The sequence below is a fragment of the Heloderma suspectum genome, chromosome 10 (assembly GCF_057233095.1).
Source record: "Heloderma suspectum isolate Gila_16-S chromosome 10, 16-S_ref, whole genome shotgun sequence".
Classification (NCBI taxonomy): domain Eukaryota; kingdom Metazoa; phylum Chordata; class Lepidosauria; order Squamata; family Helodermatidae; genus Heloderma; species Heloderma suspectum.
The window spans coordinates 11,036,191-11,108,279 of NC_139467.1; the positions used below are offsets into that span (position 1 = coordinate 11,036,191).

The 72,089-nt window shown below is 47.1% G+C and overlaps 1 protein-coding gene across 1 annotated transcript; it reads right to left on the reverse strand.

The window, feature by feature from the left end:
* Positions 1 to 253: 253 nt before the first annotated feature.
* Positions 254 to 46,277, reverse strand: GRIK5 (glutamate ionotropic receptor kainate type subunit 5). The gene is made up of 19 exons (XM_084815080.1): positions 46,142 to 46,277; positions 42,973 to 43,137; positions 41,686 to 41,783; positions 40,195 to 40,360; positions 38,021 to 38,199; positions 36,866 to 36,919; positions 28,849 to 29,010; positions 26,936 to 27,088; positions 25,643 to 25,747; positions 22,119 to 22,226; positions 18,846 to 19,049; positions 16,789 to 16,902; positions 13,490 to 13,599; positions 11,927 to 12,100; positions 10,087 to 10,252; positions 6,224 to 6,449; positions 4,661 to 4,789; positions 3,120 to 3,241; positions 254 to 1,784 (listed from the first exon to the last, which is right to left on the reverse strand). Exons 1-19 carry the CDS (start codon positions 46,224 to 46,226, stop codon positions 1,428 to 1,430), a joined length of 2,877 nt encoding a protein of 958 aa, XP_084671206.1. The 5' UTR covers positions 46,227 to 46,277; the 3' UTR covers positions 254 to 1,427.
* Positions 46,278 to 72,089: the final 25,812 nt, after the last annotated feature.

The window sequence follows — 72,089 nt, forward strand, 5'->3', positions numbered from 1 at the left end:
CCCCTGAGGAAGAACACAGAAGTTTGAAACGCATTAGGAAATCTGAAAAAACAGTTTGTCAATAAATCTTGGTGCACCCACCACCCCTGTTTTTTCATCCTTCTTTTGCTGTGTGATCAAGCACTTACACAAGTAAAGGAGTGATGGACTGAGGAATTGTGTGTGCATGCATGTGTGTGTGTACACACAACAGTGAGTACCAGAGAGTCCCCACCATCACCACAAAAAATAATCCTCTCCCATCGCTCACATAAAATAATCAAGTATTTTCACGTTTATTTGGGGTTGCCACTAAAGTCTCCAGTTTTTGGCTTCTATAGAAATTTGTCCAAAAAAAGAAACAAAAATTAAAAGAATGAAACAAAAATTAAAAAAAGACAGACAAGACTTTGTGGAGAGGGGGCCCCACAGACCCATCCTTGCTCCCCACTCTTCTGCTTTTGGGGTCCTGTGCAGTTTGCTTCCCCCCACGCCTAAAAGTTGGGTTGGTTGGTTACCTCTGTTGTTTTCCTCCATGCGCCCCCTTCAGATCTTGGTCCTGTGTACTCCAGGTCTGTTTGTTAAAAGTGATGAATCCAACTGGCCCCACGATTCCTCAGAAGGCGGCTTAGTTGACCCTGAGTTCAGCCTCAAGCCCCAAAGCAGAGTTTGCCCACACCCCGCTTGGGTTGGGGATTCTTCACTGCTATGCATGTTTCCAATGGAGGTTCCAACCTTCACCCCCCACATACAAAGGGAAAACTGTCCCCCACCCCCACAAAAGGCTGGAGTGTTTTTTTCTCAGCTTTCCCGAGGCACATGACAGGGGCAGTGTGAGATTTTCTACCCCTTTGGTGCATCTGTTTGAGCAAGTCCCTCCCATAGGGTGAAGGCATGGGGGAACAGCACAAAGGGGACTATGAGGGGGTGGGGACCAGCTGTACTGTGGAAGGGCAAGGAGGAGCTGGAGAGGGCAAGGCTGATATTGGGAGGGGTCTGTGGGTGGAGACATCTGCAGGGATGTTCTTCCTGCAAAGGTGGACATTGGTTCTGTTATTTCTTTACCCTGCAGTAAGAGACTGGAGTCTGTCTTCCCACAATGTCAGAGATAGGTGCCCACAGATCCATCACCCCAATGGTGAGGCTCAGTGGAGGGGGGGGGGTGTCATATGTGTCTCTTTCCCACAAGGAGGGGAGGATCAGAAAGGGACTCCCTCCCTTGGATTTTGGGAAGAGTTGTGGACTTCTTTCTCCACAGCAGTCAGGGGGCTGCAAGGATTTCCACACACACCCAAGGGCAAGGGGCACTGTGCCGGGGTGGGGGTCCCCACAGGCCTGGGTCCCCAAGTCAGGGCATACGCATAGCGTACATGTCTAATAGCAGGCACCTCCGCAAGAGAGCGAAGGCAGGGCTGAGGTGGGGAAGGGGCGATAAGCAAGTGGGGGCGTCACTCCTGCTCGGTGAGTTCGCGGGGGACGCCCCGTCTTGGAGTGCCCTCCTCAGGGGGCGGGGGCCCCCGAGGTGGTGGTGGGGCTCCCCGAAGAGTCTGGATACGCCGGCACTCATGGCAGATGCGGACGTGGGTGCAAGGCCGGGGGGGCTCCTCCAGGAGGCGCTGTGGGCCAGGCTCTGACACTAAAGTCCCCGAGTAGAGCTTGCCATTGCTGAGGCGCATCTCGCGGACAGAGCGCAGCGACAGGGCTCCTCGGGTGGCGTGGTGGCGTCGCCGACGGCGGGAGCGGGTTGGCTTGCGGCAAGAAACGGCATGGCGCAGCTCTCGCAGCATCTCCTGGCACACCGAGATCTGCAGGCAGAGTTGGGGGAGGGAAAGAGCAGTGAGACGGTGCATGGCAAGTGGGAGACCTCGCTCCATTGCCAGCTACCCAGCAGATGAACAATCTAAAAAGATAGGAGATGCATTTTTTTTTTAAAGGGAAGGGGACACATCCCTCTCCCAGATAAAGTATAGAACTCTCACTTCTTGGACAAGACAATGCTTCCAGATGGAGGGACTTCTAGCACTACCAGCAATGCAGCTATTACTGTATTACTGGTAGCATTGCAGCTATTCAGTCTTTTTTTATTATTTAATGGATTTTCCTCAGTAAAAAAAATGGTGGAAGAAGCTGTGGGAAAACGCGGAAGGGTTATGAGTGGGTGGCAACGTTGTCTGGACCAACCGTAAAATTCTGTGAATATGGCAGGGTAAAGCCTTGCCTGCAAGCACCCAGAGGATTTTAAGTCTCCAGATTGCCTTCAAATCACAAGAGCTGAAGCCATAAAAAGTGCCAGGCTGGGTGAGACCAAAGATCCACCTCTGCACTTGGAATGCCCCAGACAAACCTATAGGGCAAGGTAGTGACACCACCCAATCCCTGTTGGACTCCCCAGTATCTGGTATTCATGGGCAGACTCGTGCTGAACATAGAGGTTTGACTCCTAGCTATCATGACTAAAAGCTTTCAGTAGACTTAGCCTCAAATCATTTAATCCTTCTGCGAATGGCCATCACAACATCCTGTAGCAATGAAAGTTGATCAGGCATTCCATGAAGAAATACTTCCTTCTGTCCATTCTGAACTGGCTGCCTTCCAGTTTTAATAAAATACAAGCACTGGTGCCATTCCAGAAATGTCAGCCATGTTGTGATGTCACAACATGGCAGCCATTTCGGCTTGAGCAAAGTGGGTGGGGAAACAGCAACAGTCTCAGTTTCACAACAGAAAAGTCTAAAAATATAAGATACATGGGTACAGAATCCAGGCTTTGGAGGGGTGCCACCCCACGCCACCCTGAGGCAAAAGAGGGAGTGGCTTCTGTGAGAAAAGGCCTTGCTAGCAGGACCTTTGCGACAGGACTTGGCCTACCACCAATCACGTCCTTTTCAAACTGGGCCTTCAAGAAAACAAGTGACTGACCAGGGACAGGGACGTTTTCTCATGCTCATTTTGTTCCACTTACGACTCTGCTACATATCCTCGTTCACTTTCTATTCTCCTTGTGGCCCACTGATGGCTTTAGTGCCTTCATTCTTACTAAATCCAGTTTATACTCCCACAGAGGCTGACAGCAACAGCCTTTCTCCCATCCCCGTCTCCTGCCCCTCCTTCCCACTCCCCTTGAGACCCTCCCCCCTCACCTCCTCATGTTCAGCCGAGCGGCGCGTGGCCCATACAAACTCCATGACAGCCACGAAGACTGCAATGATGAGCCCACAGATCAGCACCACAAAAATGCCTCCAATATTCTCCATGCCAAGCCCTGTTGGGGGGGGAAAAAAATGATGGGAGCTGACAGTTGCTTTGCCTTGTTCACTTGCAGGAAGTATGCCAGCTTTTCCAACTACACAAAAAGGCCCTTACTCCACCACTAACATTGCTTAATTGCCCAGCGTTCCCTTCTGCCCCACCATCAGAAGTAAGCTGGGATGTATCAGACTGGAGCTGCATTGAATATTTGTTTGTAGACATCAAATGTCTCCCAGGAAAACGCTCAAAATATCCCTTTTTAAAATGTGTTTGAAGATGTTTGCAGGGCATGTGTTTCTCCCTCTTTGCACTCCCCTTGCTGGCGTTCTTCAGCTTAGCCAGGGATCACGAGGTAAATGTGATGATGTCACAACACAACAAAGGCAATCAGATTGGGGCAATGGTGTTGAGGGCAATAAAGCCCTCACTTAGAAAGTGATAGTATGTGTGTATGTGGAGAGGAAACCATAAATATCAGCTTTCTATCAGTTCAATAGTTATGTTTTCCTCCCCAAACCTGGGAGTTGTAGTTTGGTGAGGAGACTAAGAACTTGCTGTTAGAAAATCTAAGCCCTCCCCACCACAGAACTACATTTCTCAGGGTTCCATGGGGAGAAAGAATCTCTATTAAATCTCAGTTTAAGTTTGTGGTAGATGCAGCCCAAGTGAGACAAGCAAAAGCTGCAGTGTACGCACCCAATTACTGTCAGCAATCTTAGTGGTTATGTTGTCTGCCTCTAGAAAAAGTGTGTCACACCGAAACCCAGAAAGAAAGCAGCAGGCAAAAAACAATAAAGTGCAATAGTTATTTAATAAATAATTCCTGGTGCGTTTCTCTGATCTTCATCAGGGGAATCTTAAAAATCAATAAAACACAGGCTGAGAATAAAAGCCTCTGTATCCAGATCAAAAGAAGAGATTCACTTGCTCAGCAATTAGTTAGACACATACTACATCTCCTTTTGACAGGATAAGGCATGTGTTATTATGGGGGGGGCACCCTGTATCTCTAGCTGCACCGTATTGGTTTTTCTTGCAGCATCCTGTCTTTTCTCCCTGTAATCTTCTCTGTTGCCACAAGAGGCCAGTCCCCCAAAGCTTACATCTGGCACTGGAAACAAACATGAAACTCCAGTTCCAAACAAAGACCAAAACATCCCCATAGAACTCCCAAATACATCCTCACATGCATACTCTCTTGGACCCTTGACAGCTCCAGGTCTTAATTTAGACTCAGAACCATTTTCTCACCCTGCTGGCTTCTTTTTTCAACTCTATTTTTAAAACTGCCAGGCATAATTATGTGTATGTACTGAAGAGGGGTGCGAGGGACACTGACATCAAAAAAGATGAGTCACATATGTACTGATAATCTTATGTCTATTGGCAATCTTGGGCTACCAACACCCATCACTTCCCCTCAACCTCTGACCTTTGGCACGGTGGTCTTCCTCTTTAGGGCACTTGCTTCCTTCCCACCATTTGCGTTTCAGGATTTCCAGGCGGTTGTTCTCCTGAAGCTGCAGAATGGCAAGAGTGATCTCATCCCGGAATGGGGAGCCTACAGAATGTCAAGGAAGCAAATATGATACCAGGCTGTAAGATGATAATGCATCTACCCCTCATCCTCAACTCCAGCATTTGTGCAATAGATTACAGAAGAAGTCTGATACAGTTCCCTGCTGCCTTTGGATCTTATTTTTCTCCTTCTAGTTAGCTCTTGGTTGCTCAAGACTTGTCAGCATTTAAGGTAAGCAAAATAAGGTGTTCATGCAATAGCTCAGCTCCTCTGCAATATATAAATTTGCATCAAGTCTATCACTTTTTTAAAGTTCCCCTTAACACTAATCTCCTGGTGAATTGCTTCCTTTAATTTGTCAAAGTTCATCCAAATGAAAAGTGACGTGTCTAAGAAATCTATATGGCGGACTGGATCCACATTCTTGAGAGATTATTCCTGCCTGTTTATGTGCACTGTCGTGCATATACATACATGCACGACTGCGTGAAAAAGCAAGGGAGCATTCTCTCCTTTGTGCTGAAGCCAACCAGCCAATTTAAAACAGATGACTGTGGCTCTCAACAAGAATTCCTTATGAACAGTTCAGAGCGTCTTGAACTCCACATGTTCCTGGCAACTTGCCACCCAGCTGAGCCCGCAGTTACTTGCATCTCCTTGCTTCCAATAACCATCCAGTCCCAGTTCCAATAACCACCCATGACCCAATAAACAGGGTACCTGAACCAACCCCACAAAGGTCTCCTGTGGCAGTCCTTTTCCATGAATCCCCATTAGTTTCTCATGCTGAGTACTTTTAGATTATAAGCCGGCAAGACAGGACCTTGAGCATCTCTACACCAGCCTAAAGTCCTGCATTTAAAACAGGGCTTTCTGCTTCTGTTTCAAATGCAGGACCACGACAACTCCCTTTTGACGTGCTTCCTTTTCCCCCTCCCCTTTCCCCCTCCTTCTCCCCATATCTGAGTCTTCCATATCTTTCATTGATCTCACTCTTCTTGCCGCTTTTCCTCTTTTCACAGAGGGAACTCAAGCAGAACAGAACAGGGTAATTTGATAGCTCATTATCTGCGATCTATTTAAAAATGGAACAAAGGGCATTTAGTGAAGGAGATGCCTTGGAGGTTCACGGCATCATCTAAAGTGCCTGCAAACTTTCATGAAGGAGCAATCTCAATAGCAGGATAAAAGCTCCATGTGAAGGAGCCCCTTGTCTTTATTTATTATTTTTTGTATGGCACCTAGCTCTTTAGGAATATTAGTAGTAGTAGTTATAGTAATCATACAATAATTGATTATATGGTCTTCAGTACCATTTTTGTTGGAAATGTGGGGTATAAATTAAATAAATAAACTTTATTTAAGTTAAATAAATAAACTTTATTTAATATTTGGTCCATGCTTATCTGTTCCCATGCCTTTGATATTTTCCACTTTCTTGCTTCTGGCACCTATGCCCCAGCTACTGCCACTCACCCAGTGGCATGCCAATGCCATAGCCCTTGGTATCAAGCAGCCCCCCAATTTGTGTGAGGTTGCAGTTCAGCCTCCGGTGATACTCGTTCATAGTGCTCTCAAGCAGGAAGGCATATTTCGAATTCAGCACCCGGGCAATTCCCTCTTCTGTGCTCTTTACAAAGACACTAGGTTGCTTTGAATGCATGTAATTCCACATCCGCTGATACGTCTGGTACCGAGAATTCTGGGTGGAAAGAGAAACAGGCAAAGAATGAGGGCAAGAGGAAGCGAAGATTTTACAATCCATTCATAGCTTTCTTTGTGTTCTCCACTAGCAAAATGTCATTATAACAAGCAATGTGTGTATGTAAGTGGAGACAAGACCTCCGCATTTTTTATGTATCTATTACACTGGTTCCCACACTTCCTCTAAATCGCTCAGGGCTATGCACATGGTTCTCCTTGCCACCCCTGTTTTATCCTCACAAAAACCCTGTTGGGTAAGCTAGACTGAGAGATAGTGATTGATGCCAGGTGACTCAGAAAGCTTTATGGCTGACTGGGGATTTGAACTTGGAACTTGCTAGTATAAGTTCAAGACTCTAAGGACTACACCATAATGGTGCACTGGTATGTCGCAGAGATATATACACACCACACCAGGGTTGGCCCCTGCACATACACTCTGCCACCCAAAATCAATGGCAAATTGCTACAGAATGACACAGTGGCAAAATTCAGCTTATTTTCAAGCTAAATTTAGCCACTGTAGCATTCTCTAGCATTTTGCCCCATAAATCAGCAATTTTTTTGCTGCCACCAAATTCCACAGGGTGAAGGTGGTGGAAGTGTAGTCTGTGTGGGAGTGAGAATGGCCACCAAACGTCCCAAAGTCGCCCACCTCTGCACTAGAACCACCCATGGTATCTTTGTTGATGGAGACTGGGGTGAGGGGGACATTGTTGCAGCCTAATTTTATACACACACACACGTGAGGTCCTGCACTGCAGTGTATCTCTAGGTCCTAACAGGAGTGATCCTGTTCAGCCCCCTAGCCAACCTGGTACAGCAGCCTTGTAATACAGTTTAAGGCTGGCTGCCAGCTTCAAACCTTAATATTTTATTGCTTTATAATATGTGTATGGGGGGGGGGGGTAAGCAAGGGAGAATGGTAGTTTCTGCAGAATGAAAAAGGAAAAAGATGTCCTTTTCCTCCCCCTCCTTCCAAAACCTACCTATAACACATGGAGAGTTTTTAACATTTCCCCACCCTAGGGGTTCAACCAGTGCCATTTTCTGGCAGAAAGACACAGTATACATTAAATAAACAAGGCCCATTCCTAGTTTACACACACACGCGCAAGAGAGAGAGAGAGAGAGAGAATGAGAGAGAGACCTCAACATTCTGTAAGTCCTGGAAGGTCACAGATCTTTACTGGGATGTTTTTGTTTTCAAACCTTTTCCTTTTAAATTTTTTAACAAATATATTTCTGTATACCTGAGGAGTGCCCTGAATATGAAGAAAACACTGCTTTGTTTTTGGGTGGCCCCATTTTGCTTCCAAACTGACAGGCACCAGACCAACTGAGTTCAAGATCAGAGAGGGAATGATATGGATAACCCATCATTTGGGGGGAGGAAGAGCTTGTTTTGTTTTGTTCTTTTGTTCTTTTTCTTTTTACTAAAGTCAAGTTTCACAATACATCTGAAGGCAGAAACAGACTCCATGTTAAAAATTAGTTTGCGGTGCAACTGCGGCCTTGCAGCCTGCAGTAAGCCAGTGCCTGCATGTGAGGAGGGTAGAGCTTTGATTGGAGGAGGCTTTGGGTCAGGATGGAAAAGGATTTCTAGGGCCCTGAGAAAAGCCAGACTGTAGAGGTTTTCCTTTCTACCAGACGGCCTGCCACCTTGTTTGTTGATTGATTTCCCTTCATTAACGTCTCCTGGAGTAGAGACTGCTGTTACTGTGGAGACAGGTTGCCAGAGCAACCAAGAGCAGGATGGAATTAGACAAAGAGAGAGAGAGAGAGAGATGCCTGAACAGACTGGTCACTGCCACCTTAGCTACTGTTGCCATGGAAACCTCCAGCCCTGACCACCACCATCCCTGGCCTAGTGCACTATGAGTAGTAGCAAGGAGCACATTCAGGCAGAGATGTCAGGCCTTGTGCCCCTGGTCCTGAGGGATGCACACTTTGAATATATTTTCTGAGGAACAGGCAGGCCTTCAGCCCAGTGCAATATCAGAGAAGGGGCAAGGCCTGTGGACAGCTCTCAGGAGACAGAAGCCTGGCTTCAATGCTGGGAGCTTATATATATGGAGAGGTGGAAAGACTGCTGAAGGTCAACTCAGCCAGGCATCCACCAAGTCACTGAAGTGGCTTTGTGGACATCCTCCTCGCCTCCTGAGTATTTCAAGGATGTAAATAAAAAATACTCCCTGCAGGGAGGAGGAGAATGAAAAAAAGGCAAGGGCTTCTTGTAGCATAACATTTCCAGACATGAGAGAGGACAGGGCCCCTAGACCTTTCACAGTGGTTTGGAAGAGGGAATTTTGCCAGGGAGCTGCTTGTCTTGTAGGGATGAGAAAAGTGGCACTAGCCCAAATTCCCTCTTTTTACCTTAACCACTAAAGGTACCAGAGAGCCAGCTGCATATTTTATTACTTTTGTATGACCTGCTTTGGCCAAACTCACTGTATACTGTATCCACAAGGATGAAGGCCGGTTTAAAAATATTTTTAATAAATAGAAGAAGGAGAAGGAGAAGGAAGAGAAGAAGGAGAAGAAAAATTGTCCATCAAACCTGGTTACATTTACAAAACAAAAGGTGTAGGGGCTCAAGTATTCTGCCCTTGAAGCCTCTCCCACTTCTAGGTGTGGGTAGAGGTTAATGATGGTTACTCAGTGGTGAGGGAAATACACTCTCAACATGCTTAGAGACCCTCTCTGCTTCATTGTTTCTTCCTACGCTCTAAGGCCTTGGTGACAGAAGCAGAACTGCACTCTGGTGAATGCTGGTTTAGATTTACAGTATAATTCTATGCATGTCTACACAGAAGTAAACCCTATTGAGTTCAGTGGGACTTACAGGTAAACATGCATAGGACTGCAGCCTCAGACCTGGAATAATTCCTGTGAAGCAATGTATGTGGAAAATGTTACATTACACCTGAAAGTCTATGTGAGTCAAGGCCCAGCAGGAATCTAATATCCTGCTTCTAATGATGTACATATTGCCTTCTGGATTACACCAAAGGTGGCCAGCCAGATGCCCCCAAGAAGCTCACAGACAGGAGATTGCCATCTGCTGCTGTTTGCCCCCAGCACTGGGCATTTAAGAGTTATAATGCCTCTTAATATAGAGGTTTAACTATCAAGACTAACAACAACAACAATACTTCGAACTTATATTGTGCCTTTAAAAGCTTCACATACATTATCTCTGCATTCTAAAAGGTGTCACATATATTACCTCTTGTAATCCTTACAAGAGGTAGGTCATTATTATTTCCCACACACTACAGATTGGGCGGGAGGCGGGAGCTTAAAGCTGAGGGAGAGCGGCTTGCCAGAGGTCCATCTAGTACGTTCAGCTGAGGGAAAATTTGAACTGGGGATTTCCTGGAAGCTTAGCCACCACAGCCATTGATGGACCTACCTATCATCTCTACATTTTTCTAATGCTCAGGGACATTTCATGGAAAAACGTCTTCGACTTTCAATTCAAACACAACATTTTCCACATCCTCAGGCCCTGTTACAAATGCTCTGCTATACACTGGCACTGGAAGGAGCCCTAAGGTCAGACAAAAACACAATGGCTTAGAAAAGGTCGACAGAGGAAGACCAGACATCTGGGAGAGGGGCGTGTTTCTCACTTGGAAGAAGGTCATGGTGGAACCGGCATGGATAGTGCCATATTCAATGTTGGTTTGGTCAGCCAGGTCGTCTGCTGATTCGATGGGCACCTCCATCCGCTGCACGGTGAGGAAGGCAGCAAGGTTGGCCGTGTAGGAGGAAATGATGATCAGAGTGAACGCCCACCTACAACAGAAGCAACAACAAGCCCCCGCTTCACATATGAAAGCATGTGGAAAGGATGCAAAGGCACAATTTTTTCCCAAGAAAGACAAAGAAGAAAACACACTCATTCTCAAGTGAGAGGGTTATAACCATTGCTTAATTTATAAAAAGTGAGGTGCTGGGGTTCAAAACTGCTTGGAAGTTCTTGTCCCTTCTATCTAGAAATATGGCTGTCATTTATAAAAAGGGACAGTAGAGAGGGAAGGCCATTCTGGACATGCTCAGAGGCACTCCTCTACACCTATCCTGCAGGTGCAGAGAAAAACCATTCTAGCGAATGAGATCTCAGTTTCAGGACTCAATGCCAGCTTCAAAAACAAATTACAGGGCTGAAGACCAAGAGATCCCAGCTCAAAAAAATCCCGAACAAACATGAATCTGATCCATAAACTCTTCTGACAGTTCACATTCCTTCACTTCCCCAAGCAGAAAGTTTACCCACATGGATAACGCTACTCTTTAAAGTAAAGAGCATGTATTCACAAGCTTCTCCCCGCAAAAGTGGAAAAAACAAAAAAAAAGCTGCTTCTTGCCTGCCAGAGAACTGCAAACAACTCAAACTTCTTTCTCCTCTCTGGCTACATTCCAGCTGTCAAAATGGTTGTCTCCAACTCCCAGCCAAGCAGGTGGTGTCTGTCAGGTATCTAGTAGTCACCAGCCATCAAAATCTAACAATGCTCATTTAAGTATTGATGCTCATTTAAGTCCACAACAAAAGCCATTAAAGAAACATATTTTGCTTGAGAGAAAGTCTTCTCCTCACCTGGCACAAGCCAAGAGCATTCCAGTTACATGACTAAGGAAAACATATCCTAGTCACATATATTTTGATGAAGGATCTGTTCTGCTTCTCTGATGAGGACTGACTGTTATGACACGTAAATTCTGTTTTATATTTTTGCAGAAAAGGCTTAACAACCTCTTGAAAAGATTGTAATGAGAGCTTGGGAGCACACAAAAATGGATCCATATTCAGGCTGGCAATAGATTCAACTTTTAAGTTGATTAATAATCTCCCTTTTAACTGGCTATTCAATAAATTAATCAAATAAACTTGTATATCATCGAACCTTTAAGTGCATTTCTGATTTACTGAAGGAAGTATAAGTCAACCTACAATTCAGCAAACCCAAACGGCAACTCCGTGGTAGAAGGGCCATCTTTATTATTATTTTCTTTTTTCATTCTCTATTACAGTAGTGTGCCAGAACTAAAGCAGCCTCCAAAGAAAAACAAATGTGCCCTTAATTCACAGTCCCACATATTAAATGTTGTCCTCACCAATTAAAAATGCCCCCCACCGATTAATCAGCCAAAGCTTTAGTACCAATTATGCTATCAATTAAGGGTTGCAGACCTAATTAATATCTCATTAAAAAAATCCGATTCATAGGAGCCAGCATCACATTTTTAAAGAGGAAGCTCTAAATAGGGCTGGGGGCGGGGGGGATTTCAATTGTTTTAAGCACCAGCAAAATGTTTCTATGCACTTGGGGGATGAGGTGCCTGGAATTTTTTTCCAGACCTGCCCTAAGTCTAAGTCAAATCAAATGGAGGTCCCTCCCGCCAGTGATCCTTACTCCCCACCCGCCTCCCTCCCCCAAGCTGTATGGTGTTTGCCCCATTGCTGCTCACCAGACACCACTGACACAGCGGGTAGAGAGGGCCCGAGGCATGATCTCAGATCCCTGTTGCATGAAGCCCCCAACTGGGAACCAGAGGCTGTTCCCAAGTGTGTACTGGTTTTCCAATATGTTGTGCCGCTCCCGGAGACAGGGGTGAGGGTTGTACCATTCATAGGGGCTCAGCCTGCCAAAAAGAAGGAGAAGGAGAAGAAAGAAAGAATCCTTTATTTATGGTCAACTAACCACCAGCAAAATATACAAATCAATAAAATATATTGATCTACATCATAAAATTAAGTCACAGTGCCATAGAGGATCTAGTTAAAATAGCAACGTTCAAAAATTTAGCAACTTGCTCAGTGATTAGTCTATTCAATCCTTCGAGTAAGATACACTTAAGAGATTCTAAAGACCAACCTGGAAAAGATTGAGTAACTGGAAGTATCAGGGCATCTCTGACCTCCTGATGTAACAGCAATTAAACAAAACATGTATTACAAATTCCACTTCAACATTGTTACAAGGGCAACATCTCTCATTTACTGGTGTTTTGGAATATCCTCCAGCTAAGGGTCTAGAGGGTAAAACATTAAGCTGGGCCAAAAAGAATGCTTTCCTATATTTAGGAATTGATAGCCATTCTGACTTTGGAGAAGGAGCCTGGCAAACCCAAAAATCTGGGGGAACACAGGCACGGAAGAAGAAAGAAGGATGACTGACTGACTTCCAAGGGAACATGTTTAGACTCGGGGTATGAGAGGGAATTCTTGACACCCGCACTAAACAACCAATTCCCAGAGTTAATTGTAAGAAGCCATTAAAGATAAGCCAGGTTTAACATGACATTTCAGATCTAGCCTTAAATGGCAATACCTATGACCAACCTCCACAGGGTTTGAACTATAACATTAATTTACTACAATCTGGTAGAACACAGAAGCTGCCTCATACCAGGTCAGACTATTTGTCAGTCTAGCCCAGGACTGTGTACTCTGGCTGGCAGGGGTTGTCCAATCTTTTACATTACCTCCTACCTGATCCTTTTTTACCTGGAGATACCTGGGACCATCTGCATACAAAGCATGTGCTCCACCACTGAGCTATGGTCCCATCCCCAAGCGTAACATACTAACACTGTAGAGGAGGTATCACAGCTAACCTATCCTATAAAGCAGGGATGGCCAACTAATAGCCCTTAGGATCAGATGCAATCCTCAAAGCAATTTTATCTTGTCTTCGACAGATATGGTAAAAACTTTGCCCAAGTTTCACCCATAAGGAAAAGGGGAAGGGAAATGTTTTCAAGTTGTAAGAAATTCAAATATTCCACACTTGACTCTAACTCTTCTCTTTCCTATATATCATGTATGTAATATGTGAATGTACATATTTGCATGTCGCGCTATTCCTGAGCACATGTGGTCCGTAACAATGAAATACTAACTGGTAGGTGGTGCTGATTTTATTAGGGGTTTGTATACTTCTGCCCAAGAAAAAACATGGAAGCAGACCACCCCTGCAAAATATACCACGTAAGCCATCCTAGGATGAATCCATAATAGGGTGTACTTACCGGGCAGCTAGGAAGAGGACACAGCTGACAGCAAGATAGGCCAGGAGCATGAAAAGCCATACAGCTGGGGAGAAGGGGTCCAGGAAGGAGAAATATCCTGGTTTGCGTCCCTGTAAGGAAAGTCACCAGGATAGAAGAGGAGATACACTCAATTATTGTTCTCGGGTCTTAGCCCAGCTTAAAGACAGCCGAGCCATCCCAGACTGGGGACAGGCAGTGTTCCATTCAGGCAGGCTTCCCCAATGTGGTGCCCTCCAGATGTGTTGAATGGCAACTCCACAATTCCCAGCCAGCACAGCCACTTGGTGGGGGAAGACAGCACTAGGCCTAGGGAGCTAACTGCCTTAGCCAACTACAGCACACCCTGATGAAATGTTGACTCTATGCACTCTGCAGTGCACTCTGATGACATGTTGTCGTGCGTGTATGGAGGAGATCCATGTATGGTCCCCTGAGCTCCTTGGAAGAAGAACAGATTACACTATCATAAATACCCAGTGACTTGTGAAAGGCCCATCAATGGAGCAAGGGAACACATGGCTGAAACACCCAGGCATATCATGAATCAGCAGAAATCAAGGTAACAACCCTGAGCCATCAACCTCTGAAACATCTTCCGGCACCCCTGATATGTCAGGGTTGGATCTGAGCCCATAGAGTCCCAAAGCAGCTCTGATTCTGAGGAGGAGAACTCAGAACACAATCCGTGGGAGAGGAACTCTCTCAGGTTTCAGAGGTGCAGCTGGAGGGCCCCACTCACATTCCTGGGAGCGACAGTGACCCTGGCATGGAAAGGGAAGGACAAGTTGAGCTTTTAGACGCAAGGCACAGGCACAAACGAGAGGTTGCGGGAGCTGAGCTGAGGCGCTCAGCCCGATTGGCTCGACGTCAACAGCTGCACCCCGAGGCCACACAGGAAAGGGGGAGAATTTCCCCTCCTACTCCTTAAGTTCAGAGAGTTGCTGCGCTTTTCTCCAAACAGAGACCAACTGACATCCTAACTCTTAGAAACCCCTGATAGGCTGTTCCTTTGTATTTCCTCTGAGCCTCAGGCAATCAGCATCTGTAAGCTTCATTAGGTTGAATGGAAATAAAGCCTTGGAAAGCAGCCCTTTTGTCTGAGTGTTGATTCTGGCTATTGGAGGATTCAGAAGACAACAAGGGCATTCCTGACATGATATAATAACAACCAACCGGCTTCCTTCAAGGTGCATTAGAGCAAAGGGAATCATGTTAAAGTTCAACATGTGGCTATATTACCATCACTGTTAGCAGATGAGGCTGTGTACTCTTGTGTTTTGGGACTCAGGGTTGTTACCTTGATTTCTGCTGATTCATGATATGCCTGGGTGTTTCAGCCAGGTCTTCCCTTGCTCCATTGATGGGCCTTTCACAAGTCACTGGGTATTTATGATAGCATAATCTGTCCTTCCTCCAAGGAGCTCAGGGAATCATGCATGGATCTCCTCCACACACCCATTATATCCTCATGACAACCCTGTGAGGTAACTCATGCTGTGAAGTTAGTGACCTGGTTCACACAACACGACAGCCTACCATGGCTTAATTTTTTACAGGGGCTATAAAGCTGTGGCTTGCCATAGCTTGTTGTGTCATGTGAACCCTGGCAGCAGGGGTTGTTTGAGGGTTAGACAACCCTCAAATAAACCCCAAACAAGCCATGAGTTATTTGAGGGTTGTCTAACCCTCAAATGACTCTCAAACAACCCCTGCTGTTTGGGTTTGAGCGACATGACAAGCCATGAAAAGCCAGGCACCTGGCACAACAGCCTCCAGCGGTAAATTAACCAATGGTGGGCTGTCGTGACATGCGGACATGGTTTGCCCAAAGTCACCCAGTGAGCTTCATGTCTGAACGAGGGATATGGGCCCGTCTCCGCAGTCCAAATTTGTGTTGTGCCAAAACCCTACCTGCCCTTTCACAACCTCTTAGTTTCCCTGCAAAAGAGGCAGTTGTTTTTCTGCCTCTTTCATTGGGATGTTGAGAATTTCAGAGACATTTCTCAGGATGCAGGGCTTCAGTGCTTCCCTTACTGTAAAGAGGTGGCTGAGGGGTTCCAGGGTGCTCTTTCTTTTAGCATTTTTCCTCCATTCTGTCCTTGCAGCTTCTCAGGCTGCTTCAGCTTTTCAGCTTGCTAGAGGACTTAGCCAGGACTTCCTCCCTTGGGTCTTAGCTGTGCTGCTGCCTGTTGAGTTCCTGAAAGCTGAGAGGGGCATTTTTTGGTTTTGTTTTGTTGTTATTAAAAGTCCTTTTAACGAAGAGGAGGAGGAAGAGGAGGAGAACTTGCTCAGCTTTCAGGCACTCAGCAGTCAGCAGCACAGGGAAGCCCCAAGGGAAGAAGTCTTGGCTAAGTCCTCCAGGGGCCTTTCCAAGAAGCTCAAGCAGCCTGAGAGGCTGCAAGGACAGGAGGAAAAATGCTAAAAGAAAGAGCACACTGGAACCCCTCAGCCACCTCCTTACAGTAAGGGAAGCACTGAGGCCCTGCACTCTGAGAAATGTCTCTGAAATTATTACCCCTTCACACAGTTTTTGGGTGCAATTACTTTTCACCCCTCCTTGCAAATAAATGGACGAAAATAAATTGATCAAAATATTCAGCACAGTACTAGTCCAAATCCAACAATCTAACCCAGCCTTCCTTGATCCAGTGTCCTATGGTTTTGAACCATAACACCCAGCATTCCTTACTATTGGCCATGCTGGCTGGGGCTGATGGAGGTTGAAGTCCAAAACATCTGGAGGGCACCTGATTATGGAAAACTGCTCTAACCACAACATCAAAGGAAAACACTGCACTCCAACCACCACTGTATACGAGAGATGACAAGCCTGCTTTATGAGCACATCTGCACAACTTGTGACCCACCAAGCTAAATGCAGCCAAGAGTCATGTATGGCCAGCCTTCCACTATGATCAAACTAGCTGGGGCGGGAGGGTTGCCTTCCCAGGAAAAAAAGGGGTGTGTGCTTGTGTCAAACACCTGGCAAGCCACAACATGTGGCTACACTCTGCAGAGCTATCTCAATGGAGAAAAAGCCTATTCAGAAGGCAGAAGTATTCCTTTAACCAGTTTCCCGTGATGAAGCATTACTTTAACAAGAATGCACTGCATGGGATATTGCAAACTCCTTGGCAACACCTACTGATTCCCAGCATAGCTACTGGGCTGTGCGAAATGGAAAAATGCCACACTATCTTGTCCTTAGGACCATCCACCCATCTGTCTATTCTCTTGGTCCTGTCCCCTCCCATTGTCACAAAACAGGGTACACGTACCATGTGTACACGGTACAGGATGCTGATCCCCAGGGTCATGAAGGGCTTGGAGAAGTCGATGACCTTCTCCCGCTCAGCTGTGATGGTGAAAGCAGCCACTGCCAGATCGGCTTTCTGCGGAGCAAAGCACAGTGACCCCTGGCTGTCACTCAGAGAACTGTACGTCCCAACCTGCACTCCTCTCTACGTCGCCCTCTGCTGATTGGGACCAGAAGCAAAAAGCTGCACCTTCCTCCACCACCCTCCAGCCATTCTAACTGCTCAGCGTGAAAGGTGTCAGCAATAGATTGCTGACGAACAGTGCAGGTTCTCTGAGGGAATGAAAGATCTGTTTGGCAATGAGGTGGGGAGGACCTCAAACAAGACCTTGCAAGCAGCAAGGTAGTGATGTGTAATAGATCTTTGGAGGAAAGTGTGGCTGTGAGTCAGGAAGGCCAAGCTGGTGCTGCATGATGGGAGAGACATCAAATGTGACATGATGATTTGAAGTAACCAGCCAAATGTGTGGCTGCAAGTCTCCAGTAATTTTATACAGAGAATGCCTTGCTCGCTTATGCAGCTGAAAATTAGGAGTTTACACATTTATTTTTACAGAGTTTTCTAACCATGTTGTTCGAAAACCTTTGTCATTCTCCAAAATGTAATGTATAAACATGTGCCCACGCAGTGAAATAGTGGCAGAACTGGTAGACTGGAGGAACTAAACACCCATCCGACAGCCAGACCTTGTGGTTGGTGAGTCCAGAACTACAGTAGATGGGGAGTTCTCTCTACAATTCACTAAGGGCATAATCCTATTGGGATGCCCACCAGCCTCTGAACTTGGAGGCTAATGGGTATCCTATGAAGAGTGGGAGGAGCGTGTAGGCGATCTTTGCCTCTGTGCTCCTCCCGCTCTGCATTTTTGCTAGATGGGCTTTTCCGCCCGTCTAGCTGGGGGCTCTGCAGAGCAGGAGGGAAGGAGGCTGAGAAGGCCAGAGGATTCTTCCTAATCCAGCCACCCCAGTCCACTCCCCTCCCTGCCCAGAGAACTGCCTCCTTTCCCTCCTCTCCTAGGTCACTTTTGTGAACTCAGAGAGGCAGTCAGCATGGTTCTCTTCATGCCAACTGTAAGGAGGACGGGGAGGGGGTGGGGAGCTCGGACTCCTGGCACCCAGGTCGGAGCGCCATCTCTAAGCTCAAATCCAGGAATCTGAACTATTCTTTGAGGGCCCAGACCCTATCCAGGGGCCATAGGATTGCTCTCTTATGTCTTCTTACTGCATTCTTTGCTGTTCTGTCCCTTGCAGAGCGAATACCAGCCTTTCTACAGATAGCCCCCTTGCCCCTTGCCGAAAAAGGATTTGGTACCCACAGAATCCAATGGTCAAATCATTATCCCCACAAGTAAGTGTTAGTTTGGGCCTGAGGCCTGGTCTCCACATGCAGCAAAATGAGGTGGTGGAATCCCGAGGTGGTAAGAGGGGATTGCACTACTTCAGACACTGGGGGCAAGTATGCTATTTCTTAATGATCTTTCATGTTTAAAAAATTAAACCACCCTGCAAAAAGAAGCTCGCACCATGATGAGAACATATTCTAGCCAAGGCCCCTCCTTGTTGTGCTAGTTTTCTACTTGCAAGGACTTTTCCTCATACAAGAACTTTCAGAACTCTGACCCCCCACACCTGTAGTCACTAGTACAGTCCATTCTGCCACCCCAGAATCCCACCTACCTCATTCTGCTGCATGTGTAGATCAGATCTTTGTGGGGGGGGGGTTGGGGGGGCAGCATTGGAGCCTCAATTTAAGAAACCTTAAACCCAATGAGCACATCAGATGGCTGGGGCAACTCATCTGCAAAGGAAGAGCACTCTGCACATGCTTGGATGCACTTGTCCTCTCCCACCAGCCGCACATCTTCCAGTGAGATTCTGGTTCTGGCAGGTTAAATCAGCTGACAAAAGATCCCCCCAAAGTACAATGTCTAATTAAATACTGCCTATGGGAGTTTCCTTCAAGGGAAGGACTGGGATGAGGAGATTCCGGGGGTGGGGGGGAGTTCCCAGCAGCCATACCCTATTGATGAGCTCTCCCACCATGCCAGTCCAAGATCCATTGGGTTCAGGCGCCCCGTAGAGCCCATCATCCACCAGCTTGATCTGGAAGCGGAATTTAAGGATGTCGGCAAGTTCGTGGAGCATGTCCACGCAGAAGCCCTCATACTGCTCGGTGCCAGACAGTTCCTGGAAGTTTGCACGGCGCATCACATAGGGGTTCTCCTGTAAGAGAGAGCAGGGAGCCAGTGTGAAATACTGCATGTGGCATTTTGCCATCCATGGGAGAAGTTTAAGCAGAAGGCTACACACGTGTGTCATCAAGGCCTTGTACAATTTTGACAGGGGGTCTTTGTTCCAAGAGAACACAAGAGCAGCCCCACTAAAAAAGGGAACAACTGTGGGTTGACAGCCACATTCCCTTGGAGCTAATACATCAGGGGCCATGTGCTCAGGGCCAAAGCCAGAGGTGGGTGGGGTCACCCCCTTCCCACTCTCTCTAATCTCATTTTTCTTCCCTAGGCACATAGGAAGCTGCCTTATACTTGGTCAGACCATTGGTCCATCCAGCCCAGTATTGTCGACATGGACTGGCAGTGGGTTTCAAGCAGCGGGTTTCAGCTCTCCAGGATTTGAAGCAGGTATTTTTCCAGCCCTGCCTGGACTTGGGGATCTTCTGCATGCAAACTGGGTGCTCTACCACTGAGCTTTAGCCCTTCCCCTTCTCTCATTATGCCACCCTCCTTTCTCTCTCTCTCTCTGTCCTTCTCCCCCCTTCTCTCTCTCTGCCACCCCTTTAGACATTCTCTCTCTTCTTCTGCAACCTCTTCTCTCTCTCTCTCTCTCTCCCCCCCAACCTCTTCCTCTCCTCCCAGCAGGTTGTTGGGGCAGAGAAGAGATTGCTCTTGCCAGAGGTCTGATCTGATCGCTTGCAGCAGGCTTTAAAAATTTATTTTGAAATTAGGTGGAGGGTCACAGGTTGCCCACTCCAAAGCTAAGTCAGTTCTGTTTCCTGCAGGAGCCTGCCAGATGTCTCTGGAAGCGCACAAACAGAGCATCTTCCTCTGTTGTTTCCCTGCACCATCTGGTATTCAGATATACTGCCTCTGTGCATGGAAGTCCATTTTGCGATCATGGCTAGTAGTCATCAAGAGACCATGAATTTCTCTAATTCTTTATGCAATCTAAGCAAAGTGCCCATCAACATTTCTTGCAGCCGTGCATTCTGTACATACTGGAGGTTGCTGGCTCTGATGTCAGTGGGGCAGTGAATCTGCTCCGGGTTTTAGTCAGAACCAGCCAGGACTCTAAAGGAGCTCTCCAAGGTGCGATTCACCATCCCACTGACATCGGAGCCACCAGCCTCCGCTGTTACATCAGGCTTCCCCAAGCTGGTGCCCTCCAGATGTGTTGGGAATACCATTCCCATCATCCCCAGCCAACATGGCTACTGGCATAAAGAGAGAGAGAAGGGGAGGCCTTTTGGGTCTGGAGAAAGGTGGGCACCCCACACACCGGTTCGGGGTAGGTTTCCTCCCCACAGCCCTGAAAAAGTCTCCTCCCATTTCAGGACCAAAACTACACCAGTTCAGCTACACCGAACCAGTATGTGGGGTGTTTGTGATCCATCCAGAGAACATTAGTTACTGGGCAGATTAGAAATGTAATACATAAATACATCCGTATCCTGAACCAATTGAAAGAAGCATAGCTTCCAAATCCCAGGAAGTACTAGTTCCCCTCTACTCAGCACTGGTTAGGCCTCATCTGGAGTACTGTGTCCAGTTCTGGGCACCACACTTTAAGAAGGATGCAGACAAACTGAAGAGGGTTCAGAGGAGGGCAAAGAGGATGATCAGGGGACTGGAAACAAAGCCCTATGAGGAAAGACTGAAAGAACTGGGCATATTTAGCCTTGAGAAGAGAAGTCTGAGGGGAGATATGATAGCACTCTTCAAGTACTTGAAAGGCTGTCACAGAGAGGAAGGCTAGGATCTCTTCTCCATCATCCCAGAATGCAGGACACGGAATAATGGGCTCAAGTTACAGGAAGCCAGATTCCGGCTGAACATCAGGAGAAACTTCCTGACCGTTAGAGCAATACAACAATGGAACCAATGAACTAGGGAGGTGGTGGGCTCTCCCACACTGGAGGCAATCAAGATGAAGCTGGACAGCCATCTGTCAGGGATGCTTTGACTTGGATTCCTTCACTGAGCAGGGGGTTGGACTTGATGGTCTTATAGGCCCCTTCCAACCCTACTATTCTATGATTGTATGATCTGAATTGGGTGATCCAATCTAGTGTTATATGAGAAACATGGAGATAAATTTCCCCCATCCATTCTCTCCACATCATAGATAGATGGATGGATGGATGAACGGACAGACAGACAGGCGGACAGACAGACAGGCGGACAGACAGACAGGCGGATAGAATTTTTAAACCATGCCCCTCCTTAGACAGATGCAAAGGAGAACAGAGCTCCTGGATCTGTCATGACAGCCCTCCGCTACTTGTGATGCATTGAGCCAAATGCAGCTGGTAAGCCATGTATGGCAGCCCCTACTCCAGGTTCCTCCTGTTTTGTTGCCTGCCTACAAAAATAGGGTGTTGGGGTGCTGTTGTTGAGCACGGCCACAATACATGGCGAGTAGGGAAACCAGAATCAAAGCTGGAGAATATTCATATACTTTAACTCTCCGGATGTGGCTGGAGATAAGGCAGCTGCAGCGCCTCCTGCCTACTCCCTCCCTGGGCCTGTCATCCCCCCCCACCTGCCCTGCTCCCCTGCTTGCTATGTGGCACACCCAGAGCCCAGATAGCTTGCAGGTTGGAGAAGCAGGTGGACAACAGTGGCTGAAGGAACAGGCAGAAAGACCTGTGGCTGCCTCATCTCCTGCCAGGCCTGGAGGTTTAAAGTTAATATGAATGTTCTCCAGCGTTGAATCTGGCAAACCTAATGGTGAATGGGCTGCTTTCAGCTTGGCAGTTTATGAGCTGTGCAGGCCAGCTTTAATAGCCTTGTAGAAGAGGGAATTTCAGCAGGGGCAGTGTTTTTCACTCTTGCATGAGAAGCTGACCTTGCTGAAATTCCCTCCTCTGTGCAAGTTCCAGAGCCCAATCTCCCTTTGGATCTGGTTGCCTAAACTGCCTCCAAACCCCCTTGCCACAGGGCCCATGGCCTCTTAATCGGATCCCCACTTTAAAAAGGCAGAGAGAAACCATTCAGGACATGTGTGGCCTTAACAAAGTCAAGGTATAGGCCCCACCAGAGCAGGGGGTATACTTACCAAGATGGTGGTGACTATCAAAGTCTTGTTGACAAGGCTCTCCGAGACATTGATGTCCAGCGTCGTGGCATTCATGGCAAGCGTTCTGTTGGAGTACCACACTCCGATCTGTAGAGAGGGGATAGCGTGCTAGAGGGTCTCACTAGAACGGGGGTGTTGAACCTCTTTCAGCCAACGGCTGAATTCCATTTCAGTGAAGTTCTCGGGGGCCACATTCCAGTGGTGGGTTGGGCAAAAGGGTCAGGAGCCAAAATACCAGCATATTTTAGTTTAAAGCTCTTACAGCATTTCAACCTTTCAGAATGGGGAAAACCTGCCCAAAAGCCGGCAAACCACCCAACAATTAATGGTCATAGGAAAGGAGGCAGTGGCCATCTGGGAAAGGCCAGAAGATTGGATTGGGACCCTAGGCATTAAAATGGTCCGCCCCAGGCGTCTTATGGATCCGAATGGATTCCTGAACGCGCTTGGGGATTCTCTGGAGCATGGCAATGGCCACTCGGTCGAGACTCTGGTGGGTGGCTGGAGTGCCGCATCACTGGGGCATTAGATTGGGTGGCTCCGAAATGCCCTCTCCCCCTGAACAGGGCTCAGACTGCACCATGGTTCAATCCACAGTTATGAGCTCTGAATCAGGAGGTGAGATGGCTAGGGCACCGGTGACAGAAGTCTCGCTCCAAAGACAATCAGACATGGGCTAGAGCTGTATCTTCAGCCTATCACGTAGCGGTGAAGGCAGCAAAAAAGGAATATTATGCTGCCTCTATTGCGTCTGCAGAGTGCTGTCCCAGGAGGCTGTTCCAAGTGGTCCGAAGCCTGGTCAGTCCAGTGGCTCCAGAACCACTGGAGCATTCTAAGGCCTTCTGTGAGGCCTTGGCAAGGTGCAGATAAAATTGATCGGATTAAGAGTGTTATTCCATGAGCCATGGTTACAGTTAGTGAGCAAGAGGCAGCCTGTGGCAAACTGATTTTGTGGGATCGGTTCCAGCTTCTTCCTTCTGATGAAGTGGACAAGGTGCTTTCATCTGTAAGGCCGACCACCTGCTTACTTGATCCTTGCCCATCTTGGCTCATTATGGGCTGCAGAGAGAGACTGGGTGAGGGGATCAGGGCGGTGGTGAACACCTCCCTTGAGGAGGAGTGATGCCATCAGCCCTCAAGGAGGCAGTGATAAGACCGCTCTTAAAGAAGCCCTCCTTGGATCCCCAAGTTCTGAATAACTTTCACCCAGTCTCGAATCCGCCATTTTGGGGCAAGGTGATTGAGCGGGTGGTGGCAATGCAGTTGAAGGCACACTTGGAAGAAACCGATTATCTAGACCCATTTCAGTCGGGCTTCAGGCTTGGGCATGGGACAGAAACGGCCTTGGTCGCCTTGGTGGATGATATGAGGAGGGCTCTGGATAGGGGTGAATGCTCCTTCCTTGTTCTCCTCGACCTCTCAGCGTCTTTTGATACCGTTGACCACGGTATCCTCCTGAACCGCCTGGAAGGGTTGGGCATTGGAGACACCGTATTGCGGTGGTTCCGGTCCTTCCTCTCCGGCAGGTACCAGAGGGTAGCACTGGGAGAGGAGGTTTCGGACCCATGGCCACTCATTTGTGGGGTGCCACAGGGTTCCATCCTCTCCCCCATGCTATTTAACATCTATGTGAAGCCGCTGGGGGCTATCATCAAGAGGTTTGGGGTTGTTGTTGCTCAGTCGTTCAGTCGTGTCCGACTCTTCGTGACCCCACGGACCATAGCACGCCAGGCCTTCCTGTCCTGCATATGCAGATGACATGCAGCTCTACCTCTCGTTCAAATCTTCACCAAGGTTGGCTGTAGAATCCCTGTCCAAATATCTGGAGACGGTGAGTGGCTGGATGGGGAGGAATAAGCTGAAGCTGAACCCTGACAAGACCGAGGTACTTTTGGTGGGAGACAAGAGGAGGCTGGGGGATGTTGACCTGGTGTTGAATGGGGTACGGCTACCCTTGAAAGACCAGGTCCGCAGCCTGGGGGTCATTTTGGACTTCCAGCTGCCCATGGAGGCTCAGGTGTCAGCTGTGAGCCGGACAGCACTGTATCAACTCCATCTGATACGGTGGCTGCACCCCTTCCTTCCTGACCATCTGCTCCCATTGGTAGTACATGCCCTGGTCTCCTCTCGTTTAGACTACTGTAATGCGCTCTACGTGGGGTTACCCTTGAAGACGGTTCGGAAGCTGCAGCTGGTACAGAACGCAGCAGCTCGCCTGATTAAAGGCAGCCGCCGGCAAGATCACATCACTCCAGTGCTGAAGGAGTTGCACTGGTTACCAGTCGTTTTCCGGGCCAAATTCAAGGTGTTGGTTTTGATCTTTAAAACCCTATATGGTTCCGACCCAGCCTACCTTAAGGAGCACCTCCAAGCAACACCAGACTGGCCACTTAACAAGATCAGCCTTGGATGGCCTTCTCTCTGTCCCATCAGCCAGGACAGCTAGACTAGTGGAGATGAGGGAGAGGGCCTTTTCTGTGGTGGCCCCCACTCTGTGGAACTCCCTCCCTAGGGAACTCTGCCATGCCCCCTCTTCCACCGTGCATTAAAAACGTGGTTGTTCAGGCAGGCATTTGGGGTGGGTTAGGGTATTTTAGAAAATGTTTTTATTGTAGAATTTTATTGTTTTATTGTATGTTGTACATCGCCCAGAGTGGCCGGGTGACCAGCCAGATGGGCGATTAATAAAATAAATAGATGATAGATAGATAGATAGATAGATAGATAGATAGATAGATAGATAGATAGGCCAGATTTGGCTTCTGGGCCTGTGGTTTTGCACCCCTGCACTAGACTGATTGCATGTTTGTAGGTCGTGTGGCAGAAGGGAAACTGTGACAGAGGGTATTAGGATTCTACGAAAAAAGAACTTTGGTAATTCTGCAAATAGAAACTCCAGATTTTGGAATGAACAAGGCCAGGGAACATGACATGTTGTGCCTTCAACCTGCCTGCAGAATGCATAGAATCTCTCAGCGTAATCTTGTGCCTATTTACTCAGATGTGAGCCTCACAGAGACCAATGGACCTTTACTCCCAAATGAGCATGCACAGAACCTGCAGATTCTCAAGGCTGAGATCTTACAATACAGGCGCCGACTATGCAATGCATGGGTAACTACGTGTGCATGGGTTCACTGGCACGATCTAGGATTTCCTTGGCTTGGAAGCTGGACTGGGAAGGAGCGGGCAGCAGGGCCAGCCCTACCACTAGGCAAAGTGAGCCAGTTGCGTCAGATGGCAGATGCCGGGAGGCAGCAGCAAGGTGTTGGAGGAGAGAAGTGTGTGCAACAGGGCCTGCCCTGCCTCCCCTAAGCTAGCCTGCCACTTGGCGTTGTAGTGGAGGTAACTGTCCCACCATCAGCTCTGAAGAAAGATTCAACTGAGGATCCAGTCAGCTTTTGTGCACTGAATGGATGGGGCTGCCATCTTGTTCTTCATCTTAAGCAGCAAAATGTCTTGGGCCAGCCCTGGGGGGGCAGGGGGCAGAGCCCCCCTCTTACCTCCCTGTGTCCACGGCGGGCTTTTTCCAGGATTCGCAAGGTATAATTGGTTCTCTGGCCCTTGCTGTTGAACTCCACACGGCCCGTCAGCCCGTCATACTCTACCTGGCCAGGGATGGAGAGACAGAGATGGGGGTTGGAAGAGGGAGAAAGACAGAGAGGGAAACAGGAGGAGAATGAGAAAGAGTGAGACATGACCAGAGTTTGGGCGAAGGCCATATGGATGGCCAGTGCTCAATCTTTACATCCCCTAGGTCAGAGGTGGGCAACCTGGGGTCCCCTAGATGTTTTGGACTATAACTCACACCAACCCTGACCACTAGACATGCTGGCTGGAGCTGATGGGACTGGGAGCTGTATTCCAAAACATCTGGAGGGCACCAGATCGCCTACCCCTGCCCTACTTTCCTTTATGTCCCTGTTTGTGAACTTAGGGTTCCCTTTCCACTTTAGGGCATCTGCACACTGGCATTATTATTATTATTATTATTATTATTATTATTATTATTATTATTATTATTATTATTATCTGCATTTCTATACTGCCCTACAGCTGAAGCTCTCTGGGCAGTTTACAGAAGTTAAGGAGTAGACATATGAAATTGGTATCATAGATGCAACATGCAGATTTACTTCAAAAAATTGTTTTGCCCCAAACCCTAAAATTAATTGAGCCTCCCTTGGACGTTGGCTGAGCAGCTGTAATGTCAAAGAAGCCTGGAGATGGAAGTTCCCAGAGCAATAGTTTCAGTTTATCGAAATGGGCTCTTCTCCCTATTCACTGGAATTGCACTGATGTCATGGAATGTTTATGAACATTCTAAATGGCTCAGGGGCAACTTCTCAGCACAAAGGGCCAGCTTACAGAAGGACAAGTATCCTGCTAGCCAGAAAGGGTATGGAAAGACAAGGAGGGGCCCTAACAGCCACCGCTGGCAGCAAAAAAAGGGGGAGGGACTGTAACGATGGGAAGGGAAGATGCAGGCATTTGGTTTGAGATTTTGAGAAGTCTGGCAATCCATATGGCCCATTAGCTCCCTATAGAAGAGCTGAGGCCTAACATTTGGAAGCTACGCAGCATGCAACATGATCTTCCACAGGACCAAAGTTTTTCTCAGGGAACTTGTACGCAGTCTCATATTTTTCTCAAACATGAGGCAACATTTGAGTGTGTTTGGGGACAATCTAATTGGCATGAGCTTTCGTCATAGCCAGGACTCTCTTGCTCATTCGTAAATGGCTGTATATGACAAGAAACGGAGCTTCCCCAACATGGGCACAGCCGTAGCTCACCATACGCAGGTAGTTCATGAGGCTGGTCCCATGCTGCCAGATGTTAGCTGAAGTGCAGGCCAGGGGTTTGACGCCGATCTCCTGGCTGCGGTTCAGCTCCCGCACTGCGCTCACCACCACATGCACCGCATCGAACATCAATGCTGCTGACAGCTGCGGGTGGGATCGGGGGGAGCAAGCAAATAATTCAGCAAGTGTTAAAATGCATATATATAAGAAATAGGAACACATTTTCTTCCTTTCGGTTAAACATAGTCTGATACATGCCATGATATGGCCATTAACCAGGATACTCTAGGTTCAAGGCAATATACCTCTAAACACCAGATGGGGGAGAGATAGTGCCTTCATCTCATTTCATTTGTTACATTTCTATACCGCCCAATAGCCGAAGCTCTCTGGGTGGTTTACAAAGATTATGCATGCCCTACGTGTGGGGATTTCTTATAGGCATTTAGGAAGCTGGAGTGGCTGGAGAAGTTTTGGTTTGATCCCGCGAGGCCCCTCTCACAGACTTGTGCCTATTTCCCTAGCGAATATCACTGAATTAAATAACCACTAGCTTGGTCGCCTGTGGCATGAGACAACCACCTCCAAGTGAGCAGACTGGAATACTTTTATCAACTGAAAAACAGTCTAGCTTTCTTTCTTAGTTTCTTTCTTTCTGATGAACTACAGATCATTAACACTGGTGATAGGGTAAGCATTCTATGGAGTGAGCATTCAAATGCTTGCAACCCATTTTGAGTCTGCTGGAGGCTCACTCAAGTCTCGATCAGACTTACTTTCTGCAGCCTGTTTAATCAACCAAAATCAGCAAAGAAACGGTTTCCGCTGAGTTCAATAGACAGGGTAAAAGAGGTTGCATGCCTGGAAACAGTGGGTGGGAAGGTTTGGGGAACATCAATTTACCACTGAGGACATTCCTTGCCCCAAGTGTCTTCAGGGATGGGTTCATGATTGACCCCCAACCAGCCATTCTTAGGTAAGTAAATGCTTTTTAAACTCACCCTATTGAAATCAGTGGAGCCATCCTATCTCCATAGATTTCAACAGGCAAACTGCAATTTGCAAAGTGTTGGAAGGGGCGGGGGCATGCACGCCATCAAGGACCTCTGAGAATTCATTTCAAAATCCCTGGAAGTTTTGTGAGTGCTCACAAAGCCTCGATGGTTTGTGAAGTGAACAGATGAGTGTTCCCGCACCTGCAAACACAAGAAGTATGTGTGGCGACCAGTGGAGGCTGGTGGCTCCAATGCCAGTGGGGTGTGGGTTTCAGCCAGAACCAGTCAGAACTCCAAAGGAGCTATCCCTCTACAGTCCTGACTGAAACTCGGAGCGGATTCCCTGCTCCACTGGCATCAGAGCCACCAGTCACCACTGGTGGCAACTAAGATGGCTGTTCCAAATGCCTGCGGCTAGTCATTCTGGTAGATTCGCTTGCAAGGCTGAAGGCATCACTTTTTAAGACACAAGTGGGCACCCTCTGGCCTGCAGAGGTTGGCCATCCAGCCCACAGAAGCTTGGGCTCCCTCCATGGACCCCGCCCACTCCCCCTTTCACCTCCTAGCCTGGAGACTGCTGGATGGACAGGAAAGGCAAAGGATGAGCGAAGCCAAGCACCCAGTCAGCTCAGCTTCACCTGCTGCATCCCAGGTGGGTAATCCACCTGGTGCATCAGCCAGGGACCAAATGACGTGTGGCTATGGCCCAGGATACCAAGGGGCATGGCCATGCCCTCCCTGACATCATTCAAACTGTGTGTACGGAGGGGGGGGCTCATCCAGCTCCCCACCTGAATTTTGTTGCCCACCCCTGTTTAAGGCCTCTTCTGCAGGACAGCATTTTAGCAGGATATCCCCAGCGCACACTCGTAGGACACCTGCTCCCTTGCACTGGGTTGCCACACCTACCGCAGGCCCGGGATAAGGGCTGAGTTCACAGTTCTCCCGCCATGACATGTTGAGGCTGCGGACAAACTCCATGTAGAAAGGGTGGCTGGTGTTAAACATGGAGAAGCCCAGGATGTTGGAGTGGTCATCCACAATCCCATCCAGATGCAAGATTGGGAAGTCCTGTAGGGGGTTGTGAGCACAACAAAGTGGTTAAAGGGCACTAATGGATCATTCGTACTGTGTACTCATCCTAACTGGGTGCAATCGAGGTCACTCTGGAGAGAGGCTAGAGAAGAGGAGGCAAAGGACCAAGGGAAAGGGAACAGGAGCCTGGAAGGTGCTGGATGTTGAACAGACCTAAGGTACATTTGGGAGGTTGTTGCTGAAGGTGGATCATGAGACCAGCATAGCTGAAGGCAACTGGTTTGTTGTCATGTCAGTTCAGCTACCTTTAGCTTGTTCACTAGAGGTTTTATTTATCACATTCTTAGCACATCCTTTGAAGGAGCTGTCAGGGCAACATAAATGGGGTTTTGCCACTGTAGCCTCACAACACCCCTGTGAAGTAGGGAAGTCCGAGAGTGTGTAGGTTAACCAAAGCTACCCAGTAAGCATCATGGCAAGCAAGGATTGAACCCCGGTTTCTTTGGTTCAGCTGTAACTCTCTGTCCACTGTGCCTGAATGCTAAACCTGAGACCTTGTATCAGCTTTCCCCAACCCAGTGCCCTCCACGTGTTGAAATATAAAGCCCATTACCCCCAGCACACATGGCACAGGATGACAGGAGTTGTAGTACAACACATCTGGAGGGCACCAGGTTGAGGAAGGCTCCCTCTCCCTACGTGAGCTATGATTCCTCTCCAGATGCTTAGACCAGGGAGAGATAATACCTGTATTCTTAGGGGTCATTCTGTGCTCTAGACACAGTACAGGGATTAAGAGTGTATTTGATGCACAAACCCTTCACAGGATATCTTAATATAGCAGCTGCATCTAACTTCACAGCTGTGCAGCCCACATGCTAGGGGACAGCATCACTTATTAAATTGCTACATTTGTATTTTACATACAGAATCCAAAAGGGAGATGTAAAAAAGGCTGAGCTTTAAAAAAAAACAAACCAATCTGTCCCCCTCAGCTGTCAAAGATTGTTCAAGGGGGCTGCAAACAGGAGCAGAAGTGTTTGCAACATGGCTCCCTCCCTGACAACCATTCCAAATGAGGGCAATGCTTCCTGCTCTCACTCTAAATTGTCTTTGTGACATCATGATATAGCTCTGACTGGCTACATGACACCACGATGTCACTGTGTTAATTATGTGATTCCTGAGTCATTGGGATCACTCAGGATAGGAGGGGCACCAAAGGATATAAAATGGTGCCCAAGCAGTAGCAGAGAGGGAAAGACACAACTACAAAAAGCAAAAAACAAATTAAAAAACCTTATGTGATGAGAATGTTGGAGGAAATGTGGTCACAATTACTGTAAAACAATTTTTTAAAAAGCCACTGTACCGATGTTAAGTAACGCCTGTAACATTTGATTTATGGTTTATCACATAGTAAACGTGGGCCTTGAGAACAACCATATGTCGACCAATTGCATATATTGTGGGAATGTGAGAAAATTAATATATATTGGTCTCTATGTAATTGAGCAAATTACAGGGTACAAACTCCCAGATGATCCTTTGAGAATTTTGTTTGAAAGGATGTACACATAATAATGATGTAAAAATTGCTATTGCTCTGCTTATAACTGCAAAATATATTTTTTGGGGGGGGAAGGTTGTTCTTCCATTATCTGACTGCTTTCTTCAGAACCCTGGCATGTAGCCATTATAGTAAAACGTATTTATTATACACATGGTAGAGAAAATCAAACATATGATACTAATTTTGTGCAAAAATGGATGGTATCCAAAATGGGTTGGATCCAGATTACCAAGCAGTTTTAAATGGGGTTGTGAGGAGGTGGGAGTGAAGTGACAGGTGATCCACCACTTGCAAAGTCTTGGTAGTTCATTCTAGCCAGGGCAGCAGGGAGCGAGGTTTTATTTTCTTAAATTCTCCAGCAGGATTTTTTAAAATCCCCCACACTTCCACTGAAACCTATGAGGGGAAATTAACTGTGCTAGCTCCAGGCTGGTGTACTAAGAACTTTTTCTACACAAGGCTGTTAATCACAGTATCTACTTTTGGTTTCATTGCAGAATTGAGATGCGGGTTCTACACAAAGAGCTTTCTCTTTCCTGCTTTTCTGCTACATAACCTCTAGGTGGTACTGTGCTATAGCAGAATACTGCAATTACACAAGTAGGAAAATACCTTTTCTTTTTTTTTCAGCAATAATACTCCATTTTCCCCACTCTAAAAACGCTCCAGGAGAGTGTTCTTAAAAAAACAGAAGCGAAACTGGAGGATCACAACATCATCTAAACAACCTGCAAACAACCACGAGCAAGGAATCACGAGTGCACAATAAATCCCTCATGTAGAAAAGCTCTAAAGGTACCTGGTCCTGGGGCCTCTCAGAGAAGCATGGGTGTTTGGATCCAGTGAAGCCAAGGCTGCCGCTGCCCTGCTCCTAGAACACCCCGTTTCTGGGCCAAAAGCCTGCAGCAACACTGCTGGCAGAACACTTATACCAGATTTCCCCCAAGCTGGTGCCCTCCAGATGTTTTGGACTAGAACTCCTTGCAGTCCTGACCACTGGTCATGCTGGCTGGGGCTGATGGGAGTTGAAGTCCAAAACAACTGGAGGGCATCAGGTTCAGAAAGGTTTGTTGTTTATTTATTTCATTAATATACTGCTCAATAGCTGAAGCTCTCTGGGCAGTTCACAAAAACTAAAACCACAAAGTGCTACATAAAACGATATCAAATATGAAAGCTTAAAACCAAAAAATAACAGTACAACCAGAATAAAACCTAGCAGCAATGCAGAGGTTTAAAATACAGATTTAAAAGACCAGAGCTAAAAGACTAGGAAGCTAAAATGCTAAAATATTGGGGGAATAAAAAGGAGGTGGGAGGAGTACAACGTAGGCGCCAGGTGAACCTCTCTAGGGAGCTCATTCCACAGCTGGGGTGCCACAACAGAAAAGGCCCTCTTCCTGGTAGCCACCCGCCTCACTTCCTTTGGCGGGGGCTCCCAGAGAACCCCTGAGGATGATCTTAGGGTCCAGGCAGGCACATATGGGATGTATGTAAGGTTGCCTTACATTCACAGAGCTTTCTGCACGCCATCCAGGGGCTTACATGGCAGCTGTGCCAGCCTGCTGGTGGAGCTCCTCTCCACGGTAGAGGGGCACTTCCACTTCATCATAATCCCCCAGCAGTTCCAAGAGGGTAGGATTGTTCTGCCTGTTGCAACACTATTCCCTTAGCTGGGAATAAGCCCCACTGAACTCAATGGGACATCTGAGTAGGCGTATATAATGAGATTGCACTGCTAATACTTACATCGTTCTGATTTTCTTTTCTTTTTTGTTAATGTGTTCGCGTATTGTCAATGGGCTTATTATGCTATGATAGTTTAATGTTCTGATACTAACATTACAAAGAATATTACTAATGCTAATGGTACTGATCTCTTTTATGTATCCGTGAGTTTGATACCTGTTCTATTCCTATGTGTATTTTTTCTTTCTGCTGTTTGCAATAATTATCATGATGATGGTAACAACAAGAACCACAAATAAAGAAATCTGCCCCCCGCCCAACTATTAATGGCTTTTGTGAGGAACATTTCAAGCTCTAATTTCTTCCCAAAATGTTCACAAGCAAATAGTCAAATATTAAAAGTGAGAAATGCGTCTGTTTCAGTATTTCCCAACCTGGTGCCCTCTGGATCTGTTAGACTGCAACTCCCATCATTCCCAGCCAACTGGGAATGATGAGAGTTGCAGTCCAGGTTGGGGAAGTGTGCTCTACTGCTTATAGCTGAGATAATTCTTCTTTCCATTCCAACTGAAATGGTAATACACTTTTCTACTATACTTGAATAAAATTTGGCACAGTCGCCAGGGCGCCAGATAAGATTGCTTTGTTGGGGAAGGGGGCCCATCAGCCATCCATGGCTTAGACCACACTGCTGATTTCCAAAACTGCCGACAGACTGCTGGCAATCAAGGCAGAGGCGCCTCAATGAAAATCCCGCGCTCAGGATTCGCAGCAAGTGTTGGGAGGGACAGGAACACAATGCACCTTATGCATGATAGGAAGATAAGAAAGCAGGATGGATGCTGATGATGGAGATGCTGGAGAAAGCAGGTAGGGAGACATTTTTCTCCCTCTCCCTAGAACCCAGTGGGGTCATCCCATGAAGCCGATTGGTGGGAGATTCAGGACAGATAAAAGGAAGTCCTTTTTCACACAGGGCATAGATAAACTACGGAATTCACTTCCACAAGATGTAGTCATGGCTGCCAACTGGGATGGCTTTAAAAGAGAATTAGACAAATTCATGGAGAATACAGTTATCAGTGGCTACTAGTTCTGATGGCTATATGCTACCTTCATTTTCAGAGGCAGTGTGCCTATGTACGCCAGTTGCTGGGGAACATGGGCGGGAGGGTGCTCCTGCACTCATGTCCTGCTTATGGATTTCCCGTGGGCAGCTGGTTGGCCACTGTGCAAACAGAACGCTGGACTAGATGGACCTTGGTCTGATGCAGCACGGCTGTTCTGATGACAGAGCTCAGCACAGCCAAGGCTTGGAACGGCAGTACTGTCTGTAGGGAAGCTGTACACGCAGCCAGTTGCTCGCACTGCGCACGGCTGAGCTATGCAGGGAACATCTGGTGAGCTGTAAGCCTCCGGCTGGGATCCCATCAAGTCTGATACAGCAAAAGCTGGGTCAGCCCCGGTCAGGCCCTGAATGGGTGAACAAGTTAATTGGCTCTCTTTTACAGGCAGTGGCTTTGAGCCACCACTAGGTGGGGGAATTCCTTCTGAATCACGATCATCATCACCACCACCACCACCGCCACAGCTGACAGAAAGAAAACTGTGGGGCAGGAAGGAGAAGTAGTCTAGGCTTAAATGGAACTGGGTTTAGTGTCCTGTACCTGCTTTCTAAGCCAGAGCTCAATCCTGGGACAGCAATATGAAGACGCACACAAATACATTTCCTTTTCTTTTTTAAAGGACAATCTCCTAGTCCTTAACGTGCAATCCTACACTGCAAGGATAGGCTCAGAGATACAGAGCAGAAATCTAGCTGTCCGATGGGCTGGTCCCCCACAAGGGAAATGTATTGTGTTGCTTATGCTACAGCCAGGGGTGTGAGCAGTACTAAATCACACTCCACAAACGCAAGATTCCACACAGAACTCAGAATTACATAACCTGAGAATCTCAGCTTTTTTTAAAAAAATAAAAATAAGAACAGGTTTCTAGTCCCTAACACTGTAGATTCCCATGTAAAAAAAACCCATTAAAAATACAAAATCAAATTGTGGAAGCACACGATGAGGGAAGCAGCCCTTACAGTTAAGTGATATAAAAGGGGGGGGGGGGGCTTTCTTAGAAGCCACAGCAAGTTGTTGTGGTTGTTGTTGTTAACCAGACCTCAATTCAAATTTGGTAACAGTTGCCAGAAACCAGACAGAAGCATTTTGCTGGCAGATCTGGTCCTCAGGCTTCTGGCTGGTTGCCCATCCCATCCCTACGCTTTCACCTTGAAGCAAAATGTATTTTAAAGAACCGCACAAAGAAAATGACCCTTTGAAAAGGCTGCGCTGAGCATCACATCGCTGTGAGAAGGAGACGCACATCAAAAAAGCAAATATCCCCTCCAGCTGGATTTCTATGGCAGGGTCACCTTTCATCACTGCCAAAACAACTGCTGAACCAGATCCAATGTTCCACTTCAGCTGGGGACACGGAATCCATTTCTGAAGCGAGGGTCTGGCTTTAAACAGTGAGGGTGGAACTAGATGCAAGTTCTGATGTAGATGTTGCTGCCGAAAACATCAGCCCCTCATCCATTTAACCCTCTGTGCCCGCTAATGTTAAGTTCCTGCACCATCACATGCTGTGATGGTTTACCAGAGCATGTTTCAGGAACTACAAGGGAGAAGAGGGGTAAAGGGTTGCCATTTTGCAGGGCATCACATCTAGTCAGGGTCTGTGGGTCAGTGGTAGAGCATGTGCTTTGCATGCAGACAGTCCCAGGTTCGATCCCTGGCATCTCCAAGTAGGGCTGGAAAAATTCTGGCCTGCAACCCTGGGGAGCTGCTGCCAGTCAGTGGCGACAATACCGGGCTAGATGGATCAAGTGTCTTACTCAGTATAAGGCAGCTTCTGATGTTCCTAGTTCTGCCCTGAGCAGGGCTGGCCCAAGATATTTTGCTGACTGAGACAAAGGACAAGATGGTACCTCCCCCTCCCCACTACCACCACACACATATACATTCCATGTACAGAAGCGGACTAGACTGGCATTTGAATATTATTTCAACACTGGCAACTGGATAGCATCCCCACCCCAACCCCAACCCCCTGCACCTGAAAACAGCAGACTAGCTTATGGGGTGCAAGGGAAGCCACACGAGACATGCTGCTTTCCAACACCTCCCCACTGCTCTCAACCCCCTGCCTCCCCAGCATCTGAGCCGTCTCACTCTGCCTAATAAAAGGGCCGGCCCTGGCCCCAAGTCTCCCATTTGCTCTAATGGAGCCGGTTTTATTGGGGAGGAGGGTTTCTCTGCTCCGACACACTGGCTGGAAACAAAAGTACCTGAAAGCATGTCCAGAGGGCCTCTCTCGCAGCACTGAGTAAGCAGGAAAACGATCAAGAATCCTGCTGAAGGGATTCCACGGCAGAGGCCAGTACCAGCTCCAGGTCTCTTGAGCAAAACACCCTCAATGGGCCCCTCCCTTGGAGAAGGTTACAACAGCTGGGATTGTTCAGCTTGGAAAAAAAGGAGGATAAGGGGAGACATGGCAGAGGTCTACAAAATTATGCATGGTGTGTGGGGAATGTGGATAGGGAGACATTTTTCTCCCTCTCTCAGAATACTAGAACCTGTGAAGCTGATTGGGGGGAGATTCAGGACAGATAAAAGGATGGACTTCTTCACACAGCGCAGAGTTAAACTATGGAATTCTCTGCCACAGGGTGTAGTCAAGGCCACCAATTTGGATGGCATTAAAAGGGGGTTGGACAAATTCCTGGAGGAAAAGGCAATCAACGGCTACTAGGCTAGAGGGCTAAGTGCTACCTTCAGTACCAGAGTCAGTGAACCCATGTACACCACTTGCTGGGGAACATGGGTAGGAGGGTGCTGTTGCGCTCATGCCCTGCTAGTGGGTTTCCAGTGGGTTGCTGGTTGGCCACTGTGTGAACAGAACGCTGGACTAGATGGACTTTGGTCTGATCCAGCAGGGCTCTTCTCACGTTCTTCTGTCCGCCTTCTCACTGCCATTGTCACCAGCTGTTCTTGCTCCTCCTCCTCTTTCTCACCTGCACTATAATTTCTTTGCTTGACAGGTGGGGGCATCTTCTGTTCCTCCTCCCCACCCCCGCCATTGTTTGGGCCAGAGAGAGAGAGAGAGAGAGAGAGGGATGAATAAGCAGGTTGCAGTGACAAAGAGGAGGAACAATTCCAGGGGGCTCTTCTCAGTGAGCCCCTGCTGGGCTGTGGGCCCTCAGCAAGGGCCTGATCATGCCTACCCTTGACGCTGTCCCTCTCAGGGATGACAGGCTAGCACTGAGGCCGGAAGTGGTGAGGCGATATGGGGCACAAAACCATCCAACTGAACACAAGCAGCCTCAGCATGAGAGCTGCCCACTGGTCCATCTAGCCCAGTATTGCCTATTCTGACTGGCAGCAGCTTCCCAGGTTGTGTCAAACAGAGACCTCTCCCAGCTCCGCACTGGAGAGGCCAGGGATTGGACCAGCTTTCTTCTGCATACAAAGCATGCGCTCCATTGCTGAGCTATGGCTCCTCGTCCTCCCCAGCGTACAACGAGGGTGAGATTTGCACACGTAAATGCACACACATCAGCACCTTCCCAGTACTAACCATGGTGGTCAGGATGTATTTGTAGAAGGCAGACGTCATCCCCAACTCCGAAGCCTGGAAAAAGGAGAATCAGAGGGAGAATCAATTTCATGAGGGCTGTGAGCCCCTTTCACTGGCAGCAACCCATCAGTATTGGCAGCCCCCTGCAAAAACTCCCTTTGAGTACTCACGAGCCCCTAAGGATTTTGCAAATGCTCAAAAATAATATTTGAAAACTTGATGATCCAACCCCCTGCACTGAAAGGCTGCTTGTAAGGAAACTTCTACTGGGGGGCTGTAGCCCATCCAGGGGACCCTCTTGGCCTAAGGGTCTCCTGTCAGGGTGGGCTTCCCCCTTCCCTGCAGCACTTCACTTACGGGGAGCCCTTCAAAGTGGGAGGGGTGATGGGTTTCTCCCAGCCCCAGCATTCTTTTACTGTCTTCAAAAGCTCTCTAAGGGTTGTGAGTACCCATCGGGGAGGCTTGCAAAAGGCCGATGGTTTCCGAAGAGAGCAGGGGGACATTTGCTCATCCCTGGCTAAGAAACACTTGCCTTCTAGGTTGTTGCAATCACCAGAATGCAGAATTCAGAGTCATTAGGATCAACATGACGCTTCTACCCCAGAATCGCCTTTCAGCGGTCTTGACAGGCCATTCTGAGATTAGCAGCCCACCTGGCAGAGTGTCCAAAACACTAGGGATGGATGAAACTCTCAGTTTTGATTTCTCTCCATTTCTCATCTTAAAGCCAGTTTGTCTCAAGGTTTGAGAATTTGGCTTTTTTAAGTTTGTACGAAAATACATAAACATTTTTGTGCACATTTCTCCTAATAAAAGCATTTTGCCTAATGCACACATTTTTGCAAGCACGTTTCCTAATACAATGCATTTGGGGACATTATTTTACCAAACAGATGCATCTTTGTACACATTTGTTGATTGGTGAACTCCACTGCAAAATTTGGAGAAGTGCAAATTGTGAAGGATAACTGAGTTTCGGTTCACATAGTGGTTCGAAAGTGCGAAATTGGGGGAGTTCAGATTAAAATACAAATTGAACGAATTTCTCTTCCATCTGTATCAGACACAAGGTAAATGTCGCCCTGCCCACAGTGTCCAGGTGGGGACTGAAAGTGCCGTAAGCTTGCCCCACCGCAGCAGAGCCCTACTCCTCACCTTCTTGAGGATGAGATAAGAGATGGAAGCATTGGCATCGATGATGATGGTCGAGATCTTGTCATCTCGGATCTCCTTGAGCAGTGGCGTCGGATCGTTGGTGTCATCCAGCATCCGGATCGACAGCGTCTCCTTGGAGATGAGAAACTGGCGCACTAACTCCTCCAATCGCAGCAGGCCTGATGGGTGGGATTAGGAAAGGAACAGGGGGTTACGCCAACATTTTGTTCAAGCCAGAGCCCAGCCCAATAGTTTGGCTTCAGTGCCCAGGACTTGGCCTTGGAATAGTTTGATCAGGACATAAAGGCATTTGTGCTGATATACACCTCTCCTTTTATATCTTTCTGTGCCCATTCAGACTAATATATGAGGCTCTGCTTTGCATCCTAATTTTCAAGGAGGTTAAGATCAGCCGGCCTGTCAAAGCAGGGCCTTCTCTGTGGTGGCTCCAATCTAGTGGAGTGGGTTTCCCTGGCCCTATCTCCCAGCATTCAACCTTGTGGGAATATACAGGTGCTCTGTTTTTCCTTGCAGCTTGTGCTTGAGCTGCATGTGCTTAAGCCAAACCAGACATGACGTTAATTGGATCTCCACATTTAAAGCACATGCTTTAAAAAAAAAAATGCAAATAGCTGTCGCTACAGGAGCTGATGACGATCAGGATCGCAGCATGCAGGGAGGGGGAGTTTAACCCCTGCTGTGGTCCTCGTGAAAATCACTCCTATTTGCATTAAAGGGAAAGCTCCTGTGGACAGCAAAGGGCCGGGGGGGGGGGGGGGGCTTTTCTCTTCATGCAAACAGCTTTGGAGGAGCGTTTTTTGTCAGGGCCATAGCAGGAGAGGAAATGGTTAAACTCCCCCTCCCCACTTGCTGCGATCCTAATAATTATCACCCCCTACCACTATCAGCAGCTGCTATTTGGATATGTTTTTAGAAGCATGCACGTTAAATGCAAAAACACATTTAACATCACATCGAGTTTGGCCCTCACTGTAACAGGAGATGAATATAGACAGAATCACCCGACAATTATCACCAACCTAAACCTAGGGGAAAAGGGGATATCACCCACCTAAGTTTATGGGACATTTTCTGCGCGCGTGCGCACGCACGCACACACACACACACACAGTCTACACAATTTCTAAAACAACTCATACAGGAGAGACAGCGTCTGCAGGCTTCTTCAGAACTGAAGCGTCTGCTGCCCTCCCTAGCAATTTTTCTTCTAGTAAACATAAGACAAGCCCTGCTGGATCAGACCAAAGTCCATCTAGTCCAGCATTCTGTTCACACAGTGGCCAACCAGCTGTCGACCAGGAACCCACAACAACAGCACCCTCCTGCCCATGTTCCCCAGCAACTGGTGTAAATAGGCATACTGCCTCTGATAATGGAGGTAGCATATAGCCATCAGGACTAGTAGCCACGGACAACCTTATTCTCCATGAATTTGTCTAATCCCCTTTTAAAACCATCCAAATTGGTGGCCTTCACTACATCTTGCGGAAGTGAATTCCACAGTTTAACTATGTGCTGTGTGAAGAACTCCTTGCTTTCATCTGTCCTGAATCTCCCACCAATCAGCTTCATGAGATGACCCCAAGTTCTAGTATTATGGGAGAGAGAGAAGAATGTGTTGGCACTGATGAGGCCACATAACATCAGCAGCAAGAAAAACAGCAGATTTTTTGAAGACTGAGTTAGTTGGTGGTGGCTGCACATTCTGTTTTGGACATGCGCTGGTATGACATTGGAAGGTGGCCTAGAGGGGAGGGTGCCTTTGAGCATGTGAAGAGCATTCCTTCCATCTACAAGGCAGCACAGCAAACTAACACATCTCTGGAATGACTTTCCAGTTCAAAAGGGCAGGACTTTCAGGCAGACATAAACTCCAGGTCAACTGTTTGTAAAACAGAACATAATCGAGAGCAGGCCTAACCAACAGGGAGACTGACGTCCAGACCCGGTCCATTTGAAAAACAAAAAAGAAACCAGATCACCAACTGAACCAGATGTAGACGTTCCAGAATTGCTCCTGTATGATTTGTATCTTTGTGAAGCCTCAATGGGCACTACTGATGACTCCACGGCAGCACAGTTTTTCCCCATACACCCACACACATAATCCCATTTCCTTGTTCCCACCAAAGGGCACAGCCATATTTTCTCACACTCAGCCTTGGCGCAGATGAGGCTAGCCGAGGGGTAGTTGAAAGACTTGAGAATGCGGGATACGGCCAGGCTGACATCCTCATTGCTGGGGTAAAGGCTGACAGAGGCAAAGCGCAAGTATTGCAGCTTGGGGGTCTCTTCAGGACCCACCTTAACATGGGGGATCTAGGGGAGAGAGAAAAAGTCATTCATTTATGGCACAAGCCACCCTTTCCTGCTCCCTTCCCACAGCTGAGAAGTCTGGGATTCTTCATTTAGATCAGATTCTGCAGAACACAAAACCCCAGGATCATATGAAATGCTACAAATAAAGCACATTTACATAACTTTGATTGCTTAAGGCCACAATCCTATGCATATTTAGACAGAAAAAAGTCCTACAACCCCCAGCATTCTCCAGCCCCATGCTGGCTGGGGCATGCTGGGAGTTGCAGGACTTTTTTCTGTCTAAACATGCATAGGATTGCACCTTTAAGCATGCATTTTGGGATGTGTATAACATACTGGGTGGGCTGCAGAACATGTTTTTTCCCCTTTCTTGCTACCAACTGAAGAAAGCTAACATTTTTTAAAAAACAAAGGAGAGTGGAAGTTTGAAATAGAGGTGATGGGACAGAGACTGGGAGTGTGGGGAGGGGGAAGGCTGGGAGGTGTAATGAGTGAACAAAGCATTTATCTCGACTGAAAACTCCTCACAGAGCCCCAGCGGTGTCTAAGCTTTTTTCTATGTAGCTATGAGGTCTAGAAACCTACTTGTTCCTTTAAAAAAACAAGTGGAGAAAAGTTTGTATTCTGGAGACCCTGCAGGAAGAATTGGCTTCTGTTCATTTCTACTTCCCACAGCCATGCAGATACCTAAACTTCTGCCTGCATCTTTGGAGCTCAGCTCCTGCCCCAGGTGTTAGCCAAAGAAGTTTCTGTGCGCCATTAGCACTGTGGGATTCCAGTGTAGGCCACTGGATTGGAGAACCAGTCCTGTACTAGTGTATATATGGGCTTGTCCACATCAGGCTTTTTATCCCGTAACTTTACCGAGGCTTCTGCTTCCATTTTCTTTGCGGGATTAAGATTGCTCCTTCTCACATACTTCTACTTTTTTCCCAGGAGAGTTCCTTTATCTGCAAGCTCTATAAGTCTCATTATACAGCCACTAGATGGCACTGTGTTATAGCACCACTTCCTCTTTTCACAGTAAAAATCAACTCAGCATATTTAGATAGCTCATTATCCACAGTCTTTTAAAAAAATGGGATAAAGGTCACAAAACAAGGGACAAGCCCTGGAGCTTGATTACGTCATGTAAAGGACCCGCAAACTTTTGTAAGTAACCAATCTCGATCACAGGATAAAAGCCCCATGTGGAGAAGCTCTGTCTGTTTATTGGGGTGGGGAGTAGAATTCAATTCCATGGCCTCCACTAGAAATATGGGATAACATCCCAGAAACGATCAAACCCATGATAAGTGCAGTAACAGACGAGGTACCATTACCTCTTTCTCCCCACAGATGTGGCTGACAATAGAAGCAGAGGCTGGGCTGGAGGCCGGGCCCAGCACCGAAACGACACCCTTGGGCAGAATCTGACACACTGTGTGAAAAAGAGAGTGGGAAGAAGAGGTTATGCAAACTGACCCCTCCGCACCCAAGCTTGTCCTCAGCCTTGTGCCCAGATGATCCAAGCTATTCTTTCTCAACCTGATGCTCCCAAGTGAAATCTGGTAGTAAGAATATTCACAGTGGAGGCCAGTGGCAACAATGTAAGTGGGGCGGTGAATCCGCTCCACGTTTCAGTCAGAATCCATCAGAATGCTAAGGGAGCTCTCCAAGGTGCAAAGCTGACCAAGGCACCCATGGAATCACCTTGGGGAGCTCCTTTAGACTTTTGACTGATTCTGGCTGAAACCCAGAGCGGATTCACTGCCCCACTAACATTGGAGCCACCAGCCTCCACTGTGACTATTCATTGTCTTATTAATAATGGTCTACCTTACAGGGTTGTTGTAAAGACTGCAGAGAAGCACTATGAAAATGCCAGCCTATTCCAACCACAGCAAAGAGCATTCTAGCACCTTGAAGACTAAGGGTGAAATGACATGTTATGTTAAACCACCTCCCCGAACACAGCGCCTTCAAGATGGGTTGGACTACAACTCCCATCATCCCAAGCCAGCATAGATTATCATGGCTGGGGGTGATGGAAATTGTAGCCCAGCACATCTGGAGGACACCAGGTTAGGGAAGGCTGTGTTAAACGTGCCGTTAGGTAATGCATGTTTTTTTAAAAAACACACCTTTAAATAGCAACTGGTGTCCTGATGAAGAGCGTGTCCGGCGGAAAGGGCATTAACTTTTCCCTCCCACCCCACACACATACCCCTGCTTTTCACCCCCGAAGGGAAAGTTGCTATTGGTCCAATGGCAGCTTCCCTCCCATGCCAAACAGCAGCTTCATGGGAAGCATGTTCTTTGGAACCACAACATGGACGAGGGAAAGATTTTAACCGCTCCCTATTTAAAGTTCTAAACAGTACATTTAATGCAGCATAGCCTTTGGCCCTAACAATGCTTGTTATGCAAGTAGAACCCACTTCGACTGATGCATGAAGTCATCAAAATACTACACGTTATTATTATAACTGGCACGGATGGCATCACTGCGGTCATCACCCTTGGCACGCAAAGCCGCGCTACTTCCTCCTCCCACGGGCTTGGCAGATCGCTTTACACCCCATTTTTTGCGCAGGGAGGCCCACACACAAAGTACACACACAACGTACTGGTGTCGGTGGTCTCGTATTGGCTGTCCCGCTGCAGTTCGAAGATCTCCACCTCTACGCGGGCTTTGGCGGGCACCTCGATGATGCTGTTGATGTGCTCGCGGGCCAAGGCTAATGCCAGTCGCTCCCCACGGCCACAAACTGTCTGGTCATCCAAAATGGCGGCTGGCCATGGGGACGGGAGCAGGGCAGCAGAGAGAGGGGAGGAAGAGAAAGACGTCAGCTGCAACTTGTCCCACTCGTTGCAGAAAACCTCGGTATGGAAACACCACTGTTACCTGACGGGAGACTCTGCCCAGTCACTTGTGGGTCCCCAAGCAATTTTTCTCAACCACCTGACTGAGCAGAGCTCCCCAGTGCCCCAAGATGTCAGGCAGGCCTGACTTTAACCTCATTATTTTAAAACTGCCCCCTTTCGTTACCATTATATATTCCCCCTCTGATCCTCACCAACCTTGCCTTGCATAAACATCATGCCTGCTCAGGGCCCCACTGTGTCATTCGCCACCTTAAATGGCAAAGCCCCCTTCAAGCTGGCCCAATCCTTTCCAGGGAGCACACGGCGCAGGGAGATGCTCCTTGTTCTGAAGCAGCCCTGTCCCCCGGAATCAAGCTCACTAGCTCCGTAGAGAGCAATGCCTGCAGATTACATGTTTTGCCAGTACTCCGGTAACAACGGAGGAGAGGTCTATCAACGGCGATTAACCGTGACAGCTAAATGGAACCTCCGTCTACCTCCGCTTCCAAACACTAGGCAAACAAAGAGGGGAGAAGTGCTGCTGTCATGCCTTCCTGGAAAACACCCACAGGCCACGGCTGCTACCATTGGTGATGGCACCTCCAATATGGCCACTACATGTGCCCGGGCATGGCACACATTTTCTACAGCAGGGGCAGGCAGAAGGCAGATCGGGATCTACCAGCAGCGTTCTGGGTGATTTGCAGTAGATTAACAAGGCTCTCTCACTCCCAACTGTTGAACGATAGCCCCTTTTTGGTCTAAATTAGACTATTATTTGAATCCCTGGTCTGTAGTAATTAACCCAGGGCTGGCCCTACCATTAGGCAAGGTGAAGCAGTTGCCTCAGGCGGCAGATGCTGGGAGGCGGGAGCGAGGTGTTCAAGGAGAGAACTGGGTGCCCTGCAGCCTACTCTGTGCCCCCTAAATTAGCCTGCTGCCTTCAAGTTCAGTGGAGAATGTAGCCCCCTCATTAGTGTTGAAGGCAGATTCCTCTGCCAGTTCAGTCAGCGTCTGGACATGCGTTTGGCGGGGCGCCATCTTTGCTTCAGGCAGCAAAATGTCTTGTCCCAGCCCTGAACTCACCTGTCAATTTAAGAACATAAGAAGAGCCCTGCTGGATCAGGCCAAGGACCCATTTAGTCCAGCATTCTGTTCACACAGTGGCCAACCAGTTGTCGATCAGGAACCCACAAGCAGGGCATGAGCGCAACAGCACCCTCCCACCCATGTTCCCCAGCAACTGGTGTACATGGGCTCACTGCCTCTGCTACTGGAGGGATCACATAGCCATCAAGACTAGTAGCCGTTGATAGGCTTTTCCTCCAGGAATTTGTCCAACCCCCTTTTAAAGCCATCCAAATTGGTGGCCGTCAGTACATCCTGTGGTAGCGAGTTCCATAGTTTAACTCTGCGCTGTGTGAGGAAGTCCTTCCTTTTATCTGCCCTGAATCTCCCTGCAATCAGTTTCATGGGATGACCCCACTGGGTTCTAGTATTCTGAAAGAGGGAGAAAAATGTCTCCCTATCCACGTTCTCCACACCACGCATAATTTTGTAGACCTCTGTCATGTCTCCCCTTACCCTCCAATCTGCATTTGTGTATGCAGGCCACCCCAGTGTGTACGGCTCATGGGATACAGAAAGTTACTGGTTCTTCCCCATCCACCCCTACCCCAAGCCACCACTGTGCACCTGGCTCCATTTGGTGGACCTCAGGAGTCTAATAAAAAAGGAAGCCGATTCTGCAAGCCCACCCCCGCCTATGGCACTCACTTTGGCAGCATGTCCCTCCCACACACACTGCTTCAGCCTGGACCTCCAGACCACCCCACCTGTATCCTAGGGCGTCCGCACACTCTTTGCCTTGGCATCACACCCCTGCCACTACCGGCGCAGCTTTGCCTTCTGACCAGAACAATAGAAACAGCAGCAGCAATGACAGCCCAGCTTTTAACAGCAGCTGGATTTGCAGAAATCAGCCAGTGACTCCTTTCACAGCATGGAGCAGCCTTCCCCAACTGTGTGCCACACCCAAAAGATGTGTTGGACTACCTCTCTTCCCCAGCCAGAGGGTGATAGGAATTGTAGTCCAGCACACCTGCAGGGCACCAGATGGGGGGAAGGCTGGCACAGAGTTAAGGATGATGATGATATTTGAATAAAAGGCAGAGGAGCACAGGCCAAATGCTTCCGGTTGCTCCTAGCGCCAGCCATGCCCATACTGGGGAACACAGCTGATGCCATCCTGCCAGGGAATACGGTGCGGTGAGCAACCTGCGAGGGGCCTGCAGAGAAAAATCATTTGCTATTTCTCCCTTTGGGCAGCAAGGCTGGCTTACAACAGTCCTGGCACTCCTTCCTCCTCCAACCTCCGTGCCTTCTCAGGCAGGGGAGGCAGGCATCCCCTCGGAACACTGCAGCCTTCCAGCAGGGGATGGAACATTTAATCATCCCCTCCCAGCTGCAGAAGATGGAAAGGTATCGTAGCAGGTGAAAAGCAGGGAGGCAGCGAGGTGAGTGCAGGCTTGTCCACGTGGGTGTGCCCTGCCTCCACCAACTCTGATCCGGGCACAGGAGTTCTGGCCCCCAAGGGTGCAGTTCCTTTTCGACGACAGCTCTCCTGAGAGGGCTTTGGGCAGCCCGCAAAAAGCCCTTCCATTCCTTGTGCTCTGCAGCTCTCTCCATGTTCCGTCCGTGTCCTGATTTATTCCCCCTGCAGCTGCCTGGATGCTCGGATAACGGATGGACCAGCTCAGCAGACCAGACACAGCCCCCCCCCCCCCCCGAGCTATTCCTCATGTTCAGGGTCAGGCTGCCCCCCGAATTCCTGGCTCCCTGCCCCCAGCAGCTCTGCCGCCTCGGCCTCAATCCCCTTCAGCAGCAGTTCCCGCGCAATTTGGGGGCCCCTACGGGGAGTTCCCCTCTTACCCATGCGCAGAGACGACAGCACCTCTAGGCTCTTGTGGGCGAAGCCGAGAATCAGCAGCAGCAGCAGCGCGGACAAAGCCGGCATCTTCTACCCCTCCTCATGGAGACAGTTCGGCCGTGGCCTCTGCGCTGCCACCTGCAAGCAGGGAGAGGAGGGAGAGACCCCCGTGAGACCCTCTTCCAGCACACGGAGCAGAACTGAAGGCTAGGCCAAGGTTCTCACCCCAGGAAATATTCTCCCTCTGCAAAAACGGGGCCTGGTTTTCTACTGTTTTTTGTGGGGAGGGAAGAGAAATTCCACTGAAATTTTCAGGGGGCACATTTTGCCACTTGCCTTACTTAAATTTACAAGGTGGAGGAGGATTTTTCATTTTTTCCTTGCTTTCAAAACCATTTTTAAAGCCCCACGCTGCTCACAGAGGCGCTGGCTCGCTCTGCCAGTTCCCGCCAACTGAACTTCCCAGAATGCCACAGGAGCAATGCGATGTGATGTGGTTTCGCTCGCACTGCGTTCCAGGAAGTGCGGCCAGTAGGAAACCGGAGAGAGGCAGACAGTGTGAGAGATGCGCCACTGTGAGCGACGCCAGTCCTTTTCTTTTACGTTAAAAAGGAAGGAAAAATATCAAAAAACCTCAGCCACCTTGTAAAGTTAAGTAAAGTAACTGGCAACAACCAGCATCGCTAACCAGATTTTTTTTTTCTTCCCAAGATATTTCCTGGGGGGTGGACGATGGTTCCATTTTGCCCCTACCCACTTAACGGATGATTGAAAAAGAAATTTTCAGCCCAATTTTAGACAGTCATGTTGGATTCAGTACAGTGCCCCCTACTGGATTCAGCACAGTGCCCCCTACTGGACAGAACTATAAAGCCCCCTTACAGTATAATGCCTGCCTTTGAAGGTAAAAAGAGAGTCCCAGAGCTCCAGGAGGCTCTGACATTTTCCCCCCTTTCAAGACATTCAGCAGATAAGGTTGCCAGGACCTCAACCAGAGACAGTGCCTACACTGAGGGTGGGGGGAACCTGTGGCCCACCAGGTGTTGTTGGACTACAACTCCCATTGTCCTTGGCTGTTGACCATGATGGCTGGGGCTTCTGGGAGTTGAAGTCCCACATCTGGCAGGCCTTTAAATGCACTGAAGCCACCAGCACCGCAGCTCTTGCCCTGTTCCTCCACCAATCCCCTTTCCCCCTCCAGCCCTGCCCGCTGGAACCAGCAAGACTACTTTGGCTCCAGAAGATGGGAAGAAGAAGGTGGGTGAAAGGACCAGCGAAGGACGGGGGCGGCTGCCCCTCGGCGTCATCTTGATGCCTTTAAAAGGTAAACTGAGAAGACCTTCAGATGGTGCCAGCGTGCAGCAAAGTCAAGCAGCTGATGTGGGGCCCGGGGATGTTTTTGAAGGGCCCACTGAGCCACAGAGGCACTGGGTTCCCTAATCCGCCAGCCCAGCTGCTCTTGTGGAGATCAAGGAGGAGAGTGGATTAAGGGTTGCAGAAGTGAGGCAGCAGCACAGGGTCTTTCTTGCCCACCTCCACCCCCCACAAAAGTCTGAAGCCAGACTGGCTACTTGGACACAAGTAGAAACTCTCCAGGTTCCGCCCCCATCTTCCCAGTAGTTTGCCCCTTAATTCTCTGCCCTCATTGTATTTATTTGTTAAATCTTCACCCCACCTTTCTTCCAAGGAGCTCAGAGAGACATGCATGGTTCTCCCCCACACCATTTTATCCTCACAACAGCCCTAAGAAGTAGGCTAGAATGAGAGATAACGGCGACCCAAGATCACTCAGACAGCTTCATGTGAGGGATCTGAACCCAGGTCTCCCTGGTTCCTACTAGTCCAACTCCCTAATTACTAGATCACGCTGGCCTTTCATCAGCACACAACCATCGGCTACCATTGGTTTATCCCCCCACCCTGCCATCTGATGTCCAACGGCTGGCCAAAGAGCATCCCCTAGTGAACCCTTTTGCAGACTCCTTCCTGCACTTTCCTCTGCAAACTCTGCCCCCTCTCACTCGCCGCCACTGCCGCTTAGCTCCCCCTATGGACCTTTGTACCACACTACAACCATCTTGCCTTACTTCTCGGCAGCCTTCTTGCACCCCTTCACCATGCATGCATCATCCTCAACATCTGGCACCGTTCAGCTCCAGGACAAAAAGTGAGACCTTGCCAGCCCAAGTTGCACCCTTGCTCTCTGCAGCACAGCGCCCCCTTGTGGCCACTCAGTCCAACACTCCTCAAGCTCTGGGCATCCTTCCAATGGCTGGTGCAGCAGACAGATCCAACACCCTCCTCCTTTGCACTTGACGCCCGTCCTGCTTTGAGCTGAGCCAGCAACATTCACCCATCCTCAAGCCGCGTTCACCTTGAGCATTAATATTTATTTTCCCCTCAGCTACCACCAGGCAAGCACAGCACAATCCGGGTCTACTGAAAGAGGGGAGAAGTGTACAGCTCTGAAGCCTTGCGGTCTTTTTGTCTGGGGATGGGGTGGGGAAGGTGGTAAGAAGGGCTAAAACAGGTGAGGAGGTGCTACACTTCAAAATCACATTAAATAACTTCTTTAATTACATCATTCCAAATAAATATATCAGTTAACTTCCCTATTATATCCATTAATAAAAATATTAACAAAGAAGGCCAGTAAACATAATATCCATTCATAAATAAAATATTAGCAAAGAAGGCCTATAAACATAATATCCATTCATTAATAAAAATATATGAACACAGAAGGCCTATAAACATAATTCATTAAAAATATTAGCAAAAATGGCCTATAAACATAATCAAACTCATACCAGTCAAATAGGAAATAAGTTTGTATTGAATCCTGAACTTGCTCGTCCCAACATCAAATAAAAAGAGACTCCATTTTTGTATAAAATATTTATTTGCTAACTGTCCTTCGCATTTTGTGGGGAAATATTCCTGTAGATAAGAGATAACAGCTCTGCCTAGGGGCTTCCCAGAGGCATCTGGAAAAACACTGGAAAAAGGATCGTCTTCAGTTATTGTGTGAGGTGCCAGGGCTCAAGCAGTCTAGGCTAAGAGACAAAGCATCTCACCAGGACCCAAGTTCAGCTTCTCCCATCGCTGCAACACCATGGCAGGAAAAGCAGCATTTTGTGACATTCTCCCATCTGTGCAGCCCTTAAAGCAGCCTTCCCCAACCTGGTGCCCTCCAGGTGGGATGGACCACCACTCCCAACATACCCACCTAGTACCGCCATCAGGATGTTCCCCAGGTCTGCCTTAAAACTACAGAAGCCTCTGCAGTAAACTGGCCGGTAACAAAGATGGACTTCATTTTTTTCTCATTATCCTTAGGTCAAAGTAAACATGATGCAGGAGTTCTAGGATTGGAACCCCAAACGTCTTTGTCATTAACAAAAAGCAGCTGAGGGGCAAGGGGAGGTGATCCAGTCTGGGCCTATGTCATAATGAGAAAGGAGTTCAACTCTTTCTCCCTGTGCCTTATCACCACTGAAATTGGCCCCGATCCCCAGCTGCTCTTTTCCCTGACTGAAAAAAAGGACTTACACAGCATGTCCTTACATTTTTCGAACTGGAGAAAACGGCAGCTTAAGGGAGGCAATTTTCAGCAGGAAGACTGTGCGGGATGACAGCATGAAACCCCTCTCCCACACTGTGGTCCCAATCCAGATCACTTCCTGGCATCCTCCCACTGGCTGCTTTTTCTAAAAGAAAAGGACATCCAGACTTCCAGTCGGGGAACTCCCACATCACAACTACTTTGACTGTGAGGCAAAAGGCCAAAATGGCTTTCATGCCTCCTTCCCCTCCTCAGGACTAGAGAGGTGTTTTGTTTTGATTTAAATGGCAAACAGAAACGGAGGATGAAGGCCACAAAATGGCACCCTTCTGGAACCTGGTGCTCAAAGCTAGAATTTCACATTGCTTCGTGGAATGGCCAGCCCTTGACTGGTAAGCTCTAACTCAATATGGCCTCAGGCTTATGGTAGATAAGATAGTACCTTTACACTGCTAGATAAGATAGTACCTTCTTTTTCTTTCCTTTTTTTAACCCAAATTAATTTTAGCAAAGGCCTTTGAACTGAGTCCCAGGACCAACTTTTGGCTCCAGCAGCTTCCAACATCAAGCCTTTTTTAAAAAAAATCTACATTTGCAAGCTGGATGGAGAGAAGGGTGCCTCTGAGTCAAGCGCATAGTTGGGCCGGCGACAGCGGTTGGCACTGCTGGGCACCTGCCAAGGGCCATCCCCTGGCTGGGGGCCCACTGTTGACCCCTTCCCGAACCTCCTGATCCTGTTGCCCCTCCTCCTTCCTGTTGTTTCTCCACACCCTGAGTGAGTGTGCAGTGAGAAGAGTGAGGAGAAGAAGCAGTATCCTCCACTCCCCTTGCACTCTCCCTCTGAGCAACTGCATAGATTGGGCTGTTAAAAACAAAACAAAACCGCTCTCTAGCCCGAAGGAGGGAGAAGGCAATTAGGCAGTGGCGACAGCAGTAAGGAGATGGGCCCACTCAGGAAGGAGGAGTCCACTAACGGCATCTTGCCCAAGCCCTCCCCCCCTACACACAAAAATCTGCAGCCGGTACTGACCCATAGCCAAATATTTTGTGGTGAGTAGACCTAAAGACAATGCAGGATCATTTCAGAACAGCCAGAACACACACTTAGGTAGCCAGATATGTTTAAAGTTATGTAATTGTATTATTTTTTAGTGAGTCATTGGGCAAAACCCTGCCTAAACACTTTCCCTTCTATGTCTACAATCAAAAGGGGTTGAGAGACTTAGGTGCAATGCTATGCATGTTTAGACAAAAAAAAAGTCCTATTCCTCAGTTTTAGGCCTTTTTTCTGTCTAAACATGCATAGGATTGTACCAGGAACGAAGGAAGGAAGGAAGGAAGGAAGGAAGGAAGGAAGGAAGGAGGAAGGGCAGGTTTCCACCCTTAAAAGTGGTCTAGAAATAATTTCCAATGGATGGATGGATGGATAGATGAACATTCAGGGAAGGGAGTCTGGAATGTCCCTGAAGGAGCCTGGACCCCATAGACTTCACTGTGACAACAGCCCTGCCCTGAGCATGTGCAGAGTGCCTTCTCTTCACCACCAAGAAGCCACAGACAATTCTCACATATCTACAATGAGGTCTTGGCTCCCACCAGCAGGGACCTAAAAAGCCCAACAGTGGGGAGGACAGACTGCCTGCACGCTATCAGGCCCCAGCAGCAGGGGCATTCCCTCACACCAAGGCATCCCGCTAGGCACTGCTGTGGGGAAACTCGCAGCACACAGACTGGGTTAGACTAATGAGGGAAACAGCTCTTGTATGCCATGTGGTAACTGTTGCCAGGCAACAGGAAGCTGCTAACAAGGATGCCGCCGTTGCTAGGCGAAGCCATCTGCAACTCTGCTGACTTTCTCACCCTTGTTGCCCCTTTCCCCTTCCAAACAGGGGAGGTTTCCTCTAAGGATGGGAAACAGGCTCTGCCACAGGTTGGCACATGAAGGTAGTTTTACTACAACACATGCTCAGTGCTGCTTTCCCAACCTGTCGCCTCACACACTCTTACTGTCTTAAGGGACATTAGGGAAGAACAGTGGGCGGAGAGGGATGCTCTGAGCAATAAACATATATTATTTTTTCTCATTTGTCATTACTTACATCTTCTCTAGTGGTGTAAGCAGAAAATACATACATATATATATTTGCTGATAAAGTTGCCCTTGCAGTCCCACCCCTCCTACCAGAACCAAGCTACTTTAGCATCACCAGTCCGCTCTATGACCAATGCCGGGACACCCTCTTTGAAGTAATATAATAAAGAAAACAGACACATACAATAAAATAAGTTCTGCTGCACCTTAAAAGACTAAGAGCTTTTCTACAAGAGGCATTTATCGTGTGCTCATCATTCCCTACTCACTGTTGTTTACGGGTTCTTTAGACCACATTGTGACCCTCCAGTTTCGCTTCTGTGTCTAACCAGCATTTTCTGCAAGTTTTTTTTTTTAGAGGAGGGAAAATGTGGCATTTAGAAAGCAATTGTATGGTCCCTAGGTGAGCATCCCAGGAAATGTAGGATTGTTCGAAGTCCCCCTTCCAAGGTCGGAGACACTGCTCCAACCTCAGGAGGGGGAGTCAGAGATCCTCCCCCCCCACCACCTCTGCCCCCTTGCAGCTGGTGCCAAGAGAACCGTGTTGGCTCACCTCTGACATCAGAATATGGGGCGGGGGGTGTTCCAGTGGGAGGGGAGGAGACCAGAGAGGCCAGGATATGAGTTATTCTGAGCCTCTTCCAGCCTCCTTCCCTCCCCCTCTGAAGTACCCTCGCTAGACAGGCTAAAAAGCCCATCTAGCAAAATCTGTAGGGCAAGAGGATGGGGAAGCAAAGATTGTCTCCACCACTCCTCCTGCCCTGCACTGGATGATCAGATGCCTCCAAGTTCAGGGGCTTCCAATCACCAAGGGTGCAATCTATAGCATTGTGCCCTTTATTGCGAAAGTGAAAGAAAGCGTGATTTCCTCATGTGCATTTGTGCTATTCTGCTACACCATAGCACCAACTAGAGGTTATGTGGCAGAAAAACAGGAAAGGAAATGCTCCTCGTGCAGTGCTCGGATCTCAATTCTGCTAAAAAACCGAAAGCAGATACAGCCGATTAACTGTATCGGTTAATCTTGTCTTAATCTTAACAAGACTTGGTCTTGTGCAGAAAAGCTCTAACAGATTTATTGTGGCATATGTCACAATAAATGTGTTAGCCTTCTAAGGTGCCACAGGACTCTCTTTCATGTTTGCTGTAACAGACCAACATGGCTACCCCTCTGAATAATAAACAAAAGGGTCCCCGAAAATTCAGAGAGAGCATCATCTTTCCCTATCTTCTGGGCAACTGCTAGCCACATCCCACATACCTGGAATGAAAGGGAGGGGCAGACGGAAAAGTTTTTAGGTAGGGCCAAGTATTGCCCTCTTTCTCTGATTACATTCTATAAACACTGACCAAGGTTTAAATCTTATAGCTCAAGACAGCATTCCTGTACCGCCACTAAACCTCTATACCAGACTCTATGCGCTCACTTTTGCCTCAACTTTTAAAGGTATGAGAACCCCATCCTCTGTATATTGCCTCTGGCCAACCCTTGCCAGCAGACTTGAATTCTTGGACTGTGTTCTGAAGTACTGCTTAACAGAATATTTAATGCCAAATTCTTCCTCATTGACTTGCATGAGTGTCATTCATATTCACTGCACATTTGGAAAAAAAATGTGCATCAAAGTTCAAACTGCAATAGACACATTTCTTTTCCTCCCCTCTCTCTACAAACACACACACACACACACACACACACCCCAAACACACACTCTCTAAAACTGGGAGATGAACTGAGAGTCTTAACTTAGCGCATATAAGCAGGCCTACACAGAAGATTTATGGGGCAAGTATAAGGCATCTTATCCCCACAAACTGTGAAACCTTAGTCCAGACCTTCCTCAGTTCCACTTTGAGCAAACAGTTTCTTTGCCTCAGATCTGGTCATCCAGACCAGAAAGGTGGCACCAATTTTTGTTATCTAGGACAGAATCTTAGGTTTTTAAGGTAAAGCCTGGACCTAAAATTGACCTTGCTGGATCAAACCAAATTGCATCTAGCCCCCAAACTGTGTCCCTAGAAACGCTGGAGGTTTCTCAAAAGCTCATTGGGGATTCCTCGAGAAAAAGGACAGTGATGGTGGACAAATTTCCATGAAAGTCAGCTCATCCACATTACTGATCTTCCTATTATAGCACAGTTGCAGGGAAGTATATCCTAAGGCACACTTTCAGTTCTTGTGGGGTCAAAACTGCAAGGGGCAAAACAATAAAGAGGAGTATCCAGTGCCTCATGGGAAGAGAATGTACCCAGAATCCTTTGCAATGTAAAGGAATCCACAGCAGACATGCAGGTGCTTCTAGATAGGGAAAACAATAGGGAAAGAGTTCCTTGAGGGTAAGAAATGTGAAAATGAATTAAAGTCCACCACGGTATTTCCACTGACATCCAATCAACCACCCCAAAACTGATATCCACACAGAAATTTAGGAGGCAATGCTTTTCCCACCACTTATTACCATTCCAGGAAAAAGCATCTCCTAAGAAAAGAATGCATTTCAGGCTACTAAAGACACAGGAGCAGAGTCTGGGAAAAAAGGTGGCAACCCTAGGTATTCAGACTATGCGTGTCAGATTAGCAATCTGGATGCTGTTTTTCTCTTTAAAGCTGCCAACGCAAATATTGAGGCATGGTATTGGGGGGGGGGCAACCTTCTTGGGCACCAAATCGTGGGGGTGGCAAACGACCCCCTGAAGGTAGCAGTGGTGGCACCAGCAGCCGTCCAGGCCCTCCTAACCAGAGCCAGGAGACATCCTTGCTTAGCACACCAAAACAGGTCAAGATGGGCTTGCATGGTATCTGAGGCAGTACTCATCTGTCCTTGCCTGAGGTAGATGAGATGCAGCAGCTCAGGAAGGAGGCAGTTGTGACAGTGTTGTATAGATGCACAGTTGCCAACTGCCCAGCTGCACCCTGTGCAGGGCCGGCAACATTTTGCTGCCTGAGGCAGAGCAGCAAATGGTGCACCCCCTCACCTACACAAGGTTCGTAGTATCCAAACCCAGCCAAGTTATTTTGGTATGTGAGGCAGAACATCCCATGAGCACCTCTCCCCATCCCTGGCAGCAGAAATACAATAACAACAAAGTAAATAACTAACAATTTGCTGCCTTTTTATGACACCCACAATCTGCTGCCTGAGGGAACTGCCTCACTCTGTCTAATGGTAGGGCCGTCCCTGACCCTGTGTTGCCCAATGGTATCAGTGCCCCTACATCAATGCAGGGCTCAACTCAGCAATTAGTATCTGCATGGTGATGACAGAACCACCTCAAGCCCTGGCTGCTACCTCGTCTCTCAGGTAAGGCTGTGGGCTCCCCTCTCTTTCTCAGATGCTCCTCAGCGGCAACCTGGCCCAGCTCCACCTTGTGGGGTCCACTGATGCCTGCTCCCTGAGCCCCTGTCAGCTGAGTCTAAGGAGAAGCCATTTTGATTTCCCACAGTGCCCCTGATGTAGCGATGCTCAGGAGAATTGCGGGAAACTGAAATGACAGTTACAAGCAACCTGCCACCAAGGGGGCTCACCACAGAACACTTGGCCAGACCTGCTGGCAACAACCCAATATTATCTCAGGCCCCACACCTCACCAGCCACATTAAAAGGAAAAACCATTTCAGCAGCTGTAATTCAGAGATATCCAGCTTCTGTTAAAAGCACAGGAGAAGGGCCTAGGCTTGCCAACTAACCAAAAAAACAGCAGCCTGGCTTGCTCCTATGCTTTTAACAGAAGCGTGATCTGCAAACATCAGTAGGTGAAGCATCTTCACAACATAGAGATCGACGTTATCAGCTGCTCATGCCTGCACATCAAGCTGCTGTTAACTCAATGGTTGGTTGACAAACTGGCAACCTGAACCAGTCAACTTTGATAAGAGGCAGAATCAGGTCTGGTCTTGTAGGAGTAATCATATCACAGCATTTTTGTTCTTCCTTAGGGCTTCTCCACACCAGGCCTTTTATCCTGCAACTTACGGGGCTTCTGCTTCCGGATTCTTTGAGGGATTAAGATCAGCTCCTTATGACATGGGCTTTTTGGGGACTTCCTTTGTCTGCAAATTCTACATGTTTCGTTATACAGCCTCTAGATAGCATTGTGTTTAGCGGAACTGCACAATTTCACACGACCATTAAAGCGGATAAACATTTATTAATGCATTATCCCCGATCTTTTAAAAACTGGGATAAAGGTCAGAAAGTGTGGGAGATGCCCTGGAGGTTGACCACATTGTGTAAAGGACCCACAAACTTCTGTGAGTGACCAATCACGAGCATTCAATAAAAGCTTTGTGTAAAAATGCTCTTCATTTCACTAGGCAAGGGTGAACCTGGTGAGCCTGGTAGGCTCAACTGTTCGTTTTCTTGACCTATCCAGCTTTCTCTGTGAAGCAAATTGAGAATTCAGCCTTAAAGGCCTTCAAGTTACACAGCACTTCATCCTTTAAAAAAAAAAAAAATACAACCTACAGTATGAAGAGCTGTTTTGAAAAAGACCTTCCATGAAGGCTCCCTAGGTGAGATTCAGGCTGAGGCCACAAGAAGGATGAGGCCTAGGTTTACCTGGTTGAATGCAGGACACAGAGCTCCCGTGACTTTAATAGCTGCATAAAAGAAAAAAGAGGTGTGCATGTAAAGCTGTCAGCTTCTCTTCTGGGAGGGCTCCTGTGCCTTTAGAAGCTGTGTGACAAGCGAACAAATCAACAGGTAAACGTTTTACTGGGAAGGAAATGCAGTGAGAAGGAAAGCTTCATGCTTAACACTTGCCAGTTATACAGGTATTAAATGCACAAGAGTTGTGCTGGGGGGGCAGGGGGGGCAGCAATGCCACTGGCCATGAGAAATAAGAGTTGTACACAACTGCATACAATTTTCCTACAGTCATTCCTGCACTGCTAAGCCACACCCACATGTGGGCGGGGCGGGAAGTAAACAACTGAGAGTCAGGGCGCAAGATCCTTTTGGGGACTTGGGCACAATCCTTCTGCCCACCCTGTCTTCTGGGAAAGATGTGAGATGGGATAAGGGGGAGTTGAGCTCCCACCCTGCCTGGAGCCTGAGAAGATTACGCTTTTCCTCCTCCAGTTTCCCCCACAAGGCAATCAGCCCGCTGGTCAGCAGCAGAACTTTCTGTATCTTGCTATTAAAACTTTTATACGGCACTTTTAATGCACAAAATGCTTGGCAATATTCAAGTTGTTTTCACACAACCTTGTAAGTCCATTATTATTCCCACTTAAGGAGGTAACTGAGATGGAAGGACTCGGTGGCTAAATATGGAACTAAGCCCAGCTTTCCCTTTCTCTCCAGTCCAGCTCCCCCATCTCCCAGGTCCAGTTTACACATTCAGCAGATGCAAGCAATAAAGCAGAGATGCAAAACCTCAGGACCAGAGGCCAAATCTGCCCCTCCGGTGTTTCCTACAGGGCTTCTGCCCAGCCCACCACTGTAATATGGATGAGAGCTTCTCCAAAATGGAATTGGGCCCTCACACTAAAAGAGGTTCAACACTCTTCGATAAAGCTCCTCCTGAAGTGTACCAGTACAAGCTGCAGGTAAGGGACTGTATATCTGAATGTTCCTCCATCTTAAAAAAAAAAAAAACTCTCATCACATGTAGAAAGCTAGCATGTCAGCTAGAAGAGTTCAATTTAGCATCTCCCTGACATGGTAGTTTCCTATGTTTAGGGAGGGGTATTTCCCCCCATGAGGGACTATTCGAAGATGCAACCCTCTTAGAGGTACACTTAAGAACATACAAAGAGCCCTGCTGGATCAGACCAAGGGTCCATCTAGTCCAGCATTCTGTTCACACAGTGGCCAACCAAATGCCTGCAGGAAACCCACAAGCAGGACATGAGTGCAACAGCACCCTCCTGCCCATATTCCTCAGGAACTGGTGTACATATGCATACGACCTCTGATAATGAAGGCATATAGACATCAGGACTAGTAGTCATTGATAGCCTTAATCTTCCATGAATTTGTCTAATCCCCTTTTAAAGCCATCCAAATTGATGGCCATCACTACATCTTGTGGAAGTTAATTCCATAGTTTAACTCTGCGCTGCGTGAAGAAGTCCTTCCTTTTATCTGTCCTGAATCTCCCACCAATCAGCTTCATGGGATGACCCCATTGGGTTCTAGTATTATGAGAAACGGGGAAAAATGTCTCGCTATCTACTTTCTCCATACCATGCATAATTTTGCACACCTCTATCATGCCTCCCCTTACTTGCCGTTTTTCCAAGCTAAACAATCTCAGATGTTGTAATCTTTCCTCACAGGGGAGTTGCTTTGGCCCTTTGATCATTTATGAGCCTTTCTACATGAGGCTTTTATTGTGTGCTCATGATTCCTCACAGTAGTTTGCCAGTCCTTTACACGATGTCATCATCCTCCAGAGCCGCTGTTGTGCTTTGCAACCATTATTGTGTGTCTCCCCACCCCCCACCCCAATGAGGAAAGTCTGGTATTTTTCTCAAAGGCGTTATAGAAGCCTCATGTATTTGCGCAATTCCACTATACCACAGTGCCACCTAGTAGTTGTGTAATGGAACATACAGGAAGGCAGAGAAAGAAAAACCCAGAAAAAAAATATGTGCAAAGGAGTCGATCTTAATCCCGCAAAGAATTGGAAGCAGAAGCTTTGGTAACGGTGCAGGTTAAAAGCCTCATGTAGAAAAGCCCTAGGTTTCCTTTTTCTGCTCTTTTTCCAACTCTACAATACCCTTTTTTAGGTGTGGTGACCAGAACTGCACACAATATTCTAAGTGTGGTTGCACCATAGATTTGTACAAGGGCAGTATGATTTAGCAGTTTGATTTTCAATTCCTTTCCTAATTATGCCTAACATGGAATTTGCCTTTTTCACAGCAGCCGCACGCTGGGTTGACATTTTCATTGAGCTGTCCACCACAACCCCCAGTTTCCTTTCTTGGTCAGTCACTGCTAGCTCTGCCTGAAATGGTATACTCCAGGCCATGTTCCACCACCTGATTGCATAAACTGGATCTCAGAAATGTCATGGCAGAAAGAGCCCAAAAGATTATAATGTGTGCATATAGAGGATTGTGTAGCATTAACAATCCTCAGTTTAGAAAGATGCAGAAGATGGTAGATGGAGCAAAAAATAAAGCAGGGAGCTGCTATTTAATGTGAGAAGGTGGGAATGAATTAGGATTCTCTGACATGTTTGCTTTCTATTTATAATACACTGTTTAAATTATCTCTTTGTTGTTCACATACCGTCCCTTCCTCTCTGCCCCCTCCCAAACCAGGCCTTCCTTATCTATCAATATACCGCATTTTCAGCACAAGTGTTTCCAGGGTAGTTTACAATAAGAAAGCAAAACAGTACAATAAACCCCCACGTAATCAGTAAATAGCAGGATAAAACAACATGGAACAGATATTAAAACACAGCAGATAAAGAGCTTACACAGCAGATTAAAAGGTTAAATAAAAGCCTGGGAGAATAAAAAGGTATTTGCCTGGCACAGAAATGATATCAACATAGGTGCCAGAAAAGCCTCCCTGAGGAGAACATTTCAAAGACAGGATGCCACAACCAAAAAGGCTCTCTCCACAGTAAATTTGACTGTGCACCCTTCAGAGACAGAAATATGCTTCTGTCCTTTGGCAGAATAACAGTTTCCAAACATTTTGCCTTCATGAAACATTTTCCCTGTTGGTTTGCCTGCTGAGGAACCTTTGTGCGCTGGAGAGAATTCTGGGACACAATGGCCATTTTCAGATTATCGTCTCTTGGCTTAATAAACTATGAATGAGCCTTCTGGCCCCACACACAGCTGCTTCACTCTTCCTTTCACATGAGCTGTGAAACAAGCTAGGAAGTCTTCATTTAACTGTAGTTTTTGGTTAATATCCTGGTTAGTTCAGAAGCTTTTAACCTTAGTTTCCGAGTTCAGACATAACCATAGTTCAAGCCAGGCCATTAAGACCATTTCAAATCATGGTTTAATAGGCTGGCTTGTTCAGAAAGCATTAACCTTAGTTTCCCACTTCAGACATAATGGAAAACTGTAGTTAACTGAAGACATCCTGGCGTGTTCATCACTCGGCCACAAAGCCCATTTATATCTCAATTTTTAAAGCCAAGATACGATCATCCAAACACATGGCACTCTTAGTTCATGCAAGGCATCAGCCAAACCTGTGGGGACTTGCCATTGCCCCATAACAAATGAGTGTGTGTCCCACCTAGAGTTCATCCAACACCCTCCTGAAGGCAGCATTGCAAAAACATGGCACTAAAGCTGATAAAAAATTACCTCATATCCTGACATCATTACAGTATGTGTCTTCCCAGTCCCTACCCACAGCAACCAGTAAAGTGGAGCAGGGAGTGGGGAAAACAGACTTCATAATGGCATCAGGACAAGAGATAAGTTTTAACAGACATTATAGATGGGGGTGGGAGGAATGTGGATGGCTGTTTTTGAACTGCCCCAAAGTGGAGACAGAGGGTATATCGTGGTAAACTCAGGAGTATTATTATTATTTATTATGTTTTTATCCAGCCCTTCCTCCAAGGAGCTCAGGGGAGCATACATGTTGTTCCTACCCCCATGTTTATCCTTACAACAGCCCTGCCAAGTAGGCTAGTGTGAAAGATATCGATTGGCCCATAGTTACCCAGCTTCATGGCCAGGTGTGTCAGGAGCGCCCTATCTGCCTCTTGCAGTCCCTTCCAATAGCCAACTCAGGACACAGACGATGAGGATTCTTTCCAAGACTTTATTCCTTTATTACTTTATGACTCTTTCAGATACTAATCACTAGCGACTAAGCAAGGAACAGCACTGGGGAAAGATAGCAGAGTAGCCTAAGCTCCAGGTAAGGCAGTTGATCCCCGTTTGAAGGGGAACCACGGGACGACTCTGAACTTATGGGCTATGGAGAGTTCCTCCCTCTTTCCCTTGAGTCCTCAGGACGTGACCATTGTTTGAGCACCAAACGAGCGGAGCGCCTCCTTTCGGCACCCTCCATCTGTCGCCGCCCCCTGCATCTGCGCTGAGCGTCCAGCAAGCCCCCGTCCCCCGCTCTCTCGCTGCCAGGGTCACTATCTATCCCAGGAATGCTGGAAGGAGGAATCTCTGCCAGCTGCTGTGCCTGTGAGAGATGAGCGCGCTCCTCTCCCACGGATTGCTGTTCCTCAGAATCAAAACTGCTCTGGGGCTCTATGGGCTCAGTTTCCACCCTGACAAGGTGGGAGTTTGAACCCAGTTCTCCCTGGTCCTAACCTGAAAGGAGCAAACCATTTGTGGAAGGGGGTTTATGAGAAAGAGATTGGTGCTGGACAAAGGTGGCATCCCATGAGAGCAGAACATAATTTTCTAGGGCTCATTGTTGTTGTTGTTTTTAAATACTTGTTTTAAAAGTAACTAACTTTTTAAAGCCCCTTCATGGATCACTGCCTTGTTGTGGCGAAGGGGCTTGCGTAACTCAGTGGAGCCATAAGCTATGCCGTGCAGGGCCACCCAAGACGGACAGGTCATGGCAGAGAGTTCTGACAAAATGTGGCCCACTGGAGAAGGAAATGGCAACCCACTCCAGTATTCTTGCCAAGAAAACCCCATGGAACGTATCACAAGGCTAAAAGATATGACGCTGGAAGATGAGCCCCTAAGGTCAGAAGGTGTCCAACATACTACTGGGGAAGAGCAGAGGGAATTTCCAAGTAGCGCCAGAAAGAGTGAAGCAGCTGGGCCAAAGCCGAAAGGACACTCAGCTGTGGATGTGTCTGGTGGTGAAAAGAAAATCCGATGATGTAAAGAACGATATTGTTTAGGAACCTGGAATGTCAGATCAATGAATCAAGGTAAGCTGGAGGTGGTCAAACATAAGATGGCAAGATTGAACATCGATATCTTGGGAATCAGCGAACCAAGATGGACAAGCATGGGCAAATTTAATTCAGGTGACCATTATATCTACTACTGTGGGCAAGAATCCCTTAGAAGAAATGGAGTAGCACTCATAGTCAACAAAAGGGTGGGAAAAGCAGTACTGGGGTACAATCTCAAAAACGATAGAATGATCTCAGTACGAATCCAACGCAAACCATTCAACATCACAGTAATTCAAGTCTATGCCCCAACCACTGAGGCTGAAGAAGCTGAGGTTGATCGGTTCTATGAAGACCTACAACACCTTCTAGAACTAACACCAAAAAAAGATGTCCTCTTCATCATAGGGGATTGGAATGCTAAAGTAGGAAGTCAAGAAATAACCGGGATAACAGGCAAGCATGGCCTTGGTGTACAAAAGGAAGCAGGACAAAGGCTAATAGAGTTTTGCCAAGAGAACACGCTGATCATAGCAAACACTCTTTTCCAACAGCACAAGAGGCGACTCTATACATGGACATCACCAGATGGTCAATATGGAAATCAGATTGATTATGTCCTTTGCAGCCAAAGATGGAGAAGCTCTATACAGTCAGTAAAAACAAGACCTGGAGCTGACTGTGGCTCAGATCATGAGCTTCTTATTGCAAAATTTCGGCTTAAATTGAAGAACATAGGGAAAACCGCTAAACCATTCAGGTATGACGTAAATCAGGTAAGGAATAGATTTCAGGGATTAGACCTGATAGACAGAGTGCCTGAGGAACTATGGACGGAGGTCCGTAACATTGTTCAGGAGAAAGCAACTCAATCCATCCCAAAGAAAAAGAAATGCAAGAAAGCAAAGTGGCTGTCTGATGAGGGTTTACAAGAAGCTGAGGAAAGAAGGGAAGCGAAAAGCAAGGGAGAAAGGGGAAGATATATCCAACTGAATGCAGAGTTCCAGAGAATAGCAAGGAGAGACAAGAAGGCCTTCTTAAATGAACAATGCAAAGAAATCGAGGAAAACAACAGAATGGGAAAGACTAGAGATCTCTTCAAGAAAATTGGAGATCTCAAGGGAACGTTTTGTGCAAAGACGGACACGATAAAGGACAAAGAAGGCAGGGACCTAACAGAAGCAGAGTAGATTAAGAAGAGGTGGAAAGAATACACAGAAGAACTATACAGGAAAGATCTTAATGTCCCTGATAGCCATGATAGTGTTGTCACTGAACTTGAGCTGGACATCCTAGAGAGTGAAGTCAAGTGGGCCTTAGGAAGCATTACTAACATCAAAGCTAGCGGAGATTACAGTCTTCCAACTGAGCTATTTAAGATCCTAAAAGATGATGCTGTTAAAGCGCTGCACTCAATATGCCAACAAATTTGGAACATTCAACACTGGCCACAAGACTGGAAAAGATCAGTTTACATTCCAATCCCAAAGACGGGCAATGCCAAAGAGTGTTCAAACTACCGTACAATTGCGCTCATTTCACATGCCAGCAAGGTGATGCTCAAAATCCTACAAGCTAGGCTTCAGCAGTATGTGAACCGAGAACTACCGGAAGTACCAGCTGGGTTTCAAAGAGGCAGAGGAACTAGAGATCAAATCGCCAACATTTGCTGGATCATGGAGAAAGCAAGAGAATTCCAGAAAAATGTCTATTTCTGCTTCATTGACTACACTAAAGCCTTTGATTGTGTGGATCACAAGAAACTGTGGCAAATTCTTAAAGAGATGGGAGTACCAGACCACCTTACCTGTCTCCTGAGAAACCTATACGAGGGTCAAGAAGCAACAGTAAGAACCAGACATGGAACAACCGAGTGGTTCAAAATTGGGAAACGAGTACGACGAGGCTGTATATTGTCGCCCTGCTTATTTAATTTATATGCAGAGTACATCATGTGAAACGGCGGGTTAGATGAATCACAGGTCGGAATTAAGATTGCCGGGAGAATTATCAACAACCTCAGATACGCAGATGATACCACCGTAATGGCAGAAAGCCAAGGGGATCTAAAGAGCCTCTTGCTGAGGGTGAAAGTGGAGAGTGCAAAAGCTGGTTTGAAACTCAACAGTAAAAAAACTAAAATCATGGCATCTGGTCCCATCGCTTCCTGGCATATAGAAGGGGAAGAAATGGAAGCAGTGACAGATTTTATTTTCTTGGGCTCCAAGATCACCGCAAACGGTGACTGTAGCCATGAAATCAAAAGACGCTTGCTCCTTGGGAGGAAAGCTATGGCAAACCTAGACAGCATAGTAAGAAGCAGAGACATCACCTTGCCAACAAAGGTTCATATAATCAAAGCTATGGTTTTCCCAGTAGCAATGTATGGCTGTGAGAGCTGGACTATAAGGAAGGCTGAGCGCCAAAGAATTGATGCTTTCGAAATGTGGTGCTGGAGAAGACTCTTACGAGTCCCCTGGACTGCAAGGAGGTCAAATCAGTCCATCCTAAAGGAAATCAACCCTGAGTGCTCATTGGAAGGACAGATACTGAAGCTGAAGCTCAAATATTTTGGCCACCTAATGCAAAGAGAAACCAAATGGGAAAAGACCCTGATGCTGGGAAAGATTGAAGGCAAAAGGAGAAGGGGCGGCAGATGATGAGATGGCTAGATAGCATCACCAATGCAATGAATATGAACTTGAGCACACTCCGGGAGAGAGCGGAGGACAGGAAGGCCTGGAGTGCTATGGTCCATGGGGTCACGAAGAGTCAGACACAACTGAACGACTGAACAACAACAACAACTTTTTAAAGAATGCTGTCCGATTAATCAGAGGCACCTTTCTAATTTATTTATTTATTTATTTTTATTTATTTATTTATTGCATTTATACCCCACCTTTTTTCCTCTTGCAAGGAATCCAAGCCGGCTTACATTATCCTCCTCCTCTCCATTTTATCCTCACAACAACCCTGTGAGGTGGGTTGGGCTGAGAGTGTGTGACTGGCCCAAAGTCACCCAGTGAGCTTCCATGGCCGAGTGGGGACTAGAACCCGGATCTCCCAAGCCCCAGTCCAACACTCTTGCCACTACACCACACTGGCTAATTTATCAAATGATTTTTACATTGATCAATCAAACTTAGTTCTGTTGTTTGAAATCTCTTATTGAATTTTAAATCTGTGAATTGCTGCTTGGTTTTATTTTGATTTTACTTTTATACTGCAATTTTAAACTTTTAAATGTTATATTGTATTTTATGCTGTATTTCGAGGTTTTAATGGTTGTGAACTGCCCAGAGAGATCCAGCTATTGGGCAGTATACAAATGTAATTAATTAATCAATCAACTTAACATTGCAACCCTAGTTTCTATGAACCCACCTATCTGCCTCTCAGTAGTCCCATGAATCTTGTAACACCAAGCTCTGCACAGAGGTTTTTGTGTCACAAATAAAGATCAGCAATGGTGGACAATGAAGCATGTCTACCGTTACTGATACTGACCTGGTTTGCTCGTCACAACTCCCCATGGGTTGTTTAAACCCTGGGAAGTCGTGAACAAGTGGGAGTGAGCAAGCAAGCAAAGCTGGCACCTGCCCACTCCCACTGAGGTAAACAACCACGAACGCTCTGTCCCTGAGTTGTTTAGTGTGACGTCCAAACCTGGAATTGTGGTGTTTGGGGGGACGGACAACCCAGAGTTGTAAACCAAGAACAAACCATGGGTACTAACTCTGGATTGTCCCTCCCACAACAAGCCACAATTCCAGGTTCGGACATCACACTAAACAACCCAGGGACAGAGCATCCCTGGGTTGTTTAGCTCAGCAGGAGCAAGTGACAGCCAGCACACTTGCTCACTCCTGCTCGTTCACAACTACCTAGGATTTAAACAACACATGGGTAGTTGTGGCATGTAAACTGAATCTCACAATTGTGACTGAGGATCCCCAATAAACATCCAGGGATTCCTCAGAACTGTTTGAAAACCACTGTTTGAAAACCAATAGAGTGCCTATTACCTAACCTGTAACCTACCATGGAGTAAGACAGAGTATACATCTAGCAGCCCGATTTTGTAGATGTTTGCAAAACACATCACTCTGGCACAAGCTAGATGGTATCTTAGTCATAGCTGCTGCCCATGTACGGGTGACCTGCTTGGGCTATGGCGACTTCTGGCACTTGGTCATCATGTTTTTGAGCTGAGCCTGTGTATGTACAAAGCAGTTTTATAGTTGTAAAGGCAGTATGATAGAAGTACTGCTGCCCATGGATACACAAATTCATTTTTTGGGGTCCCACTTTGATCCCTGGTCAAAGACATTTTGAATATATTTGCTTATATTCCGTAATTTCTTCTACTTGCAGCACTTACAAGGGGGGCAAACAGATATTATTCTGCAGGGAATGAAAGCTCTGCTCTTTATGCACTGCAAATCCTAGCAAGGCCCTCTCTGGCTTCAGAAATTTCACTAGATATTGCTCATACACCTTCAAGCTCACCTCCACAACCATAAAGACTAGAGACTTAATTAAAACAACAACAACAAAGAACTGAAATTTTCAGAATGTTGAGTTCAGTATCAAACACTAAATTCCTACTTTTTCTAGGCTTGCGTGAAATGATAGAATAGACAGACGCATAGCCCTGAGTATGAAGTTCTGGATTGTTGGGAAATACCTGTGCTAGCCTCGGAGCAGATTATAATACATCTTCACAGTCACACATGCCTTAGTTACACCCAGTTTGGACTACTCTAATTCGCTTACATGGGGCTACCTTTGAAAACTGTTTGGAAACTTCAGCTGGTCCAGAAAGCTGCAGCCAGACTGTTGACCAGGGCTAGTTACAGGAAGCATGTGACTCCCTTGTTACAACAGCTTCACTAGCTACTGATCTGTTTCTGGGTGCAATTCAAAGTGCTGGTTATGACTTTTAAAGCCTTATATGGTTTAGGATTGGGCTACCTGAAAGATCGCTTTCTCCCATGTGAACCTGCACAGGTTTTAAGATATTCGAAGGTTTCCCTTCTCTCAGTACCACCACCTTCAGAGGCCCATTTGGTGGTGACACGAGAGAGGGCCTTCTGGGTGGCTGCTCCCAGACTGTGGAACTCCCTGATGAGGGAGGCTAGGCTGGCTCCCTCTCCGTTGTCCTTTTGGTGGCAAGCAAAGACGTTTTTGTTCAAGCAGGCCTTTGGCTTGTAAAATGATCTGTCGGGTTGGGTGCTATTTTTATTCTGTAATTTTTGGTGTGTTTTTATACGTGCTTGTAATGTATTCATTTTATTATTGTTTTTAACTATTTTTTAATGTTTTTATGATTCTTAGCTGCCTTGAGCACTATTTTCTTGGTGGAAAGGTGGGGTATAAATTGAATAAATATAAACAAATAAATTTTGATCTCACAACAACCCTGTGAGGTAGAGCTTTGGCACCTTGGATAGCTCCTTTAGAGTTCTGACTGGTTCTGACGGATTCACAGCCCCACTGACATCAAAGCCACCAGCCTCCGCTGCCCTAGATTGTTGCTGATCCCTACAACACTCAACCAGACAAGCATGGGGCAGCTGTGGGGTGGGGGGACCCTGAGCCGTGTCAGTTCTGAGCTACTTCAGCCCACAGGCAAGACGCACATGAGTTCTGCACATTCTCCGCTATGTGCAAGATTCCCTCTTTTGGTACTCCACAGGTTTGGCACTTGGCTCTGCAAGTGCCAACTTGTTCATGAGAAAAAGGACCTTAAGCCTGGCTCATCTCCTGTGTCAGATATTAGGAGGTAAGTTGTATGACAGCAGTTCTTAGTAGGAAGTCCCTGATTAGCTGCGGGCAAAGCCCTGGTAAGAGTTTAATGGGATCAAAGGCCTCCTGTGCGTATAGCTGCAATCCCAGCAAGCAGAGGGCTGCTGAGATAATCAGCTTACCGAGATGCTGGTAGTGGCTGCGTCCCCTGCATGGACTCGTTGCCTAGACCAGTGGCCTTCACTTTTTCCAGATCCAACACACACCTTTAACCCTCACCCTACAACACAGATGGTTACTTACAAATATACCATGCTGCCTTATGCTGAATCACACCAGTGGTCTATCAAGCCAGTACTATCTATCTTATCTATCTATCTATCTATCTATCTATCTATCTTATCTATCTAATCTATCTTACTCCTAGGTATTCACCTGGCATTAAGGTAAACCTGGGACCATTTTGCCAATGCTGTCCTCATTAGATCCAGCACTTACAGAGCAGCTCAAGTCTTGCACAGAGATTGGACCAGACTAGCAACTCAACTCTTGCAAAACGCGCTCCTCTTTAATAGCCAGGACTGTCCCCTGAGATATCGAAACAAAAAAGGAACACTTGGTAACACTTGAAATGAAACGGTGACTGGCCTAATTCTCACAAAGGCAATAAACCTGTCCCTGGGCTGTACCACAGGGGCAAGTCCAGAAAAGCTAGTTTGGAGGAAGCAAAGCTGTGATAAAGGCCATTAAGAGAGCAAGGACTGAATCCATGCTACACAGGACTTTAATCTACTGTGGCTGAAAGTTGGGGGAGCATCTACTACACCTCACTACCCCTTGAAGCTATTCCTGCTGCACCACTTCGGGCTGGATGTGGGCGCACATGGAGCATAGGAAGATGCCTTATGCCGACCCAGACCCTTGGTCCTTCTAGCTCAGGATTGTCACTGACTGACAGTAGCTCTCTGAGGTTTCAGGCAGAATTTTTCCAGCCCTACCTGGAGATGCCAGGGATTGAACCTGCAACCTTCTGCATGCAAACCAGGAGCTCCACCACTGAGCTACAGCCCCTCCTGTGGGACATGATTGAAAGTTCCTCTATATAAGGCTATCTCTACATGAGGGTAACATCCCACACCTTCTGCTCCCAGATTCTTTGTGGGATTAAGATCAGCTCCTTTACACAGGCAGACACAGGCAATTTTCAGGGATTTTCTTTCTCGGCAAATTCTATGTTTCATTATACAGCCACTAGATGGTGCTGTGATATAGCAGAATTGTGCATTTTCACACTGCTTCTATGGCGGGATAGAGAGAAAATACTAGACTTTCCTAATCATGGAAAAACCTGTGATGATGGTTACAAAGAGCAGGAGAGACCCTGGAGGATGACGTCATGTAAAGGACCCGCAAACTTCCGTGAGTAACCAATCTCAATAGCAGGATAAAAGCCCCATGTGGAGAAGCCCCAAATCAATTCCTTCTGCATAGAAAACTAGCATGTCAAACTAGATAGCTTGAACTGTTTCCCCAAACTTGCTGGTTTTCGATATACAAAGATGGACGGACTGCATGGAGGAGTATACAGTCATGTTAGACCCCACTTAAATTCTGAAGTGGTATCGACTAGACACAGGCTCACCACCTCAGAGGAAATTAAGCTTCTGTTGTAAACACAGGTGGTTTCTAACCAATCACTGAATCAGGAGACCGGAAGGAAGGGTCCTAACCCTGCCCTGCAATTAGGCTTCAAAAATGCCTTCCTTTGAAGCTATAATGGAAGGCATTTTTCAAGTCTAATTCTTCTTGGGAGTGGGCTCCGAGTGTCTGGGCTGCAGGTTCCCCACCTTTGCTGTAGAGCAGGGGTGGGCAATGTGTGGCCCTCTATATTTTTTGGCCTACAACTCCCATGATCCCTCACCATTAGCTATGCTGGCTAGGACTGATGGGAGTTGTAGGCCAAAACACCTAGAGGGCCACAAGTCGCTCACCCCCACTGTAGGGGAATAATGGATGCAGTCCTTGATTTCTAAAAGGAGAGGAACTAGGACCTAGACCTAGACCTGTGGTTCATCTCCTCCTTAATTCTAGCAAAGGAAAGGCATTCTGCCCACACACTCAAGGGTACTATTCTTTATTATAGATACTATTTCTTCACATCCGTTTCTTAAAGGAAGGAACAAGACCACATACGGGGTGGCGAGAAGACTAAATGGGTATGGTGAAAAGAGGAAAGGGCAGGGTATATTTTGAGCATACAGATAGTATGTTCAAAAGATGTTGCTTTTTTCTTATTTACATGACTGATGCAGTTTTAAGACCTGGCCCACCACCCCTGCCTAAATTCTCAAAGTAGCCCTCCAGGAAAACTAGTTACTGACCAGGTCTTTAGGCATTTTCTTCCACTGTTAATTAAGCCACTTCCTATAGCATTTTAGGAACAGGGAACAAACAAGATACATTGTAGTGAAGGACACATTCAACAGGAGAAAACAGGTGGCTCAAGTAAGTGAGACACCCTACAAAGGAAGGAAAAAACAAACTCAATACAACATCAAGAAGAACAACAACAGGGATGCAATCTAAAGTTGCTGGGGTTGAAGTCTTTCTGGAAGACCTCTTGTCTGGTCTGAAATCCAAAAAAGTTTTTGTCTGTACTATGGGCACTTTGCAGTGAGAGAGCATTCTGCACAAGCTCTTTAAAATTAAATACTCATGGTCCATTCAAGCACAGATGCTTGGCATTAAAAACTGATTTGGAGGTTGAGCAAATTAATTCCTAAACCTAAAAATGCTACTGGAGAAATAGAATACAATTTCCTCTGCCACAGATATAACATGTGAAGAAAAAACTCAAAGCCCTCCATGACAACTCCATCCTTTAGGAACTTCCCAGCATCAAGACCTCCATCTATCAATTCCACTACATCCAATCTCTGCTCCAAGGAAAAATAAATATTAGAATCCAAGAAGCCACACATAAGTCTTCAAGCAAGTATTAAGCCATGTCCAGCTCTAGTCTGTATGTCCAAGGTGATATGACATCTGAGCACCAACTCATTCTACCATCTATTTCTTGGCAATCCAGGCAAATGCCACTCAGATCTATCACAATACAACCAACAGATCCCAAAACTTTGCCAGGCATAATGCACACCATACCATGGCACTTTGCACCCATTAAATATCCCAGGAAGCAAATATGTCCCTCTGTTATTTTCCTGCCCACAACCCCATAGCTAATGGGGAATGTAGAGGGTGCAACAGTTATTTCACCTCCCCAGTAAAGAAATAAGATATATGTTCTATACTTTCTGTTTTTTTCTTAGATGAGTGGAATTGTTACATTTCTGAAATCTTTATATCTTTTGAGTGGTTAATAGGCCCAATCCTATAGAGATAGACAGGTGTCTCCGACCTCCCCTGAGGTCAGAGGCGACCGCCTATCCATGCAGGGCAGAAGCAGCACGGAGGAGAGGATTCCCACTGTGCTTCAGCCGCCCTGCCCTTTACCTTAGATGCTCATTTTCGCATGTCTAAGTGCAGCTTTGGGGAGGGGGCAGGAACAGGGCTGGAGACCACATAGGAAGGTGTCTAAAACAGCTTCCGTGGTCTCCTCCCATCCCCACTCCCAGGAACACCCCATTTTCACCCCTCCATGCTCCGTGTTACAAGCACGGAGGCGGTGGCGACGCAGTTCTCTCTGCCCCGGCTATGATGGGGAGAGGGCAGGGAGCACCGTTTCCTGGCTACGAGCTCATAACTGGGAAACCGAAAAATCCTATCTTCCCCAGACGCTGTCTAGGGGATATAAGATTGCTCTCTAAATACTTACTAATTTGAACAATCTTATTTTTTTTCTTAAGGCAAAAAGAGTTGTTTAATAAAGGGTTTGAAGAATGTATTCTTGAACAAAATGCATAGATTCCCAAAGACCCACAGAAAGGAACACACACACGTATTCTAAACTTCCTGACAAGGCCTAATTAAAGAAGCACCCCACCCCATCCTTTCTCACTATGAGAAATTAATCTGTTAGGGTTCATACAACCATCAGGCATGCTGTGGCAGGTGGACACCTACTTGAAATCGCAGCCTACATTCTCGCCCTGCTTTTAGGGCACCATGGTTTCCATTCGTTTCCTTTGTTGAAGCCGCTCAAAATTTTGTTCAAATTCCAACCAAGTACAGTTACTTATATTTTTCCTGACTAATACACACATACACATAAAATAACACACACTTGCACATGCTGTATAAATTGCTGTATAAATTATATGCTGTATAAACTGTATTTTTATTCTTTCATTAGATATCGAGTTCCTACGTACTGTAGATGTTCTATAAGCATTTCGGTTTTAAACTAAGAATTGTAATTAGAGAATTCCTTTGTTTCTTCTCTGATCTTGATTTCTTATTTTGTATGTTCTTCTTTTTGATGTCTTTATTTTGTTAACATTATTTTGGAAAAAAAATGTCACGATAAACTGGTCCGTGGGCAGACACAACCGTGCACAGAGCCTGACTTTTGCACATCACTGCAAACCACTCTTAAACGTAAATACATCAAGCCCAGCTTCAGTGGCTGGCCAAGTCAGGCATTTGTCAGAGCCCCCCAGGTCAGCAAAGAGACAGCCGCTTCAACAGCACCACTTTTCTCACTTTGTAGGACAGTTTCCATGCCCCACCCTTTTCGAGTTAAGGGGGCCCACCGGGGATATCTGACTTCTTGGCC

Excerpts from the sequence above, each read along its gene's own strand:
- GRIK5 (XM_084815080.1), bottom strand. The coding sequence starts at position 46,226 with ATGCCGGCTTTGTCCGCGCTGCTGCTGCTGCTGATTCTCGGCTTCGCC. Across the intron at positions 36,920-38,020 it reads CTTATCTCATCCTCAAGAAG|GCTTCGGAGTTGGGGATGAC; the intron begins GTGAGGAGTAGG and ends TCCTTTTTCCAG. Across the intron at positions 10,253-11,926 it reads CGCTGTGTCAGTGGTGTCTG|GTGGGCGTTCACTCTGATCA; the intron begins GTGAGCAGCAAT and ends CTTCTGTTGTAG.